We start from the raw sequence: 72,089 nt of genomic DNA, 5'->3' as shown, positions 1-72,089 counted from the left end.
CCTCTGTGCCATGTGAGAGGCTATTTTCACTTGCAGGTCACATAGTCCAAAAGAAGAGGGCAGCCTTACTCTCTTACTTTTCTTACTTACGCCTGCTACCCCTTCTGGGGCATAGGCCATCAACAAGCATTTGATCCAAGCATCCAAGCATCTCTGTCTTGAGCTGTTCTCTCCAGTTGGTTCCAGGTCATCTTCTTACTCTCAGACAATGTAAACAAGCTTGTTTGTCTTAGCAATTGGCTCAAGGAATAGATGTGTCATGCATACAGTAGACCCTGCAGTAGACCCTGCAGTAGACCCTGTAGTAGACCCTGCAGTCATGCCCCCAGACCCTGTAGTAGACCCTGTAGTAGACCCTGCAGTCATGCCCCCAGACCCTGTAGTAGACCCTGTAGTAGACCCTGCAGTCATGCCCCCAGACCCTGTAGTAGACCCTGTAGTAGACCCTGCAGTAGACCCTGTAGTAGACCCTGTAGTAGACCCTGCAGTAGACCCTGCAGTAGACCCTGCAGTAGACCCTGTAGTAGACCCTGCAGTAGACCCTGTAGTAGACCATGCAGTAGACCCTGTATTAGACCCTGTATTAGACCCTGCAGTAGACCCTGCAGTAGACCCTGTATTAGACCCTGTATTAGACCCTGCAGTAGACCCTGCAGTAGACCCTGCAGTAGACCCTGCAGTAGACCCTGTATTAGACCCTGCAGTAGACCCTGTATTAGACCCTGCAGTAGACCCTGCAGTAGACCCTGCAGTAGACCCTGCAGTAGACCCTGTAGTAGACCCTGCAGTAGACCCTGCAGTAGACCCTGCAGTAGACCCTGCAGTAGACCCTGCAGTAGACCCTGCAGTAGACCCTGCAGTAGACCCTGTAGTAGACCCTGTATTAGACCCTGCAGTAGACCCTGTAGTAGACCCTGCAGTAGACTCTGCAGTAGACTCTGTAGTAGACCCTGCAGTAGACCCTGCAGTAGACCCTGCAGTAGACCCTGCAGTAGACCCTGCAGTAGACCCTGCAGTAGACCCTGCAGTAGACCCTGCAGTAGACCCTGTAGTAGACCCTGCAGTAGACCCTGCAGTAGACCCTGCAGTAGACCCTGTAGTAGACCCTGTAGTAGACCCTGCAGTAGACCCTGCAGTATACCCTGTAGTAGACCCTGCAGTAGACCCTGCAGTAGACCCTGCAGTAGACCCTGCAGTAGACCCTGCAGTAGACCCTGTAGTAGACCCTGTAGTAGACCCTGCAGTAGACCCTGCAGTAGACCCTGTATTAGACCCTGTAGTAGACCCTGTAGTAGACCCTGTAGTAGACCCTGCAGTAGACCCTGCAGTAGACCCTGCAGTAGACCCTGCAGTAGACCCTGTAGTAGACCCTGCAGTAGACCCTGCAGTAGACCCTGTAGTAGACCCTGTAGTAGACCCTGCAGTAGACCCTGCAGTAGACCCTGTAGTAGACCCTGTAGTAGACCCTGCAGTAGACCCTGTATTAGACCCGGCCTGTAGTAGACCCTGCAGTAGACCCTGCAGTAGACCCTGTAGTAGACCCTGCAGTAGACCCTGCAGTAGACCCTGCAGTAGACCCTGCAGTAGACCCTGCAGTAGACCCTGTAGTAGACCCTGCAGTAGACCCTGTATTAGACCCTGCAGTAGACCCTGCAGTAGACCCTGTAGTAGACCCTGCAGTAGACCCTGCAGTAGACCCTGCAGTAGACCCTGCAGTAGACCCTGCAGTAGACCCTGTATTAGACCCTGCAGTAGACCCTGCAGTAGACCCTGTAGTAGACCCTGCAGTAGACCCTGTAGTAGACCCTGCAGTAGACCCTGCAGTAGACCCTGCAGTAGACCCTGCAGTAGACCCTGTAGTAGACCCTGTAGTAGACCCTGTAGTAGACCCTGCAGTATACCCTGTAGTAGACCCTGCACTAGACCCTGCAGTAGACCCTGTAGTAGACCCTGCAGTAGACCCTGCAGTAGACCCTGTAGTAGACCCTGCAGTAGACCCTGCAGTAGACCCTGCAGTAGACCCTGTAGTAGACCCTGCAGTAGACCCTGCAGTAGACCCTGTAGTAGACCCTGTAGTAGACCCTGCAGTAGACCCTGTATTAGACCCTGCAGTAGACCCTGCAGTAGACCCTGCAGTAGACCCTGCAGTAGACCCTGCAGTAGACCCTGCAGTAGACCCTGCAGTAGACCCTGCAGTAGACCCTGCAGTAGACCCTGCAGTAGACCCTGCAGTAGACCCTGTAGTAGACCCTGTAGTAGACCCTGCAGTAGACCCTGCAGTAGACCCTGCAGTAGACCCTGCAGTAGACCCTGCAGTAGACCCTGTAGTAGACCCTGCAGTAGACCCTGCAGTAGACCCTGCAGTAGACCCTGCAGTAGACCCTGCAGTAGACCCTGCAGTAGACCCTGCAGTAGACCCTGCAGTAGACCCTGCAGTAGACCCTGTAGTAGACCCTGCAGTAGACCCTGCAGTAGACCCTGCAGTAGACCCTGCAGTAGACCCTGCAGTAGACCCTGCAGTAGACCCTGCAGTAGACCCTGCAGTAGACCCTGCAGTAGACCCTGCAGTAGACCCTGCAGTAGACCCTGCAGTAGACCCTGTAGTAGACCCTGCAGTAGACCCTGCAGTAGACCCTGCAGTAGACCCTGCAGTAGACCCTGCAGTAGACCCTGCAGTAGACCCTGTAGTAGACCCTGTATTAGACCCTGTAGTAGACCCTGTAGTAGACCCTGCAGTAGACCCTGCAGTAGACCCTGCAGTAGACCCTGCGGTAGACCCTGCGGTAGACCCTGCGGTAGACCCTGCGGTAGACCCTGCGGTAGACCCTGCGGTAGACCCTGCAGTAGACCCTGTAGTAGACCCTGCAGTAGACCCTGCAGTAGACCCTGCAGTAGACCCTGCAGTAGACCCTGCAGTAGACCCTGCAGTAGACCCTGCAGTAGACCCTGCAGTAGACCCTGTAGTAGACCCTGCAGTAGACCCTGTAGTAGACCCTGTAGTAGACCCTGCAGTAGACCCTGCAGTAGACCCTGTAGTAGACCCTGCAGTAGACCCTGTAGTAGACCCTGCAGTAGACCCTGTAGTAGACCCTGTAGTAGACCCTGTAGTAGACCCTGCAGTAGACCCTGCAGTAGACCCTGTAGTAGACCCTGCAGTAGACCCTGCAGTAGACCCTGCAGTAGACCCTGTAGTAGACCCTGCAGTAGACCCTGTAGTAGACCCTGTATTAGACCCTGTAGTAGACCCTGCAGTAGACTCTGCAGTAGACTCTGCAGTAGACCCTGTAGTAGACCCTGCAGTAGACCCTGCAGTAGACCCTGCAGTAGACCCTGCAGTAGACCCTGCAGTAGACCCTGCAGTAGACCCTGCAGTAGACCCTGCAGTAGACCCTGCAGTAGACCCTGTAGTAGACCCTGTAGTAGACCCTGCAGTAGACCCTGCAGTAGACCCTGTAGTAGACCCTGTAGTAGACCCTGTAGTAGACCCTGCAGTAGACCCTGCAGTATACCCTGTAGTAGACCCTGCAGTAGACCCTGTAGTAGACCCTGTAGTAGACCCTGCAGTAGACCCTGCAGTAGACCCTGCAGTAGACCCTGTAGTAGACCCTGTAGTAGACCCTGCAGTAGACCCTGTAGTAGACCCTGCAGTAGACCCTGTATTAGACCCTGTAGTAGACCCTGTAGTAGACCCTGTAGTAGACCCTGCAGTAGACCCTGCAGTAGACCCTGCAGTAGACCCTGTAGTAGACCCTGCAGTAGACCCTGTAGTAGACCCTGTAGTAGACCCTGTAGTAGACCCTGTAGTAGACCCTGCAGTAGACCCTGCAGTAGACCCTGTAGTAGACCCTGTAGTAGACCCTGCAGTAGACCCTGTATTAGACCCGGCCTGTAGTAGACCCTGCAGTAGACCCTGCAGTAGACCCTGTAGTAGACCCTGCAGTAGACCCTGCAGTAGACCCTGCAGTAGACCCTGTAGTAGACCCTGCAGTAGACCCTGTATTAGACCCTGCAGTAGACCCTGCAGTAGACCCTGTAGTAGACCCTGCAGTAGACCCTGCAGTAGACCCTGTAGTAGACCCTGCAGTAGACCCTGCAGTAGACCCTGCAGTAGACCCTGCAGTAGACCCTGTATTAGACCCTGCAGTAGACCCTGTAGTAGACCCTGCAGTAGACCCTGTAGTAGACCCTGCAGTAGACCCTGCAGTAGACCCTGCAGTAGACCCTGTAGTAGACCCTGTAGTAGACCCTGTAGTAGACCCTGTAGTAGACCCTGCAGTATACCCTGTAGTAGACCCTGCACTAGACCCTGCACTAGACCCTGCAGTAGACCCTGTAGTAGACCCTGCAGTAGACCCTGTAGTAGACCCTGCAGTAGACCCTGCAGTAGACCCTGCAGTAGACCCTGTAGTAGACCCTGCAGTAGACCCTGTAGTAGACCCTGCAGTAGACCCTGCAGTAGACCCTGCAGTAGACCCTGTAGTAGACCCTGTAGTAGACCCTGTAGTAGACCCTGCAGTAGACCCTGTATTAGACCCTGCAGTAGACCCTGTAGTAGACCCTGCAGTAGACCCTGCAGTAGACCCTGCAGTAGACCCTGCAGTAGACCCTGTAGTAGACCCTGCAGTAGACCCTGCAGTAGACCCTGCAGTAGACCCTGCAGTAGACCCTGTAGTAGACCCTGCAGTAGACCCTGTAGTAGACCCTGTAGTAGACCCTGCAGTAGACCCTGCAGTAGACCCTGCAGTAGACCCTGCAGTAGACCCTGTAGTAGACCCTGTAGTAGACCCTGCAGTAGACCCTGTAGTAGACCCTGTAGTAGACCCTGCAGTAGACCCTGCAGTAGACCCTGCAGTAGACCCTGCAGTAGACCCTGCAGTAGACCCTGTAGTAGACCCTGTAGTAGACCCTGCAGTAGACCCTGCAGTAGACCCTGCAGTAGACCCTGCAGTAGACCCTGCAGTAGACCCTGTAGTAGACCCTGCAGTAGACCCTGTAGTAGACCCTGCAGTAGACCCTGTAGTAGACCCTGTAGTAGACCCTGCAGTAGACCCTGCAGTAGACCCTGTAGTAGACCCTGCAGTAGACCCTGCAGTAGACCCTGCAGTAGACCCTGCAGTAGACCCTGCAGTAGACCCTGCAGTAGACCCTGCAGTAGACCCTGTAGTAGACCCTGTAGTTAGGGCTGGGCGATATGGCCTAAATATGATATCACGATATTTTCTGACCTTTCGGCGATACACGATACGCATCACGATGTTTTTCTTTTTTTCCCCAAAATTCTTTATGAGGCTTACCAAGACAGTATTTGAGTTTGCAAGCTAACATTAAAGACAAAATAAAATACCCATGCATTTAGCATTTTTATATTATATATTAGATTTAGATTATTGGATTATTAGATTATATATTGCATATATTTAGCAATGAGATATTATATGATTTAGATATGAAATATGATGAATTGAAAATGGGGGACCCTGATGTAAACAAGACGAAAGTCTTTCTCTGGTCTGCATCCTCCAGTCCGCTGTTGACTGTTGTTGTATTGAGCTGTACTGTATTGTACCCATGCTGCAATCTTTTAATAACGTTCTCATTCATTCAGTCGGCAAACAGAATCATTTTGATTGACAGTCGCGTCTGCCAATTACGTCACATCGCTTGCACCCGCCCTGCTGTTCTTAGCACCAATCGGAAAGCGCGTATTTATTTTTTACTTCCGCCATGGAGAGCTCAATGACAATAACAATGGCAGCTCGCCGCGTCCGACGTTTAGCTTTTAGCTCCGCAGAAGGACTAAACGACTGGAGGCATAATGATTTTACTGAAACGGATGTTATAATAAAAGCCTTTCCATACATCTGTCTGATTGAAAACTTTATTAACAGACCGCAGAATGGGCACAACTGAGTCAGCACGGGCTGAGATATGAACGAGCTTGCTATATCTAGGTCGACCTCGGTCGGCACTATGTAAATACGCTGATGTTATTGAAAGTGTAACTATATAGAGACCTCTGAACAGGTCCTGCATTATTATTATTATAACGTTAATGCCACAACGAATGCCTTTGTTATCATAAGTAGTCACCTTTGATGCAGTAGTGTGTGTGTGGGGCGGCGCTGTTCAAAAGTGTCAACGTGTGGACCAGATTGACGCGACACAAGCCTCTTGGGCAAAACATCACGATATCCACGATACGTTTAAAAAGTGTATCGTTAATGAACTGTACCCGATATTTATATAATATCGTCATATCGCCCAGCCCTACCTGTAGTAGACCCTGTAGTAGACCCTGCAGTAGACCCTGTAGTAGACCCTGTAGTAGACCCTGTAGTAGACCCTGCAGTAGACCCTGTAGTAGACCCTGTAGTAGACCCTGCAGTAGACCCTGCAGTAGACCCTGCAGTAGACCCTGTAGTAGACCCTGTAGACCCTGCAGTAGACCCTGCAGTAGACCCTGCAGTAGACCCTGCAGTAGACCCTGTAGTAGACCCTGTAGTAGACCCTGCAGTAGACCCTGCAGTAGACCCTGTAGTAGACCCTGTAGTAGACCCTGTAGTAGACCCTGCAGTAGACCCTGTAGTAGACCCTGCAGTAGACCCTGCAGTAGACCCTGCAGTAGACCCTGCAGTAGACCCTGCAGTAGACCCTGCAGTAGACCCTGCAGTAGACCCTGTAGTAGACCCTGCAGTAGACCCTGCAGTAGACCCTGTAGTAGACCCTGCAGTAGACCCTGTAGTAGACCCTGCAGTAGACCCTGCAGTAGACCCTGCAGTAGACCCTGTAGTAGACCCTGCAGTAGACCCTGCAGTAGACCCTGTAGTAGACCCTGCAGTAGACCCTGCAGTAGACCCTGTAGTAGACCCTGCAGTAGACCCTGTAGTAGACCCTGTAGTAGACCCTGCAGTAGACCCTGTAGTAGACCCTGCAGTAGACCCTGTAGTAGACCCTGCAGTAGACCCTGCAGTAGACCCTGCAGTAGACCCTGTAGTAGACCCTGTAGTAGACCCTGCAGTAGACCCTGCAGTAGACCCTGTAGTAGACCCTGTAGTAGACCCTGCAGTAGACCCTGTAGTAGACCCTGCAGTAGACCCTGCAGTAGACCCTGTAGTAGACCCTGTAGTAGACCCTGCAGTAGACCCTGTAGTAGACCCTGTAGTAGACCCTGTAGTAGACCCTGTAGTAGACCCTGCAGTAGACCCTGCAGTAGACCCTGCAGTAGACCCTGTAGTAGACCCTGCAGTAGACCCTGTAGTAGACCCTGTAGTAGACCCTGTAGTAGACCCTGTAGTAGACCCTGTAGTAGACTCTGCAGTAGACCCTGTAGTAGACCCTGTAGTAGACCCTGCAGTAGACTCTGTAGTAGACCCTGTAGTAGACCCTGCAGTAGACCCTGTAGTAGACCCTGTAGTAGACCCTGCAGTAGACCCTGTAGTAGACCCTGCAGTAGACTCTGCAGTAGACCCTGTAGTAGACCCTGTAGTAGACCCTGCAGTAGACTCTGTAGTAGACCCTGTAGTAGACCCTGCAGTAGACCCTGCAGTAGACCCTGTAGTAGACCCTGTAGTAGACCCTGCAGTAGACCCTGTAGTAGACCCTGCAGTAGACCCTGCAGTAGACCCTGCAGTAGACCCTGTAGTAGACCCTGCAGTAGACCCTGTAGTAGACCCTGCAGTAGACCCTGTAGTAGACCCTGCAGTAGACCCTGTAGTAGACCCTGCAGTAGACCCTGTAGTAGACCCTGCAGTAGACCCTGTAGTAGACCCTGCAGTAGACCCTGCAGTAGACCCTGCAGTAGACCCTGTAGTAGACCCTGCAGTAGACCCTGTAGTAGACCCTGCAGTAGACCCTGCAGTAGACCCTGCAGTAGACCCTGTAGTAGACCCTGTAGTAGACCCTGCAGTAGACCCTGCAGTAGACCCTGTAGTAGACCCTGTAGTAGACCCTGCAGTAGACCCTGTAGTAGACCCTGCAGTAGACCCTGCAGTAGACCCTGTAGTAGACCCTGTAGTAGACCCTGCAGTAGACCCTGTAGTAGACCCTGCAGTAGACCCTGCAGTAGACCCTGTAGTAGACCCTGCAGTAGACCCTGTAGTAGACCCTGCAGTAGACCCTGCAGTAGACCCTGTAGTAGACCCTGTAGTAGACCCTGCAGTAGACCCTGTAGTAGACCCTGCAGTAGACCCTGCAGTAGACCCTGTAGTAGACCCTGCAGTAGACCCTGCAGTAGACCATGTAGTAGACCCTGCAGTAGACCCTGTAGTAGACCCTGCAGTAGACCCTGTAGTAGACCCTGTAGTAGACCCTGCAGTAGACCCTGCAGTAGACCCTGTAGTAGACCCTGCAGTAGACCCTGATTTTTGAGGATACTGTAGCTTAGTGTAAACAGTTATTGGCTGTATCAGCAACAAATGTTACCTTATTGAGAGGTATGTTTTCATTCATTTTATTTATTTTATTTATTCAATTTAATAAAATTGATTTCTAAGGCATTCTTCTTGGTGTATTCAATTGATCAGTCACCTGCCACAATAATGTAATGTCCTTGAATTTGAAATATTTATATGAATATGAAATATAAATATGCGATTAAAATGCGATTAATTAGATTAATTAATTACAAAACCTGTAATTAATTAGATTACATTTTTTAATCGCCTGACAGCACTAATATATATATATATATATATATATATGCAGTAAATATAAATATTAGGGATGTCCGATATTATCGGCCTACCGATATTATCGGCGGATATCGGCATTAAAATGTGATATCGGAAAATATCGGTATCGGTTTTCAAAAAAAATATTAAAAAAAAATCTATAACCTTTATTTACCCAGGCAAGCAAGTAAGAACAAATTCTGATTTTATTTATTGTCAAAAGTACTCATAATGTTGTGTTAATTCCACAACAAGAGATATGTAATGTTAATTACCTGAAATTATTCCATTTTTTGGGGGGGAAACTCTGCATATATCGGTATCGGTTGATATCTGTTGATATCGGTATCGGAAATTAAGAGTTGGACAATATCGGTATATCGGTATCGGTAAAAAAGCCAATATCGAGCATCCCTAATAAATATATAAATGGATATATCCAGCACTATTGTACATGCTATCATACAGAGTTCTATGGGTAGACTATTTCACGTCTGGTCAATGTTAGCATGGTGTTATTCACCTTCAAAGATGGAAAGAAAATAACGAATAATAATAAATTATATTCTCCTTTGGTTCATTACAATTGTCTCAAGAATAGTAACAGACACAATATTTCTGACACTGGGAATACATTCCCTGAGGTGCATAGATGTCCCTAGATACCAAGAACATGCAAGTGGACCTGGAAGAAGTAGAGCAATGTTCCTTTTACTTGGGTATTACAGACCGTCACTGTCAAAATAATGTGCCTGATGTCAAATGGCCTCATTCTTTCAGTTTTTGCATGACTACATCCTTGAGAATAACTGAAAAGTTGGATTATTTTTAGGCTATATATCTTATGTTGATGTACAGTATGGTATTTTTGGAGTGTTAAATTGTTTTAAAATAAAAAACAACGTATACCGAACCGAACCGAAAACCGTAAACCTAAAACCGTGATACGAACCGAACCGTCGATATTGTGAACCGTTCCACCCCTAGCAGTAATATAGTTAAATAAAAGAATAATAAAGCAATGTCGATTCTGTTCTTAATAAAAAAGAAAATGGCTTGCAAAATAATCAAAAAGAACAGTTAAGCAGTAGTATTATAAGAGTAGTAGTATATCGATAAAATCCCAACGATACCCATCCCTAATGAATACTGTTAATACTGTTATCAATGAAAGAAGAAATGTTTGCAGCTGTGGTAATACTTCAGTTGGTTCATTATAAAAGATACAAACCTGAAAACAAAAGCACTTAAATGTTAAATAAAAGGACCAGAGTAATGAGGCAGGAGGAACATATTTCTTTGCACTATAATGGTAACATTTTAAAAAAGTGCCCCTAAAAAAGATTGTGCCCCTAAATTTTTCATTTAGGGGCACCTGTGCCCCTAGTGAAAAAGCTTAGCGTACAGCCCTACAGTGGGGCAATGCGCGCAACGACCAGGAAGGGAATTGGCATAACGACTAAATTGGGATGAGAGCAAAAAAATGTCATACTAATTTATTGGACATGTTGCTCGCGGCGTTTACATAGAAACAGCGAGACTCCCAAGAGGAGTTCTACAAGATACACTGCACCACTAAGGTACCCATGTACATGTCGAAATACTTCCCAAAGGTCAGTGAATACCACAACCACAACACCCGAGGGAGTTCCACAAACCATGTCCAACCCAGATTCGGCTCAAACAAGGGACTAAACACATTTAGCAATTATGCCACATCAATGTGGAACGCCCTACCCACAGCCGTAAAAATAATTTGAATCCCAGGCTACCCACCTTAAAACCGCTCTCAAAGAGCACCTACGGGAGGCTGCAATTCGAAACTGGGCCCCGTAAATGTCTGAACCCCCTCCCACCCACCAGGGGTGGAACGGTACGTATTCGAACCGTACACCGTTCGGCACGACCTCCCCGGTTCGGGCGCGTGTGTATTGTTCAGTTCACGGGATCAGCTAAAAAAATATCTTCATTTGGCACGGAGCCGGGAGAGGTGACACGCTGGCTGCTCAGCTGGCAGCAGGTGCTAGTGTGGAAATTGCAGGCGCAATATATTATAAATCAATCTTCATTACGACTTTAAAAACATAGCCATTAACATTACATAGGCCTACACACATCTTGCCATAACATTAGCACTTAGCACGGTTTGTACAACGCACTTTAACTATGGTAGCGCGCCGCCAGCCCTAACGTTAATACAGCTGAAATGTTACCGTAGCTACTAGCTACTAGCTAGCAGAGGATAAAATGGGAGTCTGAGAGGCGGGGTGTTGAAAGACAATGATAGGCGTTTATTCAACATCCAAGAAGGCTAACATACAACCGTGTTTACTAACTCCAACCGGGACTATTGCCACTTTTCAACTGCATGTTATCAACTCGATTCAACTCCGGTCGAGAGTAGAGTCGAGAAGGTCCGTGACGCTAAATTGTCCGTGCGGTCCCCCAACCCATACATAGTTCCCAACTCACCGAATTACGTTAATCCACCACAGTTGCACTCAATATTTAAATAGTGTTAGTCTAAATAAATGTAGACAGATAATGTACGTATTTTTTTAAATAGAATGAACAGAGCAGTGTTGTTTTGAAACAGTACAGTGTGTGTGTTAGTTTATCTATTTATTTTAAATAACAGTGACACTTTTCCTTTTGATAAGAAATCCAGCCATATTCCTTTCATTGTATTTCAAATACTGCACTTTAATTTCAAGCGGAAAACGAATCTTACCATTAACACATTGGACGCCAACAACGTGATAATTCGTTATTGCCCGCCATGCGCTGAACGCCAACAACGAATAAACACGTTTTTGTGATCAATATTTCATTTTTTCGCCATGGCATTCATAATTCATCCAGCCTCCCTCCGGAATGCAGCTGTACCCTGTTCTGATATTGCAACGCCTCAATACCGCCGCCTGGTGGATGGTGGGCGAGTTACACTCCAAGTCAAACCGGATGTGGCAATCGGTGCATCGAGGAAATTCCTCCACCAGAGATATATTGTAGCGTGGATCAATATACACACTTGAGTACATTTGGATCACTTTCGAAACGCAATAATCAATATGATTTCGGCGTTTATTGCGTCATACAAACCGGAAATGGATCTAGCAGATCGACGTCAAATAATTTGAATATTTTTCCTCCAGTCTCATCGGCGAACGGTAAGAGGAATATAACGTTATTTTCAGCCCGATTGTTTATTCATTTCACGGCAATCCATCTGATCAACATATCAACCCATACTAAATAAATCCGGTACTGGCGATCAAGGAATTATAAACGACTTTCCCCCTTTCCTTCACGCATGATGAAGCATAATGTATACCGATCATATACATTTGAATTTTTTAATATAGCGTGTATAGGAAAGAAACGCCAATCGATAATCTATCATATGCGTCAGGGCCTATAACTCGCGTTTTAGGAATTACTGCAGAAAACCTTATAAACATACTTATATTCAAGTACGACAATGTATGAATGAAAAAATATAACGTTCCCACATCCGGAACGATAGATAATCGATGTTGAATGGGCCATAGTAATGTCAATATAGCTATAATATTTAAAAAGTTATAGCCCTGCAAAGAAGGTAAACATCTCCATAGGCTTACAGCGGTGGCAGACTGGACCCAATGATGGGTACAATGCATGGCAGACAATGTGTTAAGAACTGACAATCAGAAAATTTAAACATTGTTGACATTGTTTTTTTGTGTTTATTTTAAAGAAAGGAAAGTCTAGTGCTGGCTGAGCATATTGTTTGTTTGCACTAAGTTAATACTTTGACAAATGTACCCTATATTTTTCAGTCAGTTCGGTCTTTGTGTGCCAAACATTATTTAAGGCAAACCACTGTAAACCCTTTTTCTTTTTTTTATATATATAATAATAAATAAGAAGCATGTTTACATTTTTGAAGTGTTAAGATTAAAAAAAGAAAAAAAGAAAAACGTATATCGAACCGAACCGAAAACCGTGATACGTCGATTTTGTGAACCGTTCCACCCCTACCACCCACCCCCTCCTAATGTACAGTTCCCTCCCCCTCGTATGTATATATTTACTGTTAGGATCTGTTTAACAGTACTGTATATTTGCATATGTTGTATGTCACAAATGTAACAGTACTGTATGTCATGCATGTCATAAATGTCATGATTAGATTAGATGATATGATTTAGATTTATGTTGTGTATGTCATAAATGTCATGAATTGAAAATGGGGGACCCCGATTTAAACAAGACAGATGTATTTCTCTAGTCTGCATCCGCTTAAACATTTTGTGTATTGAGCTGTACTGTACTGTACCCATTCTGCAATCTGTTAATTCAAGTTTTCAATCAAACAATCAATCAAGTTTTCAATTAGTTATCACAGGCTGTAGAACGCAGGACTGAAGAGCTGCCAAGCTGCTTCTTAACTGTAAAGTGTGGGTAGTGCTCAGCCCCTCCCTGCAGCTGGAGCGTTATGTGTGTCGAGTCCTGGCTCTAGGCAGGATCACGAATAGTGGTCCAAGAGAAGTTAATTCTATTTTGAACGTGATTCATTGCGCGTCTTAGATTACACGTTGCGCATGTTATGACTGTAGCCGCGTTTTGATTGTCATCACGACAACATGCTAGGTTACGAACGTAACCCTGTTCTTTGACATTCTGTGATATTTTTTCAGTGCTAAAACCCTTTCGGCCGAAAGGGCATTTTTTAACCATTTTCGCCCGATATGTTTCGGTGGCCGAATATTCGGTGCATCCCTAGCCTTAACACTTCTGGCGCCAACAGCAGAGGGCGCTAGGCTTGGGCGGTATGACGGTATACCGGGGTATTTAGAAATACCGACGGTATTGAAAATCAATACCGTCAAAATCACAGTTGGTTTTAAGTTTCTATTTCCACTGAAACAGAGTTTATACAGGGACGGCATTGGGTTTCGGTTTCCATTAGTGAAACAGAGTTAACTTTCGAGTTGGTTGAAGTGCGTGCACACACACACACACACAGCACGGCCAGCAGAGGGCAGGGGAGGCGGTCCGTATTTCCCCGCACAGAGCTGAGCTGAGCATACACTAACCTGTATGCATTTCCTCTATCTCTGAGCAGCTGCTAAAGCTTAAGCGCAATAATAATAATATGTTACCATTGAACGATGAAGGGTCCAAGTTAACCACCGTCACTCCAGCCCACGATGAGCTCCCTGACCACAGATGGCTAACGTTTTGTCAAACAAGAGCTAAACTTGCACACACTGTCGCATTTGGACAATTAAAGGACTGGAGTGTGTTCGGATTTAAGCAAAACCCTCGTGCCACGAGTCGACTCGCCAGTGACTTCATCCAGCACAACGAGACTATGAGAGACGGAGGCACTTCTTTGGGAATGTAATATAAAACGGGGTGAGTGAGTGTTGACATTTTTTAATCCTAATGCAACTGGCTCACGTTAATACGATGGTGCCGGGCTGCCGGCCGGGCTAACTAGCTACCGTTAGCTCACATCGATACCTGGATGGTGCCGGCAGGCGGCAGTGGCTACCTTCTATGATTTGTTTACCTCGAGGTTGAAGAAAGTGCACTTTCAGGTTGAAAGAACGGCCCTAATCTCAATGCGTTTCAATATAAGCAAGCGTTATGTATGGTGATAATAACGAGTATATTGTTAGCTGCCCCCCCCCCCCCCCCCCCCCGCTGATGAAAATGAAAGTCATACCGTCATATACCGTACACCGGGGTATTAGGTCATCAAGGTATGACGTGTGAAAAAAATTATACCGCCCAGGCCTAGAGGGCGCTGATGGCCCTTCAGCACCAGTGCTTTATCCAATGTAGGATAGGACTTATTTGCGAGTGCTTAAAATATATCAAATATAATAGCAATAGATCTAAATAACACGGTGATCGTCAGTGAGTTGCTTCCAGTCAGCATGCACGAAACAGATAATTATTTCATACATTTCCGTTTTATACCGTGATAAATATGAATATATTTTTAGAGCGTTCTGTCTCATCTCAATAAACTCCAGCAAATCGAGCTTCAATGTATTTCGTTAGAAATCGTGCCATTTGTCGCTTGATTTATAAATAGTTTTCAAATAAACGCTAGATTATCGATATATGCGTCATCATGGGCGAACAGAAGCGGGGTCTGAAAAATCGCTTCTCCGTACTTTGGTCGGTGCAAACCTCTCACACACACGATGGCGGTGAAAGGAACATCTGATTAACCCAAGATTGGTAACATAAGATTCCTTACCTCACATCTGATGTAGTGCAAAAAGATGAATCCAATTCCTGATCGCCATTCCAAATATTGATTGCGTTTATTGATCCAACGTTATATATCCAAAACACATAATCCACGCTGCTCCGAGTGTCCGCAGTCAATGTGTTATAACGATACTGCATGCCCGAGAAGGAAAACCTGGACCGGACTTCTTAGATTGATGCACAGCCCCAGCCAGAGGGATTCCAATGATGTGCAATACCATCCGGGAGACGTTAGGCGGCGGTATTTGCCCTTTGCGAGCTCAGACCCATTCCCAATGATAACGTCAGGCTGGATGGATGGAAAATTAATGGATATAGCGAATAAAATAAATATCGATTAAAACCTGGGATTTCTCGGGTTTGGCGCCCAGAGCATGGCGAGTTAACCCGATTTATCTCGGGTTTGGCCTCCAAAGGGTTCAATAGGTGACAGAATAAAAATGATCATATTCATTTTTAAGAATTCGTATAGGTAAACACATCTTGACTTAAAAAGATGTCTAAGAAAAAGAAAGAAAGAAAGAAAGAAAGAAAGAAAGAAAGAAAGAAAGAAAGAAAGAAAGAAAGAAAGAAAGAAAGAAAGAAAGAAAGAAAGAAAGAAAGAAAGAAAGAAAGAAAGAAAGAAAGAAAGAAAGAAAGAAAGAAAGAAAGAAAGAAAGAAAGAAAGAAAGAAAGAAAGAAAAAGAAAGAAAGAAAGAAAGAAAGAAAGAAAGAAAGAAAGAAAGAAAGAAAGAAAGAAAGACAAGAAAAAGAAAAGTAACATACTGGTCTGAGTGGTCTCCTGGTGGTCTGTGGGCTCCTCCTTCAGCCCAGTGGACATATCCGTGGGTGGGTCTAGCCTGTCCTGAACCTCCTCTATTTTAATCACCAGTAGGTCACTGGGTGGCTCTGGAACAGAGGGGGACATAAAAAGCATTTACAGTGGCATGAAAAAGTATTATTCCGATTAAGCTGATTTCTTCTGCCTACTGGCTTAAAACTGGAGTCCAATGCCAACGTCTTCAGCAGAGGACTCAAGGTATGGCTGAAATCAAAGCAGCAGTGCTCGCATATGTAGACGCGGACTGATTGTTATTTTGATCATGGACTCTTGCTCTGGTAACTATTTGTTCTGATTTGTGATTTTAATTCTGTATTTTACTGTAAATTTTATTATATCTTTTAGAAAAGCATCAATGGACTAGTGTTGAAAACTAGCACTTGTGCTATAAACACGCAAAAAAACACATCTGGTCTGTCCACTGTGACTGGTCCAATGTAGCTGTGGTGGTGTCCATTTTAAATAAACGTTTTTTTCTTTATACAAAATCTAAAACAGGATGTAATTGAGTCCTGAGCCTCTTCTTTCATGATTGATAGGAAGTTGGAGGTAGATCTGGGGCAGAGGGAGACAGCAGCTAAGGAAGTACTCCAGTATACTATTTACAGTATTATTTGACAAATTATTATATTTATATACTGAACTTTATTTAAAATCAAACATACTTCCTTTTCCTCCATTACATTTATTTAAGTTAAACAATACCACTGACCCCTTTAGCTAAGGCTTAATAATACATCACAGTTGGGATCCCTTCTATCAGCTTAGTTATCCTGGTTGCTATTCAATCCAGCAGGGGAACCAGGACAAAGCTGTTCCATTTATAAAAGAGATACCAGAATAAAGTGATCCAAATAGTTAGGCTGAATGTGAACAAGAGTTTGATCAAATTAAAGAATGAGAGGAGAGAAAGCAATGGCGACAAAGACTGAGACATACAAACATGCTGGAGCAGAGGGAGGAGAAGAGTAAATCAAGATAAGAGAAAGAAACAACATACTGATATCCTGGTGGTCTGTGGGCTCCTCCTTCATCTCAAAGGAAGTATCCTTGGGTGGCTCTAGCGCGTCCTGATCTTCTTTTTTAACAATCAGTAGGTCTCTGGGTGGATCTGGGACAGAGGGAAACACAACTCAACATACTAGTCTTGTAGTGGCCGCTTGTCACTCCCCAAATGTATTGACAAGCGTCACGATGCACTCACTTAGATATTTCTTAACTGAGTAACAAAGTTGTGGATGGTTGATAAAGGTTGAATGTCAGAGCTGCAACTGCTGTAGTTTGCAGGGTTTATTGTCCAAAAGAATAGTAATGAATGAATGATTAACAGAACAGTTGTCAATTGTTTGTTTAAACTTTAGGTTTGCAGTTCCAATAGTGTTAACAGGTTTGAAAGCGTTACTCAAGCAGGTGCATAAATTACACTGATTAGCAAGGACCTTTATAATGGAGGTGCTATAATTTACATTTACAATACATTTTCCAAGTAGCCTGCCCATCACATAATCCGCAAGCCACAGTAAACAAACGCGAGCCCCAGTTAGGGTGACCAGGTGTCCCGCTTTTGGTTGTACTGCACAGCCATTTGACCTAATGCCCTGCATGTGTCTAAAAGCCCCTTCCTACAGTAAACGTAGCAACCCGCCTCTTGTCCACACACATTGCTCTGCTCGTTTTATCATTCACTCTGCTCGTGACGCTACCTCATATCGCAGAGCTGATTGGTTAGGTAGTAATTTAGGATATTTAAAATGTCTTCCAATGTTAAATAAAGGTTTATTGCACTTTGAAACGGTTTCCTTGCATTATTATGCTATTATCATTATATTAGTAAAAAGACAAAAAAAATTATCGTGACAGGCTTCGTCCTCCCCTCTGCCACCACATCCAGACAGTCCAGGTCCACTCCCACCACTATAGTGTAGACCAGTGGTGCCCAACCAGTCGATCGCGGGCTGATTTCAAGTAGATCTCGATTAATAAAATTCGATTATAAAAAAATATATATATATATATTTTTTTTTTTTGCAAAATCAACTCTGCCTCTCTTTGTTATCTACAACAAGCAATGCTGTTTGTTATTTAAGATGAGGTTGGACTCTGCACTGACAGATTTGTGTTCATTATGCTGCTTTTTTTAATGCTGGATAGCTGTTGTATTGTGGGTTAAGGTAGCCAGCTGGTGGTGCAGTAGCTGGCTATATAGCTGGCTAATGTTGGCCAATATAGCTGTAACTGAATGATGCTAGCCTTATGTGGTCTTATGAGTTTCAGTTCATAGGAAAATACTTTGACTATAATGGTCAGAAGTAAATTAACTGTATATACTCTCTTTTAGAAACTCTGTCTCTTAAACAGTACTGTATATCTTGTATGTCATAAATGTCTGGATGTAACAGTACCGTTTATCTGTATGTCAAATGTTATGATGAATTGAAAATGGGGGACCCTGATGTAAACAAGACGAAAGTCTTTCTCTGGTCTGCCTCCCCTTAACACTTTGACTGCCACTCACGGCTTTTCTCTGATTTATTGCATCACGCGAGCCTACCCTAGCCTACCCAAAGGCCGCGGGCGATCAGATGTGAAAAAAAGTGCCCCCTATCGTCTCCCAGATGACATCAGGGATTTTGGAATGGACTCAATGAAAATGGATGGGGGAAAAAAATATTCCAGTCCACATTTTCCAGTCCACTGATGCAGCCGGGGTTACCAGAGTTCATTCTGGAGACTCTGAGCCGCGGCAAGCATGAGTTCTACTGTATACACGTTAGATCTATACACTTATCGATTTTTTCGAATGGTGATCAGGAATTGGAATATACCAGTTGGATACCATCTGATGTCACGTAAGGAATCTATGTTATCAGTGTTAGGATAATCAGACTCGTTTTGATGAAGATATAAGCTTTTTTCTGATATGTGCTCCAGCGGTTTCACTGTAAAATCCATGAGGAAATGAAAACGGCTATTATCAGCGCACGCCTCGAATGTGCGTGCGTGTACGTATAATATTGACCATCTAGCGTTTATTTGAAAACGATTCATAAATAGGCCGACAAATATCAACGTTCTGGAATATTCCAGTAAAAGACGATTATCACAGAATGGGCTGTTTTTTACCTCAAAACGGGTGCTTTTCAAAATGCTCTCAAACGGAAATGAAGCGATAAAAAACCAATCTGCCTTGACAGCACTGACTGGAAAATGATTCTTTGATAAGCGACGGGCAGATTAGACACATAGCCATAATTTAAAACATAGATTAGGCGATATTAACGTTAACATTAGCGCCGATGGTGGCATTCAAGCACTAAGTCGTGCGCCCCCCTGGTGGCACTGAAAGTGTTAACAATTATGTGTATTGAGCCGTACTGTATTGTACCCATTCTGCAATCTGTTAATAAAATGTGCAATCAATCAATCAATCAATCAGTTATGCTTAACATGCAGTACTATTAACTTTACTTAATTTCTAAGATTAGATCATTTAGTTATTTTTAAATGTCAGCAACAAAAGCTAAATTTAGTTATATATATATATATTTATTTATCTTTATTTTTTTACATTTTAAGATTCAACATTTTTCCCTGTTGTATCGAAAATGGTATCGAATATCGATACTTTTCAAGGTATCGTATCGAAGTTCAAAATTCCAGTATCGTGACAACACTAGTGTGTTGTCAGTTGCAATGTGACATCTCTGTTTACACATCATTCCTATTCCCTTTTAATTGTACATATATCATTTTTGTTTTGATTGTATTGTTCCACTTTTGCTTTGGCAATGTAAACTCATGTTTTCTCATGCCCATTGAATTGAGTGTGTGTGTTGTCTGTGTATGCAGAGTGTGAAATAAATGGGTCATGCTGCCTGCATGCCCAACGTGAGAAGTTAGTCTCGTCATTCTTGTAATTGCTACACTACACCGTTACAATGATATATAAAATATCATATTATATTATATACCCATTCAATATGCACATGACAGAAAATATTATATGCCATATAATATGTTCTGTCATGTGCATATTGAATGGGTATTACTAATACTATTAATACTAATACTAGCCGAGAGTAGGTCAAATTTTGGCTGGTAGCTCTCGGCTAGGTGGTAAATTAAAAAGTAGATCTTGGTTCAAAAAAGGTTGGGCACCCCTGGTGTATACCTAGTAGTGTAGCCTATAGTGTATACCTAGTAGTGTAGCCTATAGTGTAGACCTAGTAGTGTAGCCTATAGTGTAGACCTAGTAGTGTAGCCTATAGTGTAGACCTAGTAGTGTAGCCTATAGTGTATACCTAGTAGTGTAGCCCATAGTGTAGACCTAGTAGTGTAGCCTATAGTAGGGGTGGACGGTATGGTCTAAAATTTATATCACGGTATAATTTGAAGCATAGACGGTAACGGTATATATCACGGTATCATCGTTTTTGATAAAAATATTTTTTTTTTTTTATATAATTTTTTATTTTTTTATAAAATATATATATATTATATAATTAGACTTGTACTTGTATTATCTGCGAGACATCGCCACCACGCAACAAGCTCCACTGTCTGTGTGTACTCTAGTAGCCTCCAGCTACGGCCAGGATTCTCCGGAGCTGCACCTGGACCTATACTCGAGTAGCCTCGAGCAGAGCTACGGCAGAGCTACGGACCCTATTGGCATAACGTTACTTAACTGTGCTCAGCAAGCCCTCAGCTCGAATACGCATCGAATCAGTGTTATAAGACATTGATATCAGGAGCTATCTGTAGCTACTGCTAGCCGGATATATAACGTTAATACAACGCCTCAGTGAATTATTTAGTTCAATGGGACATTTCGTTTTGAACGGTGAACTAACTTGCGCTAACGTGAGCTAACAGGTAGCATACACGTCTCAACTAGACTTTGTGGAGCGTTTGTTGATGTCAGGAGCTATCGGTAGCTGGCCGACTAGATACCGTTCGGTTAGACAATGCCTCATCATGTATTAAACTAAAAGTGAATAGTTGACTGGGTCATTTTGTAACGGTAGCTAAGCTAACGTTAGCTCAGGGAGACGCCGCCGTCCTCCCACTAGACTACTAGACCCGTGTTTACATGCGTGCGGTAGGGGCTGGCACGCCCACTGCGCGAAGCCTCCTAAATAACTTTTTCCAGTTCGCACATATCTATTATCTATGACTAATTCTATCTATTTTTAGGGGCAAATGCGAGTGAAATAGTCGCGCTGTGGTTACATGACGTCATTGCTATTTTAGAGCTGCCCTACCGGTTACACGGTATAGTCAAAATCCATACCGTAGAGCAAATTCATACCGTTTATACCGTATACCGTTTATACCGTCCACCCCTACTGCAATCTGTTAATAAACTTTTCAATCAATCAATCAAACATCAAATTGTCCAACTCCTGAGCCAGCTCCTTCCCATCCAAATCAGATTGCCCTCCATGGTTTAAGGTGTGTACAAGTGCCTCTGCTTGCTTCATCAGCTCTTGGTGTGGCAGGTCTTGGAAGTTGTACAAAATTGCATACCTTTCACCTTGGCACGTTTCTCGTCTTCTTCTTTTCTTCTCTTTTTAAACTGGATGGCCGGATGGCTTTTGCCTCTTCATAGTTCTCTAACGTTAGTCTTTCTTTCCTCAACACTCAATTCTATAAACACTTGACCGATACCCATCAATGCACAGCGCTCTAGCATGTTCTGACTGTGAACACCTAAAGCTGAGGCTCAGACCGACCGACCGCCTTAGATTTTTGGCTCATTTTCCCTTGTTAGAATTTTTTTTATGTAAAAATAATGGTTGCCGATATAGAGGGGGCGCCAAAACTGTGCAGAGAAAAGAAAAGTAATTTTTTTTTGTCACCCCCCTCTGGGTGGCGCTCTAGGCGACCGCCTATATCGCCTGTAGGAAGGTCCGCCCCTGATAGTGAAATATTTTGCAAGTCAACTTGTGTTCTTAAAACAATGACAATAAACATAGTTTTATTAGGTTGAAATAATGTGGTTGTGTACTTATTTTTCTGTTAACTTATTATGGATTGAAAACTGAAAACCTTAATGCACAGTAACTGAACTCAATATTTTTAAGTTCTGGTAACTTATTATTATACGACAGCACATGTACAGTACACACACCGAATGTGTGTGATGTGTCAAAAAATGAATGGGAAAATGTGAGTGAAATGGTCGCACTGTATGCAGCTGTTTGTCTGCATTGCATTCCCCCCCCAACTCAGATTTAGGGTTGATACAACCATCATAATAATATTGTTAATAATAACAATAATGATGTAATAATGTAAAAACTATCATTAAAAATACCTGATTATGAGAAAAAAAATTACGATGCATGGAATATTGTTGAGGCACACTAGTTACAACTATATTTCAAACAGGCACTCCATGTCAAAAAGGTTGCTGACCCCTGGCCTATATTGTATACATAGTAGTGTAGTAGCCTATAGTGTAGTAGCCTATAGTGTACACCTAGTAGTGTAGCCTATAGTGTATATCAGATGACACTGTCCTGGTATCCCTACTGCAGCGCTCCGAAACTGATCATGGACCTGACTTTGTGAATTGGTGTGATGAGAATTACTTGGACCTCAATGTCTCTAAGACCAAGGACACGATAATTGACTTCAGACACAACCCCGATCATCAAGCCAGTGTATTTACATTTACATTTAGTCATTTAGCTGACGCTTTTATCCAAAGCGACTTACAAGTTCTGTACGACAAGCCATCAGGAAGAGCACAACTCTATCAGCTGAGTAACAATGTTCATCAAAGTGTTGAGTGCTACAGTGTAGGTTAGTTTATTAGGACAAGTGCATGACAGTATGGTTAGTTAGGGTTAGATTTTTTTTTTTTTTTTTTTTTTTTTTTTTAATTCAGATAATGGTTGAAGAAGTGAGTCTTTAGTCGACGGCGAAAGATTGGACGTGTTTCGGCTGTCCTAACTGGGGTGGGTAGTTCATTCCACCATTGTGGGGCAAGGACTGAGAATAGGCGACTTCTCTTTGATGACCCTCCCGGAGCTTGGATAGGAGTAGGTCTGAGGCGGCCAGAAGATGCAGAGCGTAGGGGTCTTGAGGGTGTGTAGTTAGAGACCATTGACCGGAGGTAGGCGGGAGCAGTTCCCTTTGCCGCACGGTATGCTAGGTCAAGGGCCTTGAAGCGGATTCGTGCAGCAATGGGGAGCCAGTGCAGGTCCCTAAGAAGTGGGGTGACATGGGCCGACTTCGGTAGGTTTGAGATCAGGCGGGCCGCTGCGTTCTGAATGAGTTGAAGAGGCTTAGTGGCAGTGGCCGGGAGGCCAGCGAGCAGTGCGTTGCAGTAGTCGAGGCGGGAGATGACTGTTGATTGGACGAGGAGTTGGGTGGCTTCTTTTGTCAGGAAGGGGCGTATCCTTCTGACGTTGCTCAGGAGGAATCGGCAGGTTCTGGTTGTCGCTGCGATGTGAGCAGAGAAGTTCAACTGGTCGTCGAGGACAACACCAAGGTTCTTGGCGGTCGGGGACGCGGTCACAGCTGCATTCTCGACTGTGATGGAAAGGTCGGTCAGGGGGGAGGATTTGGCCGGCAGGTGGAGCAATTCTGTTTTGCTTAGGTTCAGTTTGAGGTGGTTGGTCGTCATCCAGGCGGAGATGTCGGACAGACAGGCCGAGATCCGCTCAGAGACGTGGATATCTGAGGGAGGGAAGGAGAGGAAGAGTTGAGTATCGTCGGCATAACAGTGGTAGGAGAAGCCATGAGACGTGATAATGTTACCCAGTGATTTAGTGTAGAGGGAGAAGAGAAGGGGTCCTAAAACCGAGCCCTGGGGGACACCCGTCCGCAGGGGGCGGGTGGCCGACAGGGTCCCTCTCCATGACACTTGGTAGGAGCGGTCATTGAGGTATGATGACAACCATGTCAGCGCAGAGCCAGCCACTCCCATTCCTGCGAGGGCCGCGAGGAGGATCTGGTGGTTGACTGTGTCGAAGGCTGCAGATAGATCTAGGAGAATCAGGACAGAGGAGAGGCCTTTCGCTTTTGCTAAGTGAAGTGCCTCTGTGACCGCAATGAGGGCTGTCTCTGTGGAGTGACCAGTCCTGAAGCCTGACTGATTAGGGTCTAGGAGGTCATTCTGTAAGAGATAAGCAGTAAGTTGGTTGGATACAGCACGTTCAAGTGTTTTAGAAAGGAAGGAGAGAAGAGAGACAGGACGGTAGTGTAGCTAGTGTAATTCACGATGAGGACGTCCAGATTGTTGAATCGTACAAATACCTGGGAACTGTGTTTGACTGTAAACTGAAGTTCAACTTAAACACAGTATATTGTTAAAAAAGGTCAGCAGAGGATCTACCTGCTGAGAAAGCTGAACTCTTTTAATGTTAGTGTGAAGATCCTGAGCACTTTTTATAGTTCTTTGAAAGCCTCCTAACTTTTTCTTTTATCTGCTGGTTCAGTGGCCTGTCTATTAAAGATAGGAACAGACTACAGTACATAGTGAAAGTGTGCTCCAAAATAATTGGAGTAAAACAGAGAGACCTATGTTCTCTCTGGACGGACCAGGTGGTCAAGAAGGGGACGAGCATCACTAACCAACCCCTCCATGCTCTGTCTCAGCGGTTTTCACTGTTGCCTTCTGGCCGCCGTTATGACGTCCCAACCGCTACGCCAAATCTTTTGTCCCCTCGGCTATCAGACTTTTAAACACAGACAGTAGTCATTTTAAGTAGCCTTTCGCACTTGGTTGTCTGTTTTTACTTTTTACTTTGTTTTTACTTTTACTTGCTGGATTGTGTATCACATGGAGTGTTTCTCTTATTTTTTTGCCGTGTTGTCGTTGAGATGTTTTGTTGTTTGTTTGTCTTTGTTGCTTGTTGGTGAAGCTGCAAATATGAATTGCCCCACGCGGGATCAATAAAGTTGTTTGAATCTGAATCTGAATCTGTATACTAGGGATGCCCCGATCGATCGGCCACCGATCGTTATCGGCCGATACTCAGTATAAATATGCAATCTGTGAATTCCGATAATGAGTCATATTCGCCGATAGCGGAAACCGATCAAGCGAAGCTCTCACTCGCTGTCTGTCTCAGACACACAGGACCTGCAAACTGTCGCTGCTCCTCCTCCCTAGCCCCGCCCGCCCCCGTGTAGAGTTTGTAAACACTGAGGACTGAGAGGAGGCTCCCCTGCTCGAGTCTGTAGTGCATTCGAATTTCGACCTGAGCTAACGTTAGCTACCTAGCTATCGTTACTGTTTAAACAAAATTACCCAGTCAACTATTCACGTTTAGTAGGCATTGTCTAACGGTATTTAGCCGGCTAGCTACCGATAGCTCCTGATAAACAAATGATCCAGAAAGTCTAGTAGTCCATGTTCATACCTCCGTTAGCTTGCGTTAGCTGACGTTAGTTTACTGTTCAAAACGAAATGTCCCATTGAACTAAAGTTCTGTCTTAACGTCATCTAGCCGGCTAGCAGTAGCTACAGATAGCTCTTGATATCAATGTCTTATAACATTGATTTAATGCGTATTCGAGCTGAGGGCTTGCTGAATGTGAAATGACCAAAGAACCATAACGTTACCAATAGGGTCCCGCTGCAGCGCCGGAGAATCCTTTTTGGAGCTGGAGGCTACTAGAGTACACACAGACAGTGGAGCTGTTTGCAGATAGCGAGCATTTTGACTTAAACGTGGTGGCGATGTCTCGCAGATAATACAAGTAAGTTGTTGTTCCCTTTCTAATTTCCTCCAAAACATCTAGTCTAGTTAATGTGATCAATATTATTTGACAATTGATGCTTTTTGTTGGAAATTTCAGTCAGTGAGCTCATACTTTGAGCTCATTTTATAGTTAAAATGATTGAGACAACGCAATCTTCTGTCTTCGTTGTGCATGCATGCGTGTGCTCACCACACGTGATACATGTGTCACTATTCTGGCAGTGGTTACTGTTATTATAGTATTGTAATGAAAGGTCTGTTATTTAATGTTTGTGTAAAGGGCTATTTTAACTGTTGATGGGTAGTGCATCAGTAAAGTGAATAAGGTATTGTGCTCTTGCCTTGTTTGAATAGGTGGAGAGAGTGGTTAACTGTATTATAATAGTAAATAAAAAAATATGTTGTGCTCTTGCTTTTTTATTTTTGAAGGTGGAGAGAGTACCATTGCTAGTGCCACAACAGTTTTATTTGAGGTTCATAACAGTACATTGTACTAAGCAATTGTTGGCTCATTAGTTTGTGATTCACATGCACTAAAATTCACCAGAATGCAGGAAATTAAGTCTTTGTAACAAAGAATTTCCGGGTGGGGGACCCCCAGACCAACCCGCTTAAAAAGTGGCCTGATTGGGGCTATATTTCGCACTATATCTCCCGGTATGAATTATTTCCCCAGTCCGGCCCTGCTACTAGGTATACACTATAGGCCACACTACTAGGTCTACACTATAGGCTACACTACTAGGTCTACACTACTAGGTATACACTACACTACTAGGTCTACACTATAGGCTACACTACTAGGTCTACACTACTAGGTATACACTAACTCTCACTCACACAGCGATCAGAGTAAGACACACACACAAATTACACAGTACACACACTCCTCTCACTCACACAGCGATCAGAGTAAGACACACACACATACACACACACACGGACTCCTCTCACACACAGCAAACAAAAGTTATTTAAAGTACACTTCCACTTTAATTTGTATTATTTAATTTATTTATCTTGTTATGAGTGATTGCTGTATTGTTCTTCAAATACATTTTCATTTAAAGTGGCTTAAAGATCCAAATTCAAATGTTTCATGAGTCATTATTTTAATTTGCTATGGGATCATCATGTTATGATGTTGTTGTTTGGTCCTGACAAGAGTCTCAAAGTCTGGGGTGATGGTAGACAAGCAACTCTGAGGTCATGCTCAATGTCCAATCTGTTCCTCTGCTCTGTCTTCAGCTGGACCAGAGCTGAGAAGCCACTTTCACAAAGATAGGTAATTATAAAAAAAAAAAAAAATTGTTGTTGTTGTTTACATTGGTTTTCGATTAGTCGACTAATCGAAAAAATAATCTGCAGATTAGTCGACTACCAAATTAGTCATTAGTTGCAGCCCTAATTCACATTCCTTTACAGCTTTGGGTAGGGCATTCCACATTGATGTGGCATAATTGCGAAACGTGTTTAGTTCAAGTTTCAAGTTTCTTTAATAGTTGTCATACAGAAGTACAGAATACTTTCATACAAAATGCTTCTTACTGTTACGCTCCAGAGACTGTGCTAGACAAGATAGTATCAAACATAGTATACATGTAATTTAGAAGAAGAAAAAGAGGTCACAGTGTTCGGTATAGACATATGTACAATGTTCTGAGTTACCATATAATATACAATACTATGCAGTGTACTAATGTACAGTACTATCTAGTGCAAAGCAGAAATGGGATGAGGTACAATTTAGGTACAATTTACAGTAAGGTGTACGAGTTGTAGTGCAATCCTTCATCAATAAATATAAAGTGTGGGGAGTGGGTGCTACAGTGTGTTTGTTTAAAGTGGGTGTGTGCTATAAAGTGTGTGGAGTGGGTGCTACAGTGTGTTTGTTTAAGTGAGTGTGTGCGTGTGGATGTGTGTGCTATGTGCGTTTGGTGGTTGTTGTTGTGTAGTGTTCATTCATTGTTCGTTTAGCAGCCTGATGGCCTGGGGATAGAAGCTTCTTCTGAGTCTTTCTGTGCTCGCCTTGAGACTCCGGTATCGCTTGCCTGACCGCAGCAGTTCAAAGAGGCAGTTGTTCGGGTGACTGGAGTCTTTAATGATTCTCTTAGCCTTGCCCTTGCAACGCTTGTTGTAAATGTTCTGGAGGGTGGGGAGCCCCCCTCCAATTGTGCGTTCGGCTGAACGTGTCACTCTTTGTAGTCTGCTTCGGTCTTGTGCAGTGCTATTCCCAAACCAGGAGGTGATGTTGCCGGTCAAGATGCTCTCTATTGTACATGAGTAGAAGTTCTTAAGGATCTTCTGACTGACTTGGAACTTCCTTAGGCGCCTGAGGAAGTAGAGGCGTTGTCGTGCCTTCTTCACAACACTGTCAATGTGTGTGGTCCATGTCAAGTCCTCGGATATGTAGGCTCCGAGGTACTTAAAGTGGAAATGAAGCAGTGAGCATAAATACATATTCATAGCATCACATTAGTATTTAGATAAGCCACAGAAGAAGTCACGTTATAAAAATAAGCAGTTTCTAAGAAAAAACGATTTGTTGTGTACATTTCTGAAGCATTTAGCATTATGGGCGCGGCCATTTTGTTGCTGACGTCATACCGTGGCTTGGGTGTATACACTCTGGTTAGCTGCCTATATTGAATGGGTCGGTCAGCAAATAAAATGTTGCCTACAAAACAACGGGACCGCGGTGGTTCTGTTTGTATTGCTCCTGGCTGTTCAAACTAATTTTACCATGTGAGAGAGAGGAAAGTTGGTTAATTTCCACAAACTACCAGTGAAAAAAACAGTGTTGTTGACATGTTGGCTCGGGCTGCCTGCACCCAGACGGCGCGACCAGCCTGTTGTACAGGGAAGGAGGATCTGCAGCGAACACTTCATTGCCTCGGATTATGTTGTTGGGGTGGGATGTTTGTCCAGAAGACCACTAATCAGCTGAAGCCGGACGCGGTTCCCTCGGTCGTCGACAGACAGACCGGCGTTAGCTCTCGGGGCCCGGCGTTAGCTCTCGCTAGCTAGCGTTAGCAACCGGAGCGTCGCGGAGCATTCAGCCTGCTGGCTACACAGCTTGTGTAGCCAGCAGGCTGAATGCTCCGCGACGCTGGTTGAAGTGGGTCTAGGTAGCCAGCAGGCTGAATGCTCCGCGACGCTGGTTGAAGTGGGTCTAGGTAGCCAGCAGGCTGAATGCTCCGCGACGCTCCGGTTGCTAACGCTAGCTAGCGAGAGCTAACGCCTGGCCCCGGCTGGTGCCAACTAGCTCCCGAGAGCTAACGCCGGTCTGTCTGTCGAAGACCGAGGGAACCGCGTCCGGCTTCAGCTGATTAGTGGTCTTCTGGACAAACATCCCACCCCAACAACATAATCCGAGGCAATGAAGTGTTCGCTGCAGATCCTCCTTCCCTGTCCAACAGGCTGGTCGCGCCGTCTGGGTGCAGGCAGCCCGAGCCAACATGTCAACAACACTGTTTTTTTCACTGGTAGTTTGTGGAAATTAACCAACTTTCCTCTCTCTCACATGGTAAAATTAGTTTGAACAGCCAGGAGCAATACAAACAGAACCACCGCGGTCCCGTTGTTTTGTAGGCAACATTTTATTTGCTGACCGACCCATTCAATATAGGCAGCTAACCAGAGTGTATACACCCAAGCCACGGTATGACGTCAGCCATGACGTCAGCAACAAAATGGCGGCGCCCATGTTGAAAACAGGGATATTATATTATATTTTTCAGACAAATAAGATAGATTTCACATTTGATTATAGAACCCTGTCTTACACAAGGTACACAACAAACAAACTAGGATCACATTGCTCACTGCTTCATCTCCACTTTAAAGCTGTTGACTCTCTCAACCGGTGCCCCGTCGATGCTGAGGGGGCTGTAGTCCTTGACCCCCGACCTCCTGAAGTCCACAATCATCTCCTTTGTTTTGCTGACGTTCAGGGAGAGGCTGTTTTCCTGGCACCATCCCGCCAGGACCTTGACCTCTTCCAGGTAGGCCCTCTCGTCGTTGGCAGAGATCAGGCCCACCACCACTGTAGTCCCTTGTTTGAGCCGAATCTGGGTTTAACATGATTTGTGGAGCTCCCTCTGGTGTTGTGATCGTGGTATTCACTGACCTTTGGGAAGTATTTTGACATGTACATGGGTACCTTTGTCGGTCTACACTATAGGCTACACTACTAGGTCTACACTATAGGCTACACTACTATACACTTTGGGCTACACTATAGCTTTCACCCAGATGCCTTTAAAACAGCAGTTGTAAAGCCATTATTAAAAAAAAGTAACTTGGATAGTAATATACTGGCAAACTATAGACCGATATTTCCAACATACCATTTATTAGTAAAGTACTTGAAAAGATACAAAAACAACATATTAGAAGAATTTCAATCGCGGTTCAGAAAATATTATAGCACTGAAACTGCCCTCACCAAAATAATCAGTGACCTCAGACTAAACTCTGACGAGAATAAGGTCTCCATCCTTATCCTGCTATATCTCAGTGCAGCATTCAATACAATTGATCATGATATTCTAATCAATACCAATCGTCTTGAAAACCTTGTCGGTTTCTCAGACTATGTGCTAATATATAAGCTGGTTTAAAACATACATCAGAGGGAGGAAGTTCTATGTTAAACTAGGAGGCCACATGTCTGAGATATAATGCCGCGTTCACGTTACGTGGGAAGAAGCGGAAGAACCAGCTTCCGACTGGGAAAAACCATTCACGTCAGCCTCCTAGTGGTAATTCCTACTAGGACATATGGGATTTTTTTATAGACCCCGATATCTCCCACTTCGCGTCACGAATTGCGGAAGTATGGATGTGGGCATTTCATCGAGTCAATGCGTGAAGGCTTCCTAGTTGTAGCAACGAGATGTCCTCTGGTTCTTCCGCTTCTTCCCACGTAACGTGAACGCGGCATATGACAACAACTATGGAGTTGCCTAGGTCCTTTACATGTTACCACTGGGTGATATCATCAGAGAACATAATGTAGGTTTCCATAGCTATGCGGATGATACACAACTGTACATATCTGCTCAACCAAATCATACAGCTATTAACTCCATTACCGACTGCTTATTGGCAATAAATAAATGGATGAGTAAGAACTTCCTGAACCTAAATGAGAACAAAACTGAAATTCGAATTATCGCCCCCAAAACAAAAAAAGAAACGTTAATAAAGAACCTGGGAGGACTAACCCCTTGGATCAAATCGGAGGTCAAAGTTGAACAAAGTGCTGTACAAGTCCCACAACATAAAAAGAATATATATATATATATATTTATAATTCTTTTTTTTATTTCAAAGCTTCAAATTAAAATCGAATCTCGGCCCAAAGCTTCGAATAAAAAAAAAAAATCAAAGGTCAGCCCTACCAGCAAGAATACTGCGATCATCAGCCGCTGGACTACTAGAGGCTCCCAGAAACAGTCAAAAGAGGATCTGTGATGCAGCCTTTATCAACTACGCCCCAAAACTATGGCACAAACTACCCAAAAACATCATGGAAGCCAACTCGCTAGACATCTTCAAAAGACATCTCTTTGCTCAGGCATTTAAATGAAACACCAGGGATATCCTGACACAAATTGTACTTTACCTGCACTATTCTTATTCTGCCTACTTGTATACACTTCCTATCAAATTCATGCGTCAGTTCTATGCTAATTTTATCTCACTACCTCTTATGCACTGTAATTTTAAGAGCGCTGCTCTGTTGTAATATAAAACTGAACTTTGTAAAGAAACTCAAAGTTCTTAACAGAACTTAACAGAGCTTGTTAAGTTGAGCGTGACGCACTGCTCTGTTGTTAAGTTGAGAGCGACGCACTGCTCTGTTGTTCTATAAGGTCATTTAGAACTGAACTTTGTAAAGAAACTCAAAGTTGAGTGATGCACTGCTCTGTTGTTAAGTTGAGCGTGACGCACTGCTCTGTTAAGTTGAGAGCGATGCACTGCTCTGTTGTTCTATTAAGTGTTATGAGTGGTGCTCTGTTGTAAATGTTATTGTATATTTTTATTGAACAATTTTGTCACTTTTTTACTCTGTCTATTATAATTTATTATTTTTAGAATTGCCTATTTTTAAACTGAATCAAACCGCACTTTTTTACTCTGTCAATTATATTTTATATTTGTATTACTGAATGAAACCGTAAACAGAGAGGCCTATTGGGATGTTAGATCCTAATGTGAAAAACTGATTTACCTTACCTTGCTACTTCTATCTTGTTATGCTCGTGTAGCCGGATAAGGCCAGTGTTTCCCACAGGATTTTAAGAGACTATGGGGGGTGAACCTCCGACCCTCTAGGGGGGTCCAGGGGCATGCCCCCCGTAACTTTTGTTGGGGTACATTTTAAAGTTAAATGCATCAATCTGGTGCACTTTGAGAGCAAAATAAAGAGGCTAGATCTATGATGAACTTTGTGCTCAAAACACAAAATCGACTAGACTAGTGCTTCCCAATCCTCTCCTCGAAGCACCCCAGCCGCTCAATGTATTTGTTAAATTCCACCACCAGCACACCTGATTCAACTTAACTAGCCCTTTATTAGTTGAATCAGATGTGCTGGTGGTGGAATTTAACAAATACATGGAAGGGCTGGGGTGTCTCGAGGAGAGGTTTGGGAACCACTGGACTAGAGCATACATTTGAGCCATCAAAGAAATTAAGCAAAAGTGGTTACCCGTGTTGAACTGGTTTATTTTTTAGAAAATAAAAAAATATAGTGGATTACTATTACGACTACTACCAATAAATTAAATTAAAAATTAAATTACATTTTTTTTTTTATTATACAACTGTGGCGGGACTAATTCTAGTGGGGCCCCTGTTGTGCCACAACCCTACTCCACCCACTCAGTCAGCGTTGGTTAATACTGCTGGAGCATTGGTTCATTTTGTCAGATTTTTCCTTGCGCGATTTTGCGCGCAGCGTGGGAGCCACATATTCGGTTGCAAAAAGGTGTCCCACGGTCTCCTATGGCCGTGAATATTTTCACGCGGATCGGAATCACGGCGCGCCCGTGGGACACTTTTCCGGCGAGTTTATTCCACGCTTTCGGCTTTCCTTTTCTAAGCGTTTTCGGGGCTACATGTGAATGAGTAAAAGTTGCGGGACGCCCAGATGTACCCACGGTAGAAAGCTCGCGTGGAGCCCATAATAGGCTCACTTAATACAGCGTTTTTAAAATCACGCAACATTTTCAGGGCCGCGAGCCGACCCTTTCCCCTCGTTTTCGATGATGGAAGTGATTTAGGAAATCGGGGCAATATTCGGCCCGTGGGAGCAGTCACGCGAGTTATTGAATTTGTACCGTTTGAGTGGGTGGCGTAGGATTTTGGCACAACACCGCCACACACTAGTCTAGGTAATTAATGGGAAACCCTGGCAGAACCGTTGCTACGACTCTGTGTTTTGTTGTGTTTTTCCAGACAGAGAGATTCATGTTCATCTTTAAGTGAAGCTAGTGGTGTATTTATGTTCAGCCTGTTAGGTAATAAAGACAGAAACAGTGCAGCAGCATCAGGTACAATGATGGCGTCTGCAGCACACAAGGCCCAGCCTGGTTATGAAACCACTGCAAGCGGCTAGTAATATGCAGAATAAAACATTACATTGTGCAATGTCGTCATCTCTAATGGAGCCTGTTGATCAAGAGGGTGACATTAAAGTTCAAAGGAGCTTCTGATTTAACAAACCTGCTTTGTGTTTCTTCATCTCAGTTTCAGCATCAAAACATTCAGTAGTTTCACGGTGAAGAATGTGGAGATCAGTGTCTCCTCTAGTTCATCCTCCTCCACGGTGCTGCAGCTTAGTCCTTCAAACACTTCAAATATATCTTCTGCAGCTGCAGTTAGTCCGTTCATTATCTAGATATCATCAGAGAAGTAGATTAGCATTAGCTTATTAGCCATAGTTCTATATGATCAGAGAATTAGATTAGCATTAGCTTATTAGCCATAGACAACGAGGTGAAGCTACGGTACACAAAGAGCGAGTGCTGACGTCATTTCCGCTGGGCGGGGACTGCCTCAAAGCTCTATAAAGGAGAGGACCAACTCTAATGCTGCCAGTAGAGGGCGCTCGAAGCGCAGTCATTGTACTTGGGGGAGGTACAGTAAATGGGAGGTTTACACAAAATCACTATTTATAACTAACAAAAATACATTTTGGAGAATATTCTTTTCTTCTCTCTAAATGCATTCCATTGGGGTGGGAACTAGCATACATCGGTGTGGTCTCGGTAAACACTTTTAAAAAGCAGCTAAAGAGGTTCAAACAGGCTTTTGGCTAACTATGTCTGTGTAAATCTTTTATGTCTTTTTATCTTGTTTTTTTTCTTTCATGTTTTTAATTCATTTCTTTTTAACATGCTGCTATCCTTGCACTTTATTGATGTTTTTATATGTGAAGCACTTTGTGACCCTGGTCTGTGAAAGGTGCTATATAAATAAACCTTACTTACTTACTTACCCTGGTATGTATGCCCTCTCAGAACACATACTGTATGTGAGAATGCTCTTCATTGATTATGGCTCAGCATTCAACACCATCATTCCCTCTAAACGTGTCTCTAAGCTCGTTGATCTTGGACTGGAGACCTCCATCTGCAGCTGGATATTGGACTTCCTGACAGGCAGGCAGGCCGCAGGTGGTGAGGCAGACGCCTCCGTCTCACTGACCCTTAACACGTTGCACCACAGGGCGGTGTGCTAGGCCTCCTCCTGTAGTCCCTGCTCACCTACAACTGTGCTGCCAAGCACAGCTTCAATATCATCATCAAGCCGACAACATGACCATCCTGGGCCTCATCACATGCCAGCATCCTCAGTGCACCATTGAGAGCTGGCTGAGGGCCTGCATCACAGCCTGTACAGAGAGACCTTTCTGCCTGCATCACAGCCTGTACGGAGACCTTTCTGCCTGCATCACAGCCTGTACGGAGACCTTTCTGCCTGCATCACAGCCTGTACTGAGACCTTTCTGCCTGCATCACAGCCTGTACGGAGACCTTTCTGCCTGCATCACAGCCTGTACGGAGACCTTTCTGCCTGCATCACAGCCTGTACGGAGACCTTTCTGCCTGCATCACAGCCTGTACAGAGACCTTTCTGCCTGCATCACAGCCTGTACGGAGACCTTTCTGCCTGCATCACAGCCTGTACGGAGACCTTTCTGCCTGCATCACAGCCTGTACAGAGACCTTTCTGCCTGCATCACAGTCTGTACGGAGACCTTTCTGCCTGCATCACAGCCTGTATGGAGACCTTTCTGCCTGCATCACAGCCTGTATGGAGACCTTTCTGCCTGCATCACAGCCTGTACGGAGACCTTTCTGCCTGCATCACAGTCTGTACGGAGACCTTTCTGCCTGCATCACAGCCTGTACGGAGACCTTTCTGCCTGCATCACAGCCTGTATGGAGACCTTTCTGCCTGCATCACAGCCTGTACGGAGACCTTTCTGCCCACACATCACTACAGAGAGTAGTGGAAGGCGGTACAGCACATCACTGGTAACAGACTCCTGACCATCCAGGATATCTTTCATCATCATTCCCAGTGTTGTCTCAACACAGGTTGAGAATTTACTCATGGTGATGGGTGGCTTTCTACATTTATGTTTATTGTTATTATTATTATTATTATTATTATTATTATTATTATTATTATTATTATTATTATTATTATTATTATTATTATTATTATTATTATTATTATTATTATTATTATTATTATTATTATTATTTTTAAATCTTACTTACTAACCACAAACCATCCAGCTATATAACACAGCCTATAACCACAAACCATCCAGCTATATAACACATAGCCTAACCACAAACCATCCAGCTATATAACACATAGCCTATAACCACAAACCATCCAGCTATATAACACATAGCCTAACCACAAACCATCCAGCTATATAATACATAGCCTATAACCACAAACCATCCAGCTATATAACACATAGCCTAACCACAAACCATCCAGCTATAACACATAGCCTAACCACAAACCATCCAGCTATAACACATAGCCTAACCACAAACCATCCAGCTATAACACATAGCCTAACCACAAACCATCCAGCTATAACACATAGCCTAACCACAAACGGACGTCCCCCTCCCATCCTCCACAGCTGTTACATATAAAAGCCACATATGTGGTGTTATGTTAATGTGTGTGCGCTATACGAGAGGGTACAGGCCACCGTACTCAGGGGTCAGGCAGAGTAAGACAGGAACCTAGAATGGACACCCGTGTAATGTAGCTACGATAAGCTAATAAAGATACTAACAACCAAAGCAGAGGACTCACGTATTTGTTACCGTGTGAAGTAACACGACATGGTGTCAGAAGTCCTGCAAGAGTTGTGTATGAGTTCGGTCGGACGATAAGTGCCATTTAAGACTTGTTGATGACGAAGAAAAGCAGAAGGAAAAAAAAAAAGATTAACGTGGCTAATAACACTGTAGCCCCGGGAGCGGCAGCGGTTTCAAGTGCTACGTTTAGCATCCAGCCTCCCGAGTCCTTCGACTTTTCAAAGCCGCAAGAATGGGCCAAGTGGATACGCAGGTTCGAAAGATTCCGTCTGGCAAGTAACCTAAATGCTAGCTCTGAAGATAATCAAGTCAACACGCTAATATATTGTATGGGCGATGAGGCGGACGATATTTTACTTGGATTAAATCAGACTGTTGATCTACGACATACGTACCAAGGAGTGCGGGATGGATTACAGGGTTTCTTCGTGGTCAAGAAAAACGTGATCTACGAATGCGCCAAGTTTAATATGCGCAATCAGGGAGAATGTGAAACAGTCGACTCCTTTGTGACGGCATTGTATGCGCTGGCGGAGTATTGTACATACGGAGCGTTACATGATGAACTTATACGTTGTCGTCAGTCTGATGGATAAGCGGCTGTCAGAACGCATGCAGCTGGACCCGGACTTGACCCTGGAGAGGGCAATGAACATGGCGAGGCAGAGTGAAGAGGTGAAACGACAGCAATCCTCTCTGCGAGGGGACGCCAGAACAGAGGCAAGTGACATTAAATCGGTGGACAGGGTGTTTAAGAGCAGTAGCAAGAATTATGCTAAGAACAGCCCCCAACAGGCTAACAGCTACCCAGCCAAATCACACAGTGCCCAGTACTCAAGGGGGAGAAGTGTCCAGTGTCATAAATGTGGCAGTTCTCAGTTCCACCCACAGGGCGATTGCCCTGCTAATGAGGTGAAATGCCATGCATGTGGGAAGATGGGGCATTATAAGCATGTGTGTAAATCTGCCAAAAATTTACATGAGGTTGAAGAAGACTATTCCTGCTCCTGTGATGGGGAGGAGGAGCACATGTTCTTGGGCAGCATCACAACTGATGGGGAGCCATGGATGGTCGACATAGACATCAATGGCAGACGTGTGCCATTCAAAATAGACACTGGCACTGATGTTACTGTGATGCCTCACACTGTATTCAGAGAGATCTACAGACACAAGGATCCACCTACCCTACAGAAAACAACAAAACCACTGATGGGACCTGGGAGGAGTCCACTAGATGTTGTGGGCGTTGCCAAGCTGTTGCTGAGGAGAGGAGAGAGAGAGGTGTTGGAGGACGTGTACGTCGCTCGACACCTGCACTCAGCGTTGCTGGGGAGACTTGCTATCAGCAAGATGGAGCTTGTGGCACGTCTAGACAGTATCACGATGGAGCCGCACAAGACGACCTACCCGAAGATATGCAGTGGTCTCGGTGAGATGAAACAGCCGTATGCAATCAGGCTGAAACCGGGGGCTCAACCATTCTTGCTGAAGACGCCCAGAAGGATTCCATTGCCACTGATGGACAAAGTCAAGCAAGAACTGTCCCGCATGGAAAGCCTCGGAGTGATCAGCCGGATCGAGGAGCCAACCGACTGGTGCGCCGGCATGGTGGTAGTCCCTAAGAAGAAGACAGGTGAGGTACGCATATGTGTCGATCTCACAAACCTCAATGAGTCAGTGTGCCGGGAGAAATACACCCTGCCAACAGTCGAGGAAACACTGGGAATGCTGGCCGGAGCCAGGATATTCAGCAAGTTAGACGCAAACATGGGATTTTGGCAAATACCCCTGACTGAGGATTCGTCAAAATACACAACCTTCATCACGCCGTTTGGTCGTTTAAGCGCCTACCTTTAAGCGTCACTGTCATGTACGAAGGTCTAACGACCGCCCTGAATAGTATCTGGAGCAGGCTGTACATGAACAGAAACAGCCTCTCTCAGTAAATGCTTTCAAAATAGTCCCGGGCAGGTAGGTAATAATAAACACAAGACGTTGTTCCAAAAATAGTAAATTATATTTATTATGCCGGGTAGGGTTTGAAACCTCCACTGATGTTAAAATAGGCAACAAAGGGAAAAAACAACCCACAAACAATTAACAAACGGGGAGAAGGGTAAGGGGAGAACAAACAAGGTGAGAATAATAGTTAAACTAACCAACCAGCCAGAGGTTGGTACTGGGAACCACCCAGCAAAAACGTACCAACAGTATCACTCCACACTCAGTGGAAAATAGGCGCAAGGCCAACAAAAGGATACTCACTCAGGTAAAGAAGTGGCACAAAGGCCAACAATATATATATACATATACCAGTACTTTAGTCCACCCGAAGCAGTAGCTAAGCACAGTATCAATTCCACCACAGTGGCAAGCAATGGCAACCTCACTATTCTCTGGTCACTGGCAATTGACAGAATGAGGCGCCCCGACGTGTGTGTGCTGTCAGGTATTTGGCTACCCATCCCTCTCGAGGTGATTGCCATCAGCTGTCATTCATTAGGCAATCAGCACTCTTCAGTAGGAATGGGCAGCACCTGACAGGGAGAGAAAAGAGACAGCATTAGCTCTCATGTTCACACACACACACATCACCTACAAAACATAACACATTAAATATACTAACCTGATGTTCAGAAGGTGTCATAAATACAGTAATAATGGTAATGACCAACCCACGTACCCAGGTACGTCACACCTCCCCCCATAAGAGCGAACCTGTAGGGTTAGCAAAACATTATTACTTATTACCCAACATCCGTTTAGTACCACACCCCAGGGAAAACAGAAACAACAACAACCTCTACTTTGACAGGCCGCTCCGCCGATACCGTCCTGTCAACAGGAGACAACAAACTGGGAACTTCCTGGGAAAACAAATAAAACACAAAAAATCATCTCATCGCGCTTAACAGGACAGCACACAGGGAAACAAAAATCAGCACATTGCCCTGGCACCATCACAGCGCCCATCCCCTTTCAAAAAATGGTGTCACAAAAATAACATGGGCAGGATCCAAAATGATGCCACTCAAATTAGAACCTTGGTAACGGCTGGAACAATAACTTTCCTCAGAGGTATCGCCTCCGGGAAACGGGTGGAACCACATATAATTGTCAACATGTAATGATTTTCCGCCCTTGTTTTAGGCAGATGACAGACACATGTTCAAAAGGTTCCCCCATGTCCGGAATGGAGCGCAGGGGAGCCGGATGCACCCCCTGATTTGGCGTCCCCACTATTACAAGTTTTAGCAATACCTAAATTAGCAGACCACACATAGTCACGTGCCACCATTTACATGTAATGTCCACATATCATCGGCAACACAATTTGACGCTTTGTATTCCAGTCTTCTCCACACCTCAATGGTTTTAGTAGAAGTAATTCTGATTGTTAACTGGAGTCTACAGCAGCTATTCCGAAAGAACACTGACGCTACATCTCCCTGCTCCATCGATCCATTTTAGCATCTTTGATCATTACAGCAGAAAAAAAAATCCACATGTAGTACTCTCTATTTTACTAGGCTCTATTGACAAGCTTTGCGTTATTTTTTTGAATAGATCAACAGAAAGCTGAACGGGTCTTGACAAAGGGGTGGGGTGAAAACACAAGCTGCTGCTGACACACAGTATCAAATTACCCATTTCTCTCCAAAGTCTCCTTTCAAATCCTTTAGTCGATAAACACCCGGTCTAGGTGTGCAACACCCCCTCTATCACAAAAGTCTGTTTCCTACTAGCAGTAGCACTGGCCACTGCCGCAAAACAACTTGATAGGCAGGAATCACTGTGCTGAGCAGTGATCAATGCTTGACGAGTCTGTGGTAGTGAAACGCCAGCAGACTTGGGAATTACCAGCTTCCCCTGAATGCTACTTACAGCAACCTCTTCCATCCTTCCAATAGATGGCCCCCTGTCCTCAGCGATAGCCTCGCTACTGACAGAGTCACTCAACGCCAAAGCTTGAGTTCGCTTCCCGTCCCGTGCCTTGGTGACAACACAAGCAGAAAAAACATTGGGGTGATTATTAATCAATTCATAACAACACAAGTCAGTTAATGGAGCGTTTTCAACCTCCAACGCAGGGATCACACTCTCCCCAGCAATATCGTTCCCCATGATAAACTCAACGCCCTCCACAGGGAAACATGGGCGAACGGCGACCGGAAAACAACCTGTGATAAGATCTGACTGTACATGCACCTTATGCAACGGCACGCGCATACACCCCATTTCTATACCTCTTACCATCGCACTAGACTGACAGTAAGAGTCTTCATTTAGCGGTAAGACATCAGCCAGGATGAATGACTGAGAACAACCTGTATCACAGAGTATTCTCACCTTCCGTTGGTCACAGACGTCACCCGACAGTGACACACACCCATCAAACAGAAAGGGTTTAAAACAGCCATCACTTTCTTTTTTCAGAGAGCTATTCTGGTCAGAACATGACACTGTACCAATCAACCCCACACCTCTTGGTTTCTGAGCTGACCCTCTTCTCTCCTGTCGCTTCCTCAGCGTATGACATCCTTTTACCATATGACCAGTTTTCTTACAATAATTGCACACCACCGCTCTCTTAGACGGCGGTGAGCGTGGCTGAAATGCTGACTCACCCACGAATGAGCCACCTCCACCACATACATTAGGACGTACAGAAACACGTTTTTGTGACCATTCAAACTCATCTGCCGAAATCGCAGCCTGTCGGAGGGTTGACGGAGGTTTGAGGGTTGGCCCATGTAAATAGAGCACAGCTTCGCCTGGCAGGGTGGACATGAACTGCTCCACAAGTACCAATTCACTCAATGATGCAAAGTCTTTTACCTCATACGCAGAACACCACCGATCAAAATTAAGTCTCTCCTCCCAGGAGAAATCAACATGGGTTTGGGAAGGAGATTTACGGCGGTTTCGAAAATGCTGCCTGTATGCTTCTGGTACCAGTTCGTACACACGCAAGACAGCACTTTTCACTTTCTCATATACCACGCCGTCTTCATTCGATAATGACACGCACGCCTCCAGAGCTCTACCAGTGAGTTTGAATCTCAACAAAATCGCCCACTTGTCCTTTGGCCAATGGAAAAACGTACCAACAGTATCACTCCACACTCAGTGGAAAGTAGGCGCAAGGCCAACAAAAGGATACTCACTCAGGTAAAGAAGTGGCACAAAGGCCAACAATATATATATACATATACCAGTACTTTAGTCCACCCGAAGCAGTAGCTAAGCACAGTATCAATTCCACCACAGTGGCAAGCAATGGCAACCTCACTCTTCTCTGGTCACTGGCAATTGACAGAATGAGGCGCCCCGACGTGTGTGTGCTGTCAGGTATTTGGCTACCCATCCCTCTCGAGGTGATTGCCATCAGCTGTCATTCATTAGGCAATCAGCACTCTTCAGTAGGAATGGGCAGCACCTGACAGGGAGAGAAAAGAGACAGCATTAGCTCTCATGTTCACACACACACACATCACCTACAAAACATAACACATTAAATATACTAACCTGATGTTCAGAAGGTGTCATAAATACAGTAATAATGGTAATGACCAACCCACGTACCCAGGTACGTCACAGTCACTTTAAGCGCCTACCTTTTGGCATCGCCTCCGCCCCAGAACACTTCCAAAACAGAATGGTGACTGAGGTCACAGAGGGGCTGGAGGGTGTCGTCTGCCACATGGATGATGTGCTGGTGTGGGGCCGATCACAAGAGGAGCATGACGCTTGTCTGCATGTCGTGCTGGGGAGGATCGAGAAAGCAGGAATCACCCTGAACACCGATAAGTGTGACCTGTCAAAAGAAGAGGTGACCTTTCTAGGCCATGTGATCTCCAGCAGTGGCATTAACCCCGACCCGAGTAAGACGGATGCCGTGAGGAGGATGGAGGAGCCGACAAATGTTAGTGAGCTGAGAAGCTTTCTCGGCATGGTAAACCAGCTGGGGAAGTTTATCCCGCAGCTGGCAGAGAGAGACAAGCCCCTGCGAGACCTTCTGTCAAAGAAGAACTGCTGGCTGTGGGGCATCGAGCAGGCCAGAGCCTTTCAAGATTTAAAAGATGCACTAATATCCCCACCAGTGTTGGCCATGTAAGATAACCACAGGGAGTGCAAGGTCTCAGCGGATGCGTTGTCGTACGGCTTGGGGAGTGTGCTTCTCCAAGAATGGGATGGAGTGTGGAGACCAGTAGCCTATGTGTCGCGGTCTCTCACACAGACTGAGCAGAGATACGCACAGGTTGAGAAGGAGGCCCTGGGCTTGACCTGGGCTTGCGAGAGGTTTAGAAATGTTCTCATCGGCAGACACTTCCAGCTGGAGACGGACCACAAGCCTCTCCTGAGTCTCCTGGGGTCTCAGGCGTTGGATGATCTCCCTCCGCGGATTCTGCGCTTCCGGATGCGCCTGATGCGCTATTCCTATTCCATTGCACATGTGCCAGGGAAGAGCCTGTGGACTGCTGATACGCTCTCACGTGCTCCTGTGAAGAGGAGAGAGACACCAGAGGAGAAGGAGTTATTTGAGAAAGAAAATGTTTAGATCAGTTCAGATAGGAACAGACCTTTTAGATATAGAGGCAGAATAATCCTCTAAGGTCTGGGGAATCAATGGCAGTCTACCCATTGATTCTAGAAAGGGAGATGTGGTGTTATGTTAATGTGTGTGCGCTATACGAGAGGGTACAGGCCACTGTACTCGGGGGTCAGGCAGAGTATGACAGGAACCTAGAATGGACACCCGTGTAATGTAGCTACGATAAGCTAATAAAGATACTAACAACCAAAGCAGAGGACTCACGTATTTGTTACCGTGTGAAGTAACACGGCAACATATAGAGCCTCCTCACCACTTGTTTTCTGGCTTGGTGTGGGGGCTCTCAGAGACCAACAAGGCCAAGCTGCAGAGGGTGATCACCTCGGGGGCCAAGCTGTGCAGGGAGCAGTGCTCAGCCCTCCAGCAGCTCTACGACCAGAGGACGGTGAGGGACTCAAACTCATAACCTCAGCACCTGCCTTCATCCTGCCCTCTGGTGGAAGATATGCTGCCCCTGTATTCAAAACAAACAGACTCAACATAACCTCAGCACCTGCCTTCATCCTGCCCTCTGGTAGAAGATATGCTGCCCCTGTATTCAAAACAAACAGACTCAACATAACCTCAGCACCTGCCTTCATCCTGCCCTCTGGTGGAAGATATGCTGCCCCTGTATTCAAAACAAACAGACTCAACATAACCTCAGCACCTGCCTTCATCCTGCCCTCTGGTAGAAGATATGCTGCTCCTGTATTCAAAACAAACAGACTCAACATAACCTCAGCACCTGCCTTCATCCTGCCCTCTGGTAGAAGATATGCTGCCCCTGTATTCAAAACAAACAGACTCAACATAACCTCAGCACCTGCCTTCATCCTGCCCTCTGGTGGAAGATATGCTGTCCCTGTATTCAAAACAAACAGACTCAACATAACCTCAGCACCTGCCTTCATCCTGCCCTCTGGTGGAAGATATGCTGCCCCTGTATTCAAAACAAACAGAGTTTCATCTCCTCTGCTATTAGGCTTCTTAACAAACAGAACCCCCCGGGCCCCCTTGCCCCTTCCGTCTGGAAGAACTGGACCTGTTCTACTAACACACACCCCCCCCCCCCACGAGTAGAGAGCATTGTTCTTCTTTTAAAAATATATTTTTTAGAATGATACCTCCTGTTTTTACTGTGGTGTTATTTATTTATGTAGTGTACTTGTCATGTTCTATTCGAACTTGTTTTGGTCATTGTGTTTTTTCCCTCTTGTGGACGTTTTGAGTATTGCACTCATTTTCTTTAGCTTGTTCTAGCATAGAATAGAATAGAATTACTTTTATTATCCCGAGGGAAATTTGACACTGCAAATCGCTCAACATTAAACATTTAGACAGAACACAAATAAGAATGACAAAAATCAAATAGCCTAAGATAAGAGTAGAATAAAAATGGAATAAAAGATACAGTAAATAAATACAGTAAAAATATATTGAGGTCTACAGTAGGTGTAGTATTGCACAGTGCTGTTTCAAAAGTAAGAGTCCAGGAAGATGGTAACTGTCACTCTGTGCTCAGTGATGCAGTGAGGCACAGTGATGCATTGTATAATATTATTATTATTATTATTATTATTATTGTATAGCTTTGATGCTATTGGCTGATTCAGTCATGTGACACTGCCAGGTCAGCTATTTCATTATACAGAAGGTGTTTTGCCACGAGGTCTGCTCTCAGCTGGAGCTCCTATTTTTCCAGCTCTGTCTGTGCCTTGGAAATTATTGCTTGTAAGTTTTTGTATTGTGCAAGCATCATATTGTATTTTGTTTATAGATGTTGAGTCATCTGTTTAACAATGCTCAGTTAACATGTTTGCTTAGTTTTGGATACATTTGTGTTAGCTATTGGTTAGCCTACCTGTATTGCTAATGTTATGCTAATTCTCAGTCAGCTCAAAGGACTTTCTGTTTCATATTTTAGTTGAGTGAACTTTGTACATATTGTACTTTATTTAAAGGGCACATTCACATCAGCATTAAGTGACATTTGTAACTTTAGCTCATTTAGTCATTTTACACATACAATGTATTTGTATTGTATACTGTAATGCAATTTCATTGACAACAATTGTGTGATGCATATTCTTTTTGTGTATTTCAGTTTTACAAAATTGTACTTGGAGAACAGACAACAGTAAAGACATTCAACTTTGCTCCAGCTTCTGGATCTCCTTGACTCTTGTTCACTACCTGTTGGTTTGTGTACAGACACACACTGAGGGCGGGATAGTACTGACCAAATCATTATAATATTTATTTATATATTATAGTGTACTGACCAAAGCAAAAATAATTAATTTAATTGGTAAAGTATATTATTATATACTTATTGTTATGTGTCTTGTAAGCCCATATGGGCTGGGCATACATCTGTATGTAAGACACGAAAATAAAAAATATCAAATAAAAAAAAATGTAGGCAATAAAGAACATCCATTCATCTATATCTTTGAAATAAAAATAAAGAAATTAACTACATACAATAAATGATGTACAGTACATGAGCACCAGTAGAATCAGTGGTGTGTGTGTGTGTGGAATATGCTGTGTGTGTGAAGTGTTGCGAGGTGTAAATGAAACAATAACCAAATGAAGGGAAAAGTGCAGCAGAGTGGAGAGAGGCAGCACTGAGGCCTGGCAGCACTGAGGCCTGGCAGCACTGAGGCCTGGCAGCACTGAGGCCTGGCAGCACTGAGGCCTGGCAGCAGCCTTTATTGTCTCCATTAGGAAACATTTGTTTTAAGCATCAAATATGCTTTAAGAGACAAAGATGTCGTAGCAGCACACAGCCTCTCCATATAAAGACAATACATCAGTATACATGTACAATCACACTACAGTTAACATACAGTATCACACACAGGTCATAGGTCGACAGGACCTGCTATTGATGAACTGTGTGAGCCCTATTTTCTTTGACCCAGGTTGTGTGCAAACCAGTGACATTGACTGTGATTAGGTTAACATGGGACTGCTGAGTGGGGAACCTGGACTAATTGGGGAGGCTTCAGGCTAGATCTTTCCCATATGGATTGGCTGGTGTGTTTTGAGCTAAATCGACCTGGACGTAAAAAGTGGGTGGTATGTTCCCAGACAGAGTGGACAGACACAACCGGTGCAAAAAAGTAAGAATCTTTATTGACAAATTGAATACAGTAATGCAAGCACAGAAACAATGGAAAATGTCGGCGGCCAATGGTTCTTCTGGTTTAGAGGTGTCGGGAGGCTCTCTGGCTCCACTACGATATCACTCTCACTACTTGCACAGCAGGGGTTAGTCAACTAGCATTAGTCTTGGTGTCACAGTTACATTAGCCACTCGCCATAGGTGGAACACACACAAAATCACTACAATTATACTCTACACACTGTAGCCACACACACACTGAAAATGCTTGTGAATTGGCCCTGGTCTGTTCCCGGCATTATGGTCCAGTTTTTTTTTTAACTCTTTCACTACCAAAGGGTTAACCCTTTCACTGCAACAATACAGAAGGTTAACCCTTCCACTGCCACACAACAAAGGGTTAACCCTTTCACAACCACACTACAGAAGGTTAACCCTTTCATTACTAGTAGTGTGGTAGTGAAAGGGTTAAAGGGGTAGTTCAACCAAAATAATAAAAACAAGCGGTGTGCTATGTATCCATCCAGATACATACACAATGGCACTCAAAGTGCTAACAAAATACATTTTAAAAAAACTCAACAGTAATGTCTTCAGACCTTTTTGTGAACAATTTCATTTAGGAACTATTTTATACTGAAGTACAGATCATTCATTCCCACAATTAAAATGTTTGAATGCAGAACTTGTAGAGTATTTCTACATTTTACTTACAGTAAGTAAAAGATCATTCTTCCACCACTAGTAATTATGATTAATGACATTTTTCAAGAAATAAGCATATAGAAATCGACTAATCAAGTTTTGGTCGATCAAGACAAAACTGACCTAATAATTGACTTTGAGGGAGGAACCCTAATGGCTGTACAGCATTTCAGATTACAACACTCATGAGTCAATACAAGCATATAATCAGACATTTTATTAACTACATAAAAATAGGAGGTACAGACACTTCGTATTTAATATGAATGAAGATGAAGGTCACAAAAGAAAAACAAGTCAAGACTCAATAACTCACTGTTCATTGTTGACAAGATGTTATTGTTGAGACATCCTAGTCATTAGGTAGATATTAATGAACAAGGATCCAGAATTATATGCATTCAAGATGACAAAGAAGTTTTCAAAGTTGAAACCCTCTGCTCAACAGTTAATGATTTAATCAAATGACCCAGTCCACTTTCCTATTTATTTTGTCCGCAGGATCATTTTGCAATAACATAACTATAAGCAATAAATGTGAAAATATACTTGACAACGCTTATGTCCTGTTGCAGCATTAGCCAATATCAATAACTGACCAGAAATAAACTTGAGCCCAAGCTTTTCCTATAACCACACAATTCCACTGAAAAACTCAATAGGTATATGTATTTATAATGAGTACCGGTATGTATATGGTCCATTCAAAATCAGTAAGGTAAAATGACAATAACTGGTTGAACATTTATCCAATATGTTTATTAATGTGAACATGTTTTACAGCCAGTCTGAAATTAACCAGTTTGGCTCACCTGCAGTAGGCCTACTTTCCATAAGTGTATTGTGTGAGTAAAGAAATAAATGGTGGTATGGTGGTTCTCTGTTTCATTGTTTATACATGGCTTTTAAATAAACAGGTAAATCCCCACCCTAGATGCAAAATAAGAACCTTTAGGGATTAACTATCATGAAGGAGACTTGCTCTATTACAGGAGACAGGAAGAGCCCTCAGTCAGGGTGTCTCCAGGTTAGGAGACAGCTGTACAGGGAGAGCCCTCAGTCAGGGTGTCTCCAGGTTAGGAGACAGCTGTACAGGGAGAGCCCTCAGTCAGGGTGTCTCCAGGTTAGGAGACAGCTGTACAGGGAGAGCCCTCAGTCAGGGTGTCTCCAGGTTAGCAGACAGCTGTACAGGGAGAGCCCTCAGTCAGGGTGTCTCCAGGTTAGGAGACAGCTGTACAGGGAGAGCCCTCAGTCAGGGTGTCTCCAGGTTAGGAGACAGCTGTACAGGGAGAGCCCTCAGTCAGGGTGTCTCCAGGTTAGGAGACAGCTGTACAGGGAGAGCCCTCAGTCAGGGTGTCTCCAGGTTAGCAGACAGCTGTACAGGGAGAGCCCTCAGTCAGGGTGTCTCCAGGTTAGGACAAAGTTTGAGAACATGAATAGCAAAAACCAAAGACTGTAAAGTGATATCGAACTCTTATAAATCTTGTAAAAATATACTTTACAGGCATTTGATGATTGGTGTTAATTTTGGACCCTGTTTATAGCACTCAATAAATAAATATAGACTGAATTATAAATATTAACTAATTAGTCAATGTTAATATTCAATACTAAAAGTACTATTAAATAGTAAAACCTTTTAATGACCCATGGACACCCTGATAGAGCAGAACATGTCTAATAATGATCTTAATTTGCGCATCTATTATCTAACAAATTCCTTACATAAGAATGATACATGGCCTAAATATGAAATTCATGGATGTTTTTGCATCATGTCCACCATCAAAAGATATCTTTAGTTATACGTTTCTTCATGATTTGGAGTAGTGCAAGTAGTTGAAATGATGTGTGTCTGGAGAAAAAGGGGAAACAAATATGATATAGAATATGTGTCCATCTCATTATCTGTGCTTTCCAGAATTAATATTTGTATTCGGGCTCAATCCCAGTAAATATTGTGTGTGTGTTGGTCTGATAATTAGACCTCCTCTCTCTGTCCATGGTGCTGAAATACCTACCAGCATATAGGATAAAAGTTGTTTTCACTGCCGGGCATTAAGCATTGTGAATATAAGAGAGCTATAGATTTGTATTGTCATGTTAAGACAGATAGATGTGTGGCTTTATTTTAATTTTGCCATACCTTGGCTTTTGCTGAAATGCCACATGGTTTGCACCAATTGCACGTCAAAATCAAAACAAAATCAAAGCATCAAAAATCTTCAACTCGTGCAAAATGTGGCTGCACGGATACTAACTAGAACTAGAAAATTTTATCACATCACACCAGTTTTGTCCGCCCTACACTGGCTTCCTATTCAAGCCCGATCTGACTTTAAAGTGCTACTCCTCACCTACAAAACTTTAAATGGGCTTGCACCGCTCTATCTATCCAATCTCATCTCCCGATACTCGCCCGCTCGTGCTCTGCGCTCACAAAATGCGGGGCTTCTATCGATTCCTAGGGTTAAAAAGAAATCCGCCGGACACAGAGCCTTTGTCTACCGCGCTCCCTACCTGTGGAACAAATTACCTGCCGTCGTCAGGGGCGCCTGCTCTGTCGAAGCTTTTAAATCCCTGCTTAAGACCCATCTTTTCTCTCTCTCCTTCAACCTACCCTGATCTCACCTGGTCGGGGACTGACCTTTAGATTAATCTGTCTAGTTTAGTTAGGATGTCTATTTTCTCCCATGTCTGCTTTTCTGCAGACATGAGAGAACCTTTTAACCTCAGATTCAGATTCAGATTACTTTATTCGCCATTTCATACAGGTACAAAATGGAACGTGTTTTGACATTACAGTGCATACTTTTTTCACAATTAAGAACAATACAACAGTAAATAAATAATAAAGTGCAAGACAGGACAGAACAGTGAGACAACAATAAGACTGTGAAAGTGCGGTGGTTGGGGACATGGATACAGTGCAACACAAAGTTCAAGTCCAGAAGTCCAGCCCTAGCAGCTCGCCATAGAGGGGGGGGAGCAGGGGGACACCTGACTCGTTTACCAGGCGAACTGCTGAGGGGAAGAAACTCAGTCTGTGGCGAGACTTTAGTGTCTTGGGCAGCCGTAGTGACCCGTTAGTCAGGAAGTCCGTGATCCACCTGCAGGTAGAGTCCGGCACCTGCAGCAGGGACATCTGGTGCTCCAGGATGTGCGGGAGGATGGTGTTGAAGGCCGAGCTGAAGTCCACCAACAGAATCCTGGCATAGGTCCCTGCAGTGTCCAGGTGTTCCAGGACATAATGCAGAGCCATGTTCACAGCATCGTCCGTGGAACGGTTGGCTCTGTATGCAAACTGCAGGGGGTCCAGAAGAGGGTCTGTGGTGGACTTCAGGTGGGCCAGGACAAGGCGCTCAAAGACCTTCATGACCACAGACGTCAGGGCGACCGGTCTGTAGTCGTTAAGGCCTGTGACCTTGGCCTTCTTGGGGACGGGGATGATGGTCGAGGCCTTAAAACATGCTGGGACCCGACATTTCCCATTTGAGGTGTTAAAAATGTTAGTGAACACTGGGGACAACTGGTCGGCGCAGTGCTTCAGGGTGGCGGGTGAAATAGAGTCAGGACCGGCTGCCTTCCGGGGGTTGACTCTTGAAAAGGCGGTTCACCTCTCTTTCTGTGACAGAGAGGGGGAGGGGTGGCGGGAGAGGGGAAGGGGAAGGGGGGGGTGGGGTCGTGGTAGGGGAGACAGGGTTACCACTGGGGACCGGGGGGGGGGGGTGATTGTGGTCTGGGGGTGTGAGGAAAGGGGGCCGGGGGTTCCTTGTCAAACCGGCAGTAAAATTTATTTAGCTCATTTGCCAGTAGAAGGTTGTCGGACGTCTGTGGGGATTTTGGCTTGTAGTTAGTGATGGTTTTTAGACCTTTCCAGACTGAGGAGGAGTTCCCCTCGGAGAACTGCAGCTGCAGTTTCCCAGAGAAGCGCTGTTTCGCCTCCTTCACTGCTCTCGAATCTGTACTTGGCCTCCTTAAAACTAGCCTTGTCCCCACTCCGTCTGGCCTTCTCCTTCCCAATCCTCAGCTGACTCAGCTGGGCTGTAAACCAGGGTTTGTCATTGTTATAGACTTTCCTGGAGCGGGAGGGGACACACTCACACGTCACAGTCTCTGTGTAATCGTCCAGGTTGTTGCCGGCCTCTGGCCCCGCCCACTCCAGGAAGCCCTGGTCGCAGCCCGCACGCTCCAGCCAAGCGCTGAGTTTATCCCGAGCGTCACCGGACCACACTTTGAAGCGTCTTACTACAGGTTTACAGATTTTAAATTTCTGCCTGTAGCAAGGGATCAAATGGATTAAATCATGATCGTTGTTGCCCAGCGCCGCACGGGAGACAGAGTGGTAGGCTCGATGAATTGTACAGTAGCAGTGGTCTAACGTGTTCGCTCCCCGGGTTGGACATGTAACTTGTTGCCGGTACCTCGGGAGAGCCCGGCTGAGATTAGCCTGGTTAAAGTCACTGAGGGCGATCACCAGACTATCAGGATGTTTTAGTTCAGCTCTTAGAATCTGCTCAGCCAGTGCGTCTTGTTAGCGTCTGCGTCTGGTGGAATATACACACACGCGAGGATAATAGAGCTGAACTCGCGGGGGGAGTAAAATGGATGGCAGAGTAAAAATAGGGATTCTAAGTTAGTGGAACAGTGCTGGTCCATCACTGTAACATCCGAGCTCCAGCGAGCGTTTACAAAGAGCAACAAACCCCCGCCTCGAGCCACAAAGTCACGGTCAGCCCGGTGCATGGAGAAACCCTCCATCTCCACCGCCTCATCAGGGATGAGAGGTGACAGATGGGTCTCCGTGAACACAAACACTGCTGTTGAGCGAAAGTCATTGTTCTTTGCTACGAGGGACCAGAGCTCATCCATTTTATTGCAAAGAGAGTTCACGTTTGAGAGGAAGATACCCGGGAGAGGAGGACGAGATCCTCTCCGGCGGAGGCGAGCCAGGGAGCCAGCCCTTTTGCCGCGCTGCCGCCTGACCCACTTCACAGCCTGGGTGAAGACCGCGGTTCCCCTCACGAGCACATCCAACAGATCCGTGGAGCGGGTGAGTAGTTGAGGGAAAATGTCAAGTGGGATTGATTTCCCAATGTTCAGCAGTTCTTCTTTAGTGTAAGAAGTAACACAGGACGCTGGGACTAAACAAAACAAACGGAACACAATGCATAGCAATGCCACAGCAGCCATGGACGGCGCCATCTTGGAACGCCCCCTAACGTTCCAACGACCTCTGTCTCTGTCTCAACCGGTCCCATGGAACAGCTTCATACCGCCTTCTGTCTGGCCTGCAGTGCTGAACCTTCTGAGTGACTCCTCCTGCCCCCTCGGGGCATACGGCCCTGAGCTATTGTCTTGTATCTCACCCTGTATCCATACGCTTGCAGTAGTTCTATCTATTACTCTATTTCACAATTTTCTTATATACTATGATTCTACTGTCACCATGTATGCATATGCTCACTACATGTAATTATTGCTCCATCTCCGCCCACTACAAACATGGGAACTCTCTAATCCCTGTCCCAACCCCCCCCCCCCCCCCCATCTCTCTTGAGTGCTTGACTCGTAGTGCTGACCAAGGTGGTGGATGTCTCGGGGTCTTGGCCAAGATTGCAGTGACTGTTCTACGTGCACCACCGAGGCCATGGATTAGCTTCTTACAGTCTTCTGTCCGTGGTCTGTCAACGTGGTTTCATTGCTGGGTTAAGTACTTCTATTCTATTCACATATATGCTTACCACTATCTATTGCTATGTCCGCCCATTACAATCACGCAAGCTGTCTAACGCCCGTCTCCCTGTGAGTTGCTGTCCCGGAGTGATGACCGGAGTGTCGGACGTCCCGTGATGAAGACCGGGAGGATGCGACCCTCTCTACGTGCCCTCCTGTCTCCCTGTCTCCGGCTGTCTCGTAGTGATGACCGGAGTGCTGGACGTCCCGCGATGATGTCGGGGAGGTTGAGACCCTCTCTGCGCCGCCCCCTATGTCCAGCTGTCTCGGAGCGATGACCGGAGTGTTGAGCGTCCCGTGATTAAGACGGGGAGGACGCAACCCTCTTTGCGCTGCCCCTGTGCCTCAAATAGATTCGCTATCAGCTCTATCTTTAATCTTTCAAAATGTTCAGTTGCTATCGCTATCAGCTCTATCTTTAATTTTTCAAAATGTTCAGTTGCTATTGCATGCACTCATCTGTGTTTCACTACACACATGAGTGCATGCTTACCAACTGTTAGTCTGCAACACTACTATCACCGACATCTAAGAAGGGAGATCCCCCCTTGAATGGCCCTTCTAAGGTTTCTCTCCTCCACACTGCCTGTGGTGCATTTTTCCCTATTGTTAGGTTTTAGTGAGTTTTTCCTTACCTTCGCGTGGGGTATGTCTGGGAGTGTTTGCATTCATTCATTTATTTGCATTTATTTTACATTTGTTGACCTTATGGTGTTCTTGTTTTGTTCTTGACTTATTGTTATGTTTCTTCTTGACTTGCTTAAAGAAGACGTGTCCGGCCCATGGGGACATTAACGTGTGTTGTCGGGCCTTACAAATACATTTTATTTGAAAATACATGAAATATTAAGGTGCAAAAAACTGCAAGGGTTCCTACTGAACCCTTCCCCTCAAACTGAACAACTAAATGGTTTCTCTACAGTATGACCTCATGTGGCTCTTCAACCCGTTTCCATAAACTGAACTAAAGGGTTTCTATCCAGTATGAGTTTTCATGTGTTTCTTCAGACTGCTTTTATCATTGAACGCTTTCCCACAAACTGAACAACTAAATGGTTTCTCTCCAGTATGAGTTATCATGTGTCTCTTCAGAACTTCCTTCGTAGTAAACCCTTTCCCACAAACTGAACAACTATAGGGGTTTTCTCCAGTATGAGTTATCATGTGTATCTTCAGACTTACTTTCTGACTGAACGCTTTCCCACAAACTGAACAACTATAGGGGTTTTCTCCAGTATGAGTTCTCATGTGTATCTTCAGACTTCCCTTCATACCGAACCCTTTCCCGCAAACTGAACAACTAAATGGTTTCTCTCCAGTATGACTTATCATGTGTATCTTCAGCTGTCTCTTCGTATTGAACATTTTCCCACAAACTGAACAAATATAGGGTTTCTCTGCGGTATGAATTCTCATGTGTATCTTCAGATGTGTCTTCGTACTGAACATTTTCCCACAAACTGAACAAATATAGGGTTTGTCTCCAGTATGAGTTCTCATGTGTATCTTCAGACTTACTTTCTGACTGAACGCTTTCCCACAAACTGAACAACTAAATGGTTTCTCTCCAGTATGATTCATCATGTGTATCTTCAGAACTCCTTTATCACGGAACCCTTTCCCACAAACTGAACAACTAACTGGTTTCTCTCCAGTATGAGTTCTCATGTGTATCTTCAGATCTGTTTTCTGAATGAACCCTTTCCCACAAACTGAACAGCTAAATGGTTTCTCTCCGGTATGAGTTCTCATGTGTATCTTCAGATGTCCCTCCTTGCTGAAGCCAGGACTACTTCGTATTTTCTGTGTCTTCTTTGGTTTCTGAGTCATCAAACGTGGTCCTCCACTCTCCTTCCATTCATCATCACTGTCATCAGTCTCATTTTCAGAACTTTTATCATCACTGTATTCAGTCTCAATTAGAGAACAGTCTGAAGAAAGGGGCTGGCTATCTCTAGTTGGTTCTAAGTCACCAGCTGGATCTAAGTTACTGGCTGGTTCTGATACTCCACAGTCCTCTCCATCAGGTTCTGTTTTCATCTGTTCAGTTGAGGTGCTGGGTAAAGAGTAAGCCTCTCTGTTTATCTCCCTGCTGGTTTGAAGAGGCTGGAAGGGCTGAGCGTTCTCTTGACCATCTTCACATTTCACTGGGTGTCCTGTGATCTCTGAGCCACCAGCTTCTTCCAACCCTTGATGTAGTTCATCTTTAATCTGTAGGAGCTCTGGGTCCTGGGTTTGGCTGAGTTGTGAGGACAGAGTATTCTCTCCACCATGTTCATATTTCACAGGGTGTAAGGTCATCTTGGAGCCATCAGCCTCCTCTAGATCTTGAAATAGTTCCTCCTGTTCCTCTTTAATCTGTAGGGGATCTGGGTCCTTGATTTGGTTAAACCACAAGGACTGAGGTTTCTCTTCATCATGTTCACTCTTCACAGAGACAGGATTGAATGTGAACTTTATGATATCAGCCTCCTCCAGACATTGAAGCTGCTCTCCCTCCTGACTGCTCCAGAGTTCCTCCTGTTCCTCTTTAATCTGTAGGGGCTCTGACTCATCTTGGCCCAGACTGGGGCTCCTCTCCTGCTGCTCAGGGGGAACCTCCTCTTTACACACAGGGAGCTGTGGGGGGTCTGGAGGGAGGAATAATAATAATATGAGTAACAAACATAAAGATACAGTAGATAACTTTTCACCATTAACACATTCATTGCCAACGACGAGATAAGTCGGCTTAACTCGCCATGCGTTGAGTGCCAAGGCCAGAGAAAGAAAACTAGAAAACTCTGGTTTTAATCATTATTTCTTTTATTAGCAATATCCATTCATTTTTCATCCATCCAGCCTGACGTTATCATTGGGATTGGGTCTGCGCTCGAAAAGGGCAAATACCGCCACCTATCGTCTCCCGGATGGTATTGCACATCATTGGATTGGATGGGGTGGGCATGTGCATCAGAAAAAAAGTCCGGTCCGGGGTTTTCCCTTCTCTGGCAAGCAGTATCTGTTACCACATTCACTGGGAGGCTGGGAGCAGCTTTCGATTATGTGTTTTAGACGATAACGTTGGATCAATAAACGCGATCAATATTTGGAATGGCGATCAGGAATTGGATTAATCTTTTTGCAGAACATCTGATGTGAGGTAAGGACTCTATGTTACCAGTTTTGGGTTAATCAGATGTTTTTTGTACGTAACGTTAGCGCTAATCACGGCATGCATAATCGATTTTTCAGCCCGCTTCTCTAGCGTGCATAAGTACACATATACTATCGATAATCTAGCGTTTATTTGAAAACTATTCATAAATCAGCAGAGAAATGAGAACGTGTTTTGTGTATTCCACTAAAGAGCTATTATCGTGGAATTTCTCTGGAATTACTAAAACTCTCAAACTATACTCATATTCAAAACGGTATAAAACAGAAATGAAAAAACAATCTGTTTTATACATGTTGACTGCAAGCAAGTCATTGATAAGCGAGGGGTGTTTTAGACCCATAGCCATAATTTAAGATATAGTTTAAGCCTTCGCAAATTTCCCCGACCTCCCATTGACTTCCATATTAGCATGGTAGCCCTAATATGGTCAAAGGGCCGTGGCACTGAATGTGTTAAGTGAAACTCTGCAACCGAGAGTAAAACACAAGTGCTTTCAATCAATGACTGCTTGGCTACAAAATTAGCCTATTTAATACAGTGAGGACATGTCCTCATCACGCTGTCAATCACAACTTAGAGGTTGATCAGATGTTGTCAGGAGGTGAAACTGTAAACAAACTGAGTGAGACTTGAGGTTCTCCAAACTAAACAAGGGAACTATGGATAGCTGAAATACTTATGGATTGTTAGCTTGACCAATCACCCTTTTTTACTTGAGTCGGGGCACATGTAGAAACTCCTACACTGTTCACCTGATTTGGTGAATACCCTAAAATTAAAGCTGAAAGTCTGCACTTGAAGCACACCTTGATTTCATTTCAAGTCCATTGTGGTGGTGTACAGAGCCAGAATTGTGAAAAATTGTGTCAATGTCCAAATATGGACCTGACTGTATAAAGTCAGAATATAAGCCCCAGGGGTGAATGGAGTCCCCCACCGGGTTTATAAAAGTGCACCTGATGTACTCAGATTCTTGTGGAGGTTATTGAGAGTAGTATGGGATAAACAGGTTATACAAAAGCTTGGTGTAGAGCAGGAGGAATCCCCAAGGAGAAAGAGTCCTCACTGTTAAGCCAGTTTCGGACTATATCCCCCCTGAATGTAGAAGGTGAGATTTTCTTTACTGTACTGGCACAGAGGCTAGCAAACAACCTAGAAATTAATTGTTAAACAGACACAGCAATGCAGAAAGCAGGAATCCCAGGGTTTGCCGGATGTATAGAACACACACGCATGATATGGCACCAGATTCAATCAGCCAAGATAGAGAAAAGAGATCTACAGGTGGTATTTTAGACCTGGCAAATGCGTTTGATTCTGTACCGCATAGCCTTATTTGGAATTAGAGCTGTGAATCTTCACTGGCCTCACGATTCGATTACGATTCAGCTGTCCACGATTCGATTAGATTCTACGATGCATCTCGATGCAGCTCAATAATATATTACATCCTCAATTTTATAATCTACCAGTATATTACTGCACATGACTTTTTCATCAATTAATACAAGCAGTCAGATACATTTACTTTTATTTAGAAAGTTCTTAAATCAGAATGTCAAAATAAATTTCTTTACTAGTGTTGCATGATACAAATACTAGAAAGGTATCTCGATACCCAGCTGTTAAAAAGGGTTCAATACTCATTTTATTAGTATCAATATTTTTTGCACTATAGGCTACACTAATAGTTAAATACACTATAGGCTACACTACTAGGTCTACACTATAGGCTACACTACTAAGTCTACACTATAGGGTACACTACTAGGTCTACACTATAGGCTACACTACTAGGTCTACACTATAGGCTACACTACTAGGTATACACTATAGGGTACACTACTAGGTCTACACTATAGGCTACACTAATAGTTAAATACACTATAGGGTACACTATAGGCTACACTACTAGGTCTACACTATAGCAGGGCTGTACACTGCGATGATCTCGTCGCAAATTGCCCCTTAATTTGGCCGTTGCGAGTTGGAAATATTATTTGGGAGCAACGTTGCGAGTTGTGATTTCAACCCTTCATTCGCATTTCACTCCTAAATTAATCCATACAAATTGGATAAATTTTTTTAAAAACATTAGCCTACAACCAAGGCTGTACAGTGCGACACAATGTCGTGGTGCTATGAAAGAATCTGTCGGCAATGAATGAACTTACTGCGATCACCGATAGCCTGAGTGAAAAAAAAGATTTGCGTGTGGAGTGAATCTGGGTCACGCTATATAATTGGTACTTGTAGTCTATCGTGCGATTAAAGACCATGTCCCTATCTACGTAGTCTATACATCCAACACCAAATCCCATAATTCCTAGCAAAACGAAACTGAATGTGGCCTCTCTTCCTTTCAATATGGGCTATTGCATCGCCAAAGAAGCACCTCATTTCAATACATTTAAGACGCAAATTTTGCTCTGCAAGAACAGCGGAGTGGATATCAGTCCATCTTATGACAACCACGTCCGATGTGGAGAGATGATAAGATGATGATGATTGACGTGATGATGTGATGATTGATTGACGGGGACACAGACACTTCTAACGTTCAGGTTCAGCTATGCATTAGGCGAGTAGTCCTACCGTAAGAGCCTCATACGGGTCAATTAAACCTTTTTGATTAGTCTTTCCTTCAAGCTAAGTTGGACTGAACATTTCACTGTCAAAAGCGCAAATGTAAATAAGGTTGCGTCGCAACACGGTTTTCAAAATAAAGGTCACATATACAAATACCTCTCAATTCTTATTAAAAAAAGTCCCGGATATACATAAACATTAATTGGCATAGATCTCTATAAACGGCCCAACACATTGATCACTTTAGGCACACACTGAAACCAGTAACATCACAAATATGAAGCAGGTAATTACCCATACAAATAATAAACCTTTCATGGGGTTATTTACAATAATAATTCATTTGATTTCTAAAGCACTTTTCATTGTGAAACAAATGTATGCAGAGTTTCTTGTCCTCCTGATTAATGCAATTGTGTGTGTGTTGTGGTGATCTCATTCAAGGAGCACTACACAAGCGCGCGCACACACACACACAGTTTGTTGTTGAATGAATGAAAACTTTATTTAACAGATTGCAGAATGGGTACAATACAGTACGGCTCAATACATACAATTGTTAAGGGGATGCAGACCTGAGAAAGACGTTTGTCTTGTTTCCATCAGGGTCCCCCATTTTCAATTCATATAGACATTTATGACATACACAACATACATGACATTTATGGCATAGGGACATATGTATTTAGTACTGTTTTTGTTCTATTAGTGATTTACACACTTTCTCAGTTGGTTCATTATAAAAGATACAAACCTGAAAACAAACGCACTTAAATGTTAAATAAAAGGACCACAGTAATGAGGCAGGAGGAACATATTTTTTTAATAATGGTAAAATTGTTATTTAAAAATTTGCCCCTAAATTTTTTTTTTTATATAATAAGTGTGCCCCTAGTGAAAAAGCTTAGCGTACAGCCCTGTATAGACTACACTACTAGGTCTACACTACTAGGTCTACACTATAGGCTACACTACTAGGTCTACACTATAGGCTACACTAATAGTTAAATACACTATAGCAGGGGTGGCCAACCAGTCAGAGACTAAGAGCCACAAAAATTACTGTGGTACCACAAAGAGCCACACCATATACCAGCGTTTCTCAACCTTTTTTTTCAGTCACGGCACCCTTCATGTGTTTATAGGTCTCACCCTCTGGCCTCTGAAGTTGCTAATGTCTTTTTTATTTGGGCCTCACAGGGTTAAAAGTACCCTGTGAGACCCACGGTTGCAAAATTACAAAATCACTTTTAGCCATTTAAAAAAAAGAATGTTTATTTAAAAAATGTTAAAGGGGAACTATTTTACTATTTCTTTCACTATTTGGGCACTTTTACACAATTCCTGTGAGTCTATGGAACACATAGGGTTTTTTTCCAAAAAAAAATGCATTGTTTTGTAGTTCTAATCAAGTACTAAAAACCGCATTTTTCTACCTCAAGATCTTAAGCCGTTTTGAGGCTGGGCTCCAACCACTGTGTGGCCTGGTGCCAACTGCCACATCAACTGCCACATTATTATGCAGCTGAGAAATCTCTGACATCACAGATATGCACATTTTCAGATGACTCAGTTCAGTGAGGGTGAATATTGTGAGAGGAGAATTGGAAGAATTCGCCAATATGAGAATTAGAGACATATATCCTATTAATATAAGTCCACATAGCTAAGAAACAATGGTAAACACTGAAAAAAGCCATTTATAAGATAGTTCCCCTTTAACACTTTGGCTGCCATGGGTTAAATTAATGATATACCATAGATTGCCAGCGCTATTTGTCTATGGAGAAAGTCCCCTTCTTTGCAGGGCTATAACTTTTTAAATTCTATTGCTACATTGCCATTATTAGGGCCCATTCAAAGTCCTATATGTATTGTTCATTGTGTAGCAACGTTAAACTTTTTCATTCACATATTCATAGTAAAGTATGGTCTAATGTATAAGTATGTTTTCATCTCTTTCTGCAGCTTTCTCCAGAACGTGATATATAGCCCCAAATGCATTATATTGATGATGAAATACAGTTTGATGGCAATCCGCGCGATATAAAAAATTCCAACTAGACGTACTTCTAGAAGTTACTACACGTCATCTGATGTTGACCGGATGGGCGAGGGGGCGTTTATAATTCCGTGGGCAGCGTTATACCAATCATCTAATGTGGGTCAAATGTTGATAATATCAGTTATTATCGAAGACGGTAACGTTACACGCTGAAACTCACCCCAGTGTCCGCGCGCCGTTGGGCGATCATCGTCGAGTAGAAATTTTATCATTATGGGATATATTATTACCCGGTCCATCTCCAGCTTGTATAATGGTATATACGTCCAAATCATGTTGTTTATCGAGTTATTGGCAATCGATCGTTATGTAGTGTGACGAGCTAGAGTGCCGGAACCTATCCCGAGTGGCCGGAAGCAATACGGACATCTAGCACAACCTCCACTGTGCTTCCTGTTAAGCGGTTGCGCGATCGGCCACCAGATGGCGCTCCTGAACCGCCAGAGAGCTCAGTGGGTCCTGCTCGTGGTTCTCAGGCCAGCGGAGGGACATTATGGATCAGATCGCAGATTTTTGAAATATTGATATAAAGACGACGTACAGCGTCCCCCGGCAACTTTAGCATCGCCAGCAAAGACGTTGTAAATCGTTTTTAGGCAGTCAAAGTGTTAAGCACATGTATAGTCAATTGGTCCTGTTGTTCAGCCTCACAATGCTATTTGATAGTAAATGTGTTTATATGTCCCACCCTCTGGCCTCTGAAGTTGCTAATTTCTTTTTAATTTGGGCCTCACAGGGTTAACCCCTTAAGCCCGAGATATACAGTAAAAGTGTATATTTTCAGCATTACGTTTGTTTACCAATTATTTTAACTGTTATTAGTGAAATATAAGATTATAGAAATCTCAGGGCATTGAGTCGGAAACCGGCGCATATTGACAGGAGGAAGTGGCACAGCCAAAAGTGAGTGTAGTCTTTTGAAGGAAGAGACTCAGGGCTTTCAAATTTCGAAAAACTACCCTACCCAGCTCACACCAGCCCCTGTCAATCATCTGACTTCTGGATTTAATTTTTAATTTCTCTTATTTTTTGGGATTATCTCCCACAAACCTGAACGTTATTGCCATAAAACAGAACGCAGTTAGTTTCTCTACCTTTCTGTGAACGTCTTGCAAAAAACAGTGTTGCAATATGATGAAAAATGGTGGAGAAATTTACATTATAAAAAAGATGGCAGAATTTAGTACTGTATCTACAAAACCTTCCGTTTAATCATCTTCCCTTTAGATTTTTCAGGTCTGGTCAATTTTAGCATGGTGTTATTTACAGTCAAAGATAATTTTTTTTTTAAATAGAATTGATATTCTCCTTTGGTTCATTACAATTTACTCAAGCCTAGTAACAGACACACTATTTCTGACACTGATCCATATATGTCCCTAGATTCAGATACCAAGAACATGCAAATGGACAATTTAAAAAAAAAATTTAAATGTTTATTCTACGTCCTTATGGAATGAGTGACATAAAAAAAAAAAGTATAAAAAAAAAAAAAAAAAAAAGTATGGATGGAAGAGCCGCACATTGACGGGCAAAGAGCCGCATGCGGCTCGCGAGCCGCGGGTTGGCCACCCCTGCACTATAGGCTACACTACTAGGTCTACACTATGGTCTACACTACTAGGTCTACACTATAGGCTACACTACTAGGTCTACACTATAGGCTACACTACTAGGTCTACACTATAGGCTACACTACTAGGTCTACACTACTAGGTCTACACTATAGGCTACACTATGGTCTACACTACTAGGTCTACACAACTAGGTCTACACTACTAGGTATACACTACTAGGTCTACACTACTAGGTATACACTACTAGGTCTACACTATAGGCTACACTATAGGCTACACTACTAGGTCTACACTATAGGCTACACTACTAGGTCTACACTATAGGCTACACTATAGGCTACACTACTAGGTCTACACTACTAGGTATACACTACTAGGTCTACACTATAGGCTACACTACTAGGTCTACACTATAGGCTACACTACTAGGTCTACACTACTAGGTATACACTATGGGCTACACTACTAGGTATACACTATGGGCTACACTACTAGGTCTACACTATAGGCTACACTACTAGGTCTACACTATAGGCTACACTACTAGGTCTACACTATAGGCTACACTACTAGGTCTACACTATGGGCTACACTACTAGGTCTACACTATAGGCTACACTACTAGGTCTACACTATAGGGTACACTACTAGGTCTACACTATGGGCTACACTACTAGGTCTACACCAGGGGTCTCGAACTCGCGGCCCGCGGGCCAATTGACCTGTCTCAAACCCTGCCCCTTTTCTTGATCCTCCAATCACCGCTGTCGCTTACCTCTGAAGTCAGAGGTAAGCGACAGCTGTGATTGGAGGATCAAGAAAAGAGGGCAGGGTTTTGAGACAGGTCCAGTGGCCCGCGGGATGATATTTTGCGGCCCCCTACTGGACATCAAAGTGTAGTGTTAATGCGGCCCGCGCACTACTGTTTGCCGAGTCGTTGCGCGAGTGTAGGACGTTTTATTTATTTTGTCACTTGTAGGCTACCATAGCGCAGGCTCATGACAGCAACATTATGTTAGTGACTTGGTTGAAACGTGATTCCGGAGTGATATCAAGTAAAGTGGAAGCAAATGCATCCTCGCTGGAGAATTATCCGACGTTTTTCCCAATATATTTATCATTATTATCCTTCATTATTATCATGAGTAACATTTATTGTATACATTTATTGCATGAGTTAATTATTATCTGGTGCCGCCTAGTGGACGCACTTTGGAGTACGTATTGCGACTCTGAGCAGGTAAGCTGTCTCTGCGCTGGCGCGTCGCGCTATTTAAGTGACACTCTCAGTCTAGACTGTAAGGTGAAAAGCCCTGTGGGCGAACTCTTGACTGGCCAACGGTACGTAGCATTATATGCGCCGTTAATATCCGCATTTCTCTTTAATTCATGTATCTAGTTATTAATTAATGCCGCTTGTTTTCCTTTCCTTTGTATAGGTAAATAATCTGACTAGCGTTGGAATGGACACTACTGACTAAACGCTGACTTAATGGAAACGCTGACTACATGCTGACTAACGTCTGATTGTACGTTGCTGACTAAACGCTGACTGAATGTACATGCTGACTATAGACCAACTACATGCAGACCAACTAATGTCTGGCTACACTATCCAGAACCGGTTGCTAAATTGCAACCTAACTATTAACGAACTATCAACAGAGGCGACTTGGTTGAACATTACAGATACCATATCGACCTCTACTAACATTATCCACTAATGCTTGGATGTAAGCTACTACCAACTATAGCTACAAGCTAACCCCTTGTTTAATTGACCACCTGGTGATTATTGTAACAGAGGATGAGTTGGATGCTGGACTTCAAGGTCCAAATAAACGAACATTCTTATAAAGTCCGAATTGTTTCTATGGTTTAAGAAAAGTCATTTCGCCCACACCCTTCCAAGGGGGACATCTAGTTGACTCATTGACTGAGACTGCTAGATAATTGGACATTCGCTATCTCTCTCCTCTGCGAGCAGTGCTCTGCATGTCCGGCTGCTTGTCTGTCTGTGTACGAGAGTCTGGTCCAATCACATACGCGTCCCGTCAGCGTTTTCCCCCCTCACCCACAGTCTGCGAATCAGAGGCAGAGTAGGGGAGTAGGGCGGGTCTTCACGGACTGCATCTCTCTCTTTCAGTTCAAGTCGGAGCAGAGTTGGCAGCGCATCTACAGTAAACTCGCTCCCAGTTTTATCTCTGTGAGATAAATGTAGCTATTAGCCTATTTTCGCCAGCAGGCAGCCAGCAGAAAAATATGGCATTTTCAAAGATGGTCAGTAAAAGAAAAGTCGACTGCAATTCAAAGGTGAATGGACGGAAAAATATGCGTTCATCCTGAGTCCCAGCCAGGGGCGTAGCTGGAGATTCTGGGCCCCATGAAAGAATCAATTTGTGGGCCCCCAATCTATTAAAAAATGTGGGGCCCCCAATCTATAAAAAAATGTGGGGCATTTATTTATTGATGAAAACGCATAATATGGTTTTTACCTATTTTTATAAACAGCTTTGTGATAGAATAAAAAAAAATGCACAGTGCATTTCCATAGCTGTGGATGAGTCCACTGACACCACTGAGAAGCCTGAAGAACCGTTCATGTTCTGAAATGTTATTGCTAAAGATTGAGAAGATTGGATCAGTTGTACTTTTTTTTTGAATACTTGAAACCCTTTTTTTGTGGAATATTTGATGCGGCCCAGCCTCACCCAGACTCTACCTCCAGCGGCCCCCAGGTAAATTGAGTTTGAGACCCCTGGTCTACACTATAGGCTACACTACTAGGTCTACACTACTAGGTATAGGCTACACTACTAGGTACACTATAGGCTACACTACTAGGTATACACTATGCTACACTACTATACATACACTATAGGCTACACTATAGGCTACACTACTAGGTGTACACTACTAGGTATAGGCTACACTACTAGGTACACTATAGGCTACACTACTAGGTATACACTATGCTACACTACTATACATACACTATAGGCTACACTATAGGCTACACTACTAGGTCTACACTATAGGCCAGGGGTCGGCAACCTTTTTGACATGAAGTGCCAGTTGGAAATGTTCTTGTTAACTAGTGTGCCATATCAACAATATGCCATCCATATAGGCTACATGCATCGTAACAGCATTTTAAAGAAACATTTTCTCTCATAATCAGGTATTTTTAATGATAATCTTTACATTATTACATCATTATTATTATTAATTATATTATCATTATGGTTTTATCAACCCTAAATCTGAGTTGGGGGGGAGAAAAGCAATGGAGACAAACAGCTACAACCATTTCACTGGCATTTGCCCATTCATTTTTATTTTGAGTGAAAAATAGATGGAGAAAGAGGAATCCGGTGAGGGGGAATCGCAAGCTTCATCTAACGAGTCGTCGCAACTTCGCAAGGTTTAACTGAGGCGGCTAACGTTAACATGGCGGCACTCACATGACGTACAGTAGCTCACGCTACCAAGCTAATGTCGAGCAGACATGACGTACAAGGCGGCACGGTGGTGTAGTGGTTAACACTGTCGCCTCACAGCAAGAAGGTCCAGGGTTCGATTCCCGCTTGGGGACCAGGTTTCCATGATGCCAGGTACCCAGGTGGGGTATCTCCCAGGCTTTTCTTTTTTTTTGTATTTTATTTTTTTTATTATTTTTTAAACAAACATATAAACAAACATGACAACACACGATAAGATATACAAGCATTAATTAACAGTGCATATCTAATGAAATTACCATTTAGTCAAATGTCTTATACAGGATATACCCCTAATACCTGTTATCTAAAAACCTACACACATATGCCCTAGCTCGTACCCCCCCCTCCCGGACCCCCCATTGGATAATCCAACCATTATAACTTGTTCCTAACCAGACACTACCATTATATGCTAGCTTTTATTCTCTCCACCACTTCTAACCACATGGTCATTTTGGATTCATTGAGACCCAAAATTCTTGCTGTAGATATTTCTTGATAAATCACATCGAGATATGTAAGAATCCAGACCTTACGGCACATTTTTTCCGGTTGAAACCATCGTGATGCTATCAGCTTTTTAGCCACTGTGATACCGGATAAAACCAATCTCTTTAGCTGTGGGGGTACTGCATTCTCAAAGACATCATTCAGCAGTAATACAGAGGGGTGTACAGGTATATCCAGAGTTAATAGATTTGATAATTGCTGGGTCACTTCTTTCCAAAATATCTTAACTGGTGGGCATTCCCAGTACATATGCATAAATGTCCCTTCGTCCCCATTTGTACATAGGGAGCATTTGGAGTCTTGTTTAAGACCCATTTTGTTCAGTCTTATAGGAGTTAAGTATGTCCTGTGAATAGAGCTGCCGCAGTATTGATATTTTCCTTACCGCACGAATTTGCGAAATATTTCCTACCGCCGCGGTAATAACCGCACAGTGCGCAAAAAAAAAAAAGTTTGAATGCATTTTTTTTTTTTTTTAGTAGTCTACTCTTATAGCTTGCCTCTTGTCTAATGGCGCTTTTCCACTGCATAGTACCTACTCGACTCGACCCGCTTTAGGCACCTGGTACTTCGTTCCTTTTCCACTGCAGCCAGGTACTACTCCGTTTGTCTCCGACGTGGGGATGCAGGCGGGGCCGCTCGCTTGTGTACACTGAAAGCTCCGTGGGCATAGATGTCCGAGGGCTTGCAGCAAGCCAGAGTTTAACAGTTTCAATCAATCAATCAATCAATAACAACATTAACCAGACTCTCGTTGCGTCTATTCTGCCAAAGCTAACGTTACCTCTCATTGTGTATTCTACCAAGCAAACCCGGGTTTAACGTTACCTCTCGTGTATATCGGCTGACGGTAGTATTAGGCTAATAATAACAACAACAAACTTAACACATCAGCGATCTTGTTGTGACACTAAACTCTCCGCTCGGTGGTAAATTGGGTTGATGTCGGTTTTGTTTCATCAATAAATAAGGCAGAATACACAGTGAATCCATTCTTTTTTGTTTATTGCTTGGTTCTGTCGCAAACAAATCCTGAATGAAATGCATCCTTAGCGAGGCAGTAAAGATGGCGGCGTTCTGTTTTCGTTCAGAGGCTACAAAGTGTGACGCGTCTCTCTTCTGACCAGTCAGTGGTCTGCAATGTTTCACATGTCTTTTCTGGTACCACTTCTACCCAATAGGGTCGCTTGGAACCGAGTAGGGTATATCTGCAGAGCCGCAAGCCAACTTTATTATTATGATAAAAAAACAGCGGTGACGCGGTATTCAGCCTAACTCTGCGGTGAGCGTGATGCAACAGCGATACCGCGGTAATGCGGTTATCGCGGCAGCTCTACCTGTGAATATAGTTAAGATTGATTTGTTGATGGTCCGGGTTCCTTGATGCAAGTCGTACATTTGCCCAGGCCTCTTGCCAGTCAAAGTCTGTCTCCAGGTCTGGTATATCCCTCCTCCAGACTGAGTCTAGATGGAGGGTTTCATACGAGGCCGTTAGTAATTGATGATAAAAATCTGAAACAAAACCTCTCGATGCCTCTCTTTCATAGAAACATTTGTGGTATCTGTGGTGTACAATTGGTATCCTTAATGGAACACTGTGAGCCTTCAAACATGCCAATAACTGTGCGTAAAAATAATATGTGGACTTGGTGAGATTACATTTTTTGCGTATTTCATTGAAACTACAAAAACCCTGTTTGTTGAAAACGTCTCCTAATGAGTGTATGCCTTGCTTTTCCCCATCTAAGGAATCTTATAGGTTGTTTTCCAATCAAGAGTGCATTGTTATTGAATAAGGGAGTATGATTATGCCATTTATGTGGGGTAGAATATTTTTTTTGTGTTTCACGCCATATCCGGATCGCATGAGTGATTATGGGGCCAAATTTCCGTTCGCATTGCTTAATTGATAATTTGGTGTATACTATGCCCTTCAGCCTATGTGGAGCTACTATATTTTCTTCTAAATTTCTCCAGGATACTAATGCTTGGGGATCAAACCATGTTGTTAGTGGTCTTAAAGTGTACACCTTAAAATAGTGGTAGAAATCTGGAAATGCCCAGGCCTTTCTGTGTGGAGTTTGCATGTTCTCCCCGTGCTCGCAAGGGTTTCCCCCCGATAAGATAAACCCAAATGGAAAAACATGCACAACAACAGATCGCCAACGCTGTGGCGTCCTTGACGAAGACGGGCAGGAGCACTTGGATTGGTCCCCGGGCGCGGCCCTCGCCGACGCCTGTCTGCTCCCGGCTGCCCTTGGGGGGGAAGGACGACGGGATGGGTTAATCGCAGAGACGAATCGCATCGGTGATCCTACAAAAAAACAATGCATGCGTGTGTGTGTGTGCTAACCGTGTGTGCTAACCGCTAAACATTGAGGATAATTGCATGCCAATTAAAGACCTCTGAACAGGTCCTGCATTATTATTATTACAGGAGCTCACGTTACCAAGCAATCGTGCACAAAGTTCAGCACCACATACAAGGTGGACAGCTCCCCCCCACACACACACACACACACACACACACACCTAGAGAGAGTTTGAGTCTTTATGGACAGGTCTCCATGAATCTTATCTGGGGGCTGTAGTTGGTCCCTTTAAGTTGCACACATGCTTCAGGGTGGTCGTGTCAATCGACTCCGGGAGGGGCTGAGCACGTACTGTATGTGCGAGAAGTAGGGCTGCCGCGGTATTGATTTTTTCTTTACCGCACAAATTTGCGAAGCTATTGAAACCGCCGCGGTAACCTAGAGCTGCCGCGATTACCGCATTACCGCGGTATCGCTGTTACATCACGCCCACCGCAGAGTTAGGCTGAATACCGCATCACCGCTGTTTTTTATAATAATAATAAAGTACCCTGCTCTCGTTGGGCTTGCGGCTCTGCAGATATACCCTACTCCTCTGTCGAGGTTCCAAGCGACCCTATTGGGTAGAAGTGGTACCAGAAAAGTCACGTGAAACACTGCAGACCACTGATTGGTCAGAAGAGAGACGCGTCACACCAGGGTTAGAAATTAAAAAAAATTCTCAAGGGCTTTTTTTGCCCCCCCTTAATTGATTTTCGGGGGCTTTTTTTTGTATTTCGGGGGCACTAGATTTTTATGATAAACGGTAGGTGTGGGACGGTTCACAAAATGGAGGGTTCGGTTCGTATCACGGTTTTCGGTTCGGTTCGATATACGTAAATTTTTATTAAAAAAAAATAACACTCAAATCTAAACATGCTTCTCATTTATATATATATATATATAAAAAGGTTTACAGTGTTACAGTGTTTACAGCCTTAAATAATGTTTGGCACACAAAGACCGAACTGACTGAAAAATATAGGCTACATTTGTCAAAGTATTAACTTAGTGCAAACAAACAATATGCTCAGCCAGCACTAGACTTTCCTTTCTATAATATAAACACAAAAAAACAATGTCAACCATGTTTAAATTCCCTGATTTTCAGTTCTTAATGGAAAGATTCGTTTTCGGCTTGAAATGATTATGTATCTCTACATTTATTTAGACTAACATTATTTAAATATTGAGTGCAACTGTGGTGGATTACGTAATTCGTTGAGTTGGAACTATCTATGGGTTGGCGCCGGGTCCCCACGGACATTTTAGCGCGTGGCACCTTCAGCTCCGGTAACGTTAGGAGGAGATCATAACATCAACAAGCAGCACGAAAGCGGCAATAGTCCCGGTTGGAGTTAGTAAAACACAGTTGTATGTTAGCCTTCTTGGATGTTGAATAAACGCCTATCATTGTCTTTAAACACCCCGCCTCTCAGACTCTCATTCCCTCCACTGCTAGCTAGTGGCTACGATAACATTTCATTGACTGTATTAGCTGGGGCTAGTGCTACCATAGTTAAAACGTGCGTTGTATTGTACAAACTGCTAACGCTATGGCAAGATGTGTGTAGGCCTATGTAATGTTAATGGCTATGTTTTTAAAGTCGTAATGAAGATTGATTTAGATTGTGCTTGCCATTTGTACACAAACTGACTAGCACCTGGCTGGCTGCAGTGCTGCCGCCTTCAGCCAGTGCTCGCCTCTCCCGGCTCCGCCAAATGATTTTTTTTATTTGCGCGTCATCTGAACCGTACGATACACAGACGCTCCATTACCGGATAAATATATATATATAATTAGTAAACTGTCGGGGGCATTATGTGCCCCCCTTAACTGATTTTCGAGGGCATTTTGTCCATTTTCAAGGGCATTATGCCCCAAGCCCCCGTTAATTTCGAACCCTGCGTCACACGTTGGAGCGTCCTGCACAAAAGCAGAAAGCCGCCATCTTTACTGCCTTGCTAAGGATGCATTTCATTCAGGATTTGTTTGCAACAGGACCAAGTGCAATAAACAAAAAAGGATGGATTCACTGTGTATTCTGCCTCATTTATTGATGAAACAAAACCGACATCAACCCAATTTACCACCGAGCGGAGAGTTTAGTGTCACAAAAAGATCGCTGATGTGTTAAGCTTGTTGTTGTTGTTAGCCTAATGCTAACGCTAACGTCAGCAGATAGACACGAGAGGTTTGAAAGGTAACGTTAAACCCGGGTTGCTTGGTAAAATAGACACAATGAAAGGTAACGTTAGCTTGAGCAGAATAGACACAACGAGAGTCTGGTTAATGTTGTTATTGATTGATTGATTGATTGAAACTGTGTTAAACTCTGGCTTGCTGCAAGCCCTCGGACATAGCTATGCTCACAGAGCTTTCAGTGTACACAAGCGGCCCGCCTGCGTCCCCACACGGAGACAAACGGAGTAGTACCTGCAGTGGAAAAGGAACGAAGTACCAGGTACCTAAAGCGGGTCGAGTCGAGTAGGTACTATGTAGTGGAAAAGCGACATTAGACTAGAGGCTATGCTATAAAGAGTAGAAAAAAATAAAAAATAAAAAATGCTTTCAAATTTTTATTTTATTTTTTGCCAGGTTATCGCTGCGGTAGGAAATATTTAGCAAATTTGTGCTGTAAGGAAAAAAGCAATACCGCGGCAGCTCTACGGTAACCGCAAAATAATAAAAAAATTTGAATGCATTTTTTATTTATTTATTTTTTGTCTATTCTTTATAGCATATAGCCTGCCTCTAGTCTAAATGTCTATCTTTAGAGGATGACTTTGCAGCATGAATATTGTTTGGGATTCGGCAAGCACGCATTCGTTATTGAAAGTGAAACACAGTCAGACAACATAGGCTACTGAACAGTGAACACTATTTATTGACGCTTGCAGTGAGGTACAACAGTGCATATCTAATGAAATTACCATTTAGTCAAATGTCTTATACAGGATATACCCCTAATACCTGTTATCTAAAAACCTACACACATATGCCCTAGCTCGTACCCCCCCCTCCCGGACCCCCCATTGGATAATCCAACCATTATAACTTGTTCCTAACCAGACACTACCATTATATGCTAGCTTTTATTCTCTCCACCACTTCTAACCACATGGTCATTTTGGATTCATTGAGACCCAAAATTCTTGCTGTAGATATTTCTTGATAAATCACATCGAGATATGTAAGAATCCAGACCTTACGGCACATTTTTTCCGGTTGAAACCATCGTGATGCTATCAGCTTTTTAGCCACTGTGATACCGGATAAAACCAATCTCTTTAGCTGTGGGGGTACTGCATTCTCAAAGACATCATTCAGCAGTAATACAGAGGGGTGTACAGGTATATCCAGAGTTAATAGATTTGATAATTGCTGGGTCACTTCTTTCCAAAATATCTTAACTGGTGGGCATTCCCAGTACATATGCATAAATGTCCCTTCGTCCCCATTTGTACATAGGGAGCATTTGGAGTCTTGTTTAAGACCCATTTTGTTCAGTCTTATAGGAGTTAAGTATGTCCTGTGAATAGAGCTGCCGCAGTATTGATATTTTCCTTACCGCACGAATTTGCGAAATATTTCCTACCGCCGCGGTAATAACCGCACAGTGCGCACACAAAAAAAAGTTTGAATGCATTTTTTTTTTTTTTTAGTAGTCTACTCTTATAGCCTGCCTCTAGTCTAATGGCGCTTTTCCACTGCATAGTACCTACTCGACTCGACCCGCTTTAGGCACCTGGTACTTCGTTCCTTTTCCACTGCAGCCAGGTACTACTCCGTTTGTCTCCGACGTGGGGATGCAGGCGGGGCCGCTCGCTTGTGTACACTGAAAGCTCCGTGGGCATAGATGTCCGAGGGCTTGCAGCAAGCCAGAGTTTAACAGTTTCAATCAATCAATCAATCAATAACAACATTAACCAGACTCTCGTTGCGTCTATTCTGCCAAAGCTAACGTTACCTCTCATTGTGTATTCTACCAAGCAAACCCGGGTTTAACGTTACCTCTCGTGTATATCGGCTGACGGTAGTATTAGGCTAATAATAACAACAACAAACTTAACACATCAGCGATCTTGTTGTGACACTAAACTCTCCGCTCGGTGGTAAATTGCGTTGATGTCGGTTTTGTTTCATCAATAAATAAGGCAGAATACACAGTGAATCCATTCTTTTTTGTTTATTGCTTGGTTCTGTCGCAAACAAATCCTGAATGAAATGCATCCTTAGCGAGGCAGTAAAGATGGCGGCGTTCTGTTTTCGTTCAGAGGCTACAAAGTGTGACGCGTCTCTCTTCTGACCAG

This window comes from Notolepis coatsorum (genome assembly GCF_963971535.1).
Source record: "Notolepis coatsorum genome assembly, chromosome: 8".
Lineage (NCBI taxonomy): Eukaryota > Metazoa > Chordata > Actinopteri > Aulopiformes > Paralepididae > Notolepis > Notolepis coatsorum.
This window is presented reverse-complemented; position numbering follows the sequence as displayed.